This window comes from Nelumbo nucifera, chromosome 1 (assembly GCF_055504915.1).
Source record: "Nelumbo nucifera cultivar China Antique chromosome 1, China Antique-T2T, whole genome shotgun sequence".
In the NCBI taxonomy this organism is placed as follows: Eukaryota; Viridiplantae; Streptophyta; class Magnoliopsida; order Proteales; family Nelumbonaceae; genus Nelumbo; species Nelumbo nucifera.
This window is the reverse complement of record NC_142649.1, coordinates 60,649,735-60,720,806: the sequence shown is the minus strand read 5'-3', so window position 1 is coordinate 60,720,806 and position 71,072 is coordinate 60,649,735. Positions and strand designations below refer to the sequence as shown.

The 71,072-nt window shown below is 37.2% G+C and overlaps 5 protein-coding genes across 27 annotated transcripts in view; all 5 read right to left on the bottom strand.

Moving 5' to 3' along the window:
• LOC104594368 (uncharacterized) overlaps positions 1–3,494 on the bottom strand; it is a 7,765-nt gene extending 4,271 nt beyond the window's left edge. For 4 of the 12 annotated variants that reach the window (XR_016076109.1, XR_016076095.1, XR_016076132.1 and 1 more), the window contains exons 1-4: positions 2,707–3,494; positions 1,021–1,416; positions 691–911; positions 389–583 (exon numbers count right to left, since the gene is read on the bottom strand). Coding sequence is in view for 5 of the 12 variants with exons in the window: in XM_088887315.1 (XP_088743441.1) it covers positions 389–583; positions 691–911; positions 1,021–1,416; positions 2,707–2,998 (1,104 nt within the window). In the remaining 7 variants the exon portion in view is untranslated. The remainder of the gene's footprint in view (positions 1–388; positions 584–690; positions 912–1,020; positions 1,417–2,706) is intronic. The other 8 variants (XR_734724.3, XM_088887455.1, XR_016076170.1 and 5 more) reach the window with 6 other exon arrangements.
• Positions 3,495–16,465: 12,971 nt separating this feature from the next.
• LOC104594371 (putative amino acid permease 7) lies at positions 16,466–22,059 on the bottom strand. The gene is made up of 7 exons (XM_019197217.2): positions 19,202–22,059; positions 18,883–19,116; positions 18,655–18,748; positions 18,227–18,441; positions 17,861–17,994; positions 17,504–17,731; positions 16,466–17,171 (listed from the first exon to the last, which is right to left on the bottom strand). Exons 1-7 carry the CDS (start codon positions 19,272–19,274, stop codon positions 16,770–16,772), a joined length of 1,380 nt encoding a protein of 459 aa, XP_019052762.2. The 5' UTR covers positions 19,275–22,059; the 3' UTR covers positions 16,466–16,769.
• Positions 22,060–22,210: 151 nt separating this feature from the next.
• Positions 22,211–26,880, bottom strand: LOC148803330 (ubiquitin-conjugating enzyme E2 4-like). 2 transcript variants are annotated; one of them, XM_088886921.1, is made up of 4 exons: positions 26,195–26,880; positions 26,020–26,099; positions 24,809–24,936; positions 22,211–22,621 (listed from the first exon to the last, which is right to left on the bottom strand). In XM_088886921.1, exons 1-4 carry the CDS (start codon positions 26,236–26,238, stop codon positions 22,613–22,615), a joined length of 261 nt encoding a protein of 86 aa, XP_088743047.1. In that variant the 5' UTR covers positions 26,239–26,880; the 3' UTR covers positions 22,211–22,612. The 2 variants fall into 2 exon arrangements, with proteins under 2 accessions (XP_088743047.1, XP_088743042.1); XM_088886916.1 differs by having other exon boundaries at positions 22,211–22,691; positions 26,195–26,874.
• Positions 26,881–29,098: 2,218 nt separating this feature from the next.
• On the bottom strand, positions 29,099–39,637 carry AAP7 (amino acid permease 7). 6 transcript variants are annotated; one of them, XM_088886903.1, is made up of 8 exons: positions 38,374–38,611; positions 37,888–37,974; positions 37,738–37,805; positions 35,936–36,029; positions 31,128–31,342; positions 30,165–30,298; positions 29,799–30,026; positions 29,099–29,578 (listed from the first exon to the last, which is right to left on the bottom strand). In XM_088886903.1, exons 2-8 carry the CDS (start codon positions 37,965–37,967, stop codon positions 29,177–29,179), a joined length of 1,221 nt encoding a protein of 406 aa, XP_088743029.1. In that variant the 5' UTR covers positions 37,968–37,974; positions 38,374–38,611; the 3' UTR covers positions 29,099–29,176. The 6 variants fall into 6 exon arrangements, with proteins under 6 accessions (XP_088743029.1, XP_010252956.1, XP_088743028.1 ...); XM_010254654.3 differs by lacking the exons at positions 35,936–36,029; positions 37,738–37,805; positions 37,888–37,974; positions 38,374–38,611 and adding exons at positions 31,549–31,642; positions 31,774–32,007; positions 32,108–32,261; positions 32,351–33,757; XM_088886902.1 differs by lacking the exon at positions 38,374–38,611 and adding an exon at positions 39,613–39,637 and having other exon boundaries at positions 37,738–37,974.
• Positions 39,638–42,774: 3,137 nt separating this feature from the next.
• LOC104594374 (vacuolar cation/proton exchanger 2-like) lies at positions 42,775–62,474 on the bottom strand. 6 transcript variants are annotated; one of them, XM_010254659.3, is made up of 13 exons: positions 61,975–62,470; positions 61,705–61,829; positions 59,376–59,636; positions 59,222–59,289; positions 59,082–59,110; positions 57,114–57,310; positions 56,803–57,015; positions 55,171–55,290; positions 51,020–51,136; positions 50,885–50,938; positions 49,354–49,470; positions 44,659–44,755; positions 42,775–43,100 (listed from the first exon to the last, which is right to left on the bottom strand). In XM_010254659.3, the coding sequence occupies exons 3-13, from the start codon at positions 59,634–59,636 to the stop codon at positions 43,078–43,080; spliced, it is 1,296 nt and encodes a 431-aa protein (XP_010252961.1). In that variant the 5' UTR covers positions 61,705–61,829; positions 61,975–62,470; the 3' UTR covers positions 42,775–43,077. The 6 variants fall into 6 exon arrangements, with proteins under 6 accessions (XP_010252961.1, XP_010252960.1, XP_010252965.1 ...); XM_010254658.3 differs by having other exon boundaries at positions 55,171–55,302; positions 61,975–62,466; XM_010254663.3 differs by lacking the exon at positions 56,803–57,015 and having other exon boundaries at positions 55,171–55,302; positions 61,975–62,474.
• Positions 62,475–71,072: the final 8,598 nt, after the last annotated feature.

Sequence of the window (71,072 nt, the reverse complement as noted above, 5' to 3'; positions counted from 1 at the left end):
AGATAGAGAGAAGGGAAGCAAAAGTCAAAAAATAGTAAAATTCAAAATTGATAGTATTATCTGGATAAAATATCCACAAAACAACGTTTGAATAGCTTAATTTCTCACATCTAGCTGCCCAAAGGATTCCTCAAATTCATCATGTCATTATTCTTCATGAAGTTTCATCCCAATAAACCTCCATATATGTAACAGAATATTAGGCTGACAAGGATATAGGTACACAACCCCATCCAGAGGTTACCTCTTTAGATTTATGGACTAGATTGACCACATCATTTCTCTTTTTAGTAGTGGGGATCATGCCAAGAAGATATTATAAGAAAATCCATAAGGAAAAACTACTTCAAAAAATATTTAACTCATGTATTTCAGAACACAAACTCACATCAAATTCTTCATCTTTTGTCTTTGCCACAAATGCATCCCAATCTTCTTTTTTCACATAGGAAGGTTTTTGTGGTTCAACACCTCTCTCAAGGTCTTTCTTGATCTGAATCAGCAGTTTATATTTATGTTGTCTATAACAAGAGGAAATCTTTTTCCTCGTATAGCTTCTATTTATATCAAAATTATACCTCTCCTGCAAATCAAAAAGTTTAGGTGTTCAATCAATCCAGGGGAAAGAAACTCATTAATGAAGACAAAAAAACGGAAAGAAATAATTTGCTGAAATTCTAAGGTACCTACTGTTAACATATTAAGTACTGATTTGTAGTCTTCAACTGGAACATCCCCAATTTGCTTAAACCTTACAGGCAAAAAGTGGCATACATATGAATTGATAGATCTTTTAAATGCTCCAGCATTTGGACCAGTTGGGTTACCAACTTCATCAAAATCAACAATCAAACGTTTAGCTAAATTACGAGAAGCTACTTGCCCTGCTCTCTTAGGCACCCTTTTAGAGCCTGCATTGCATTAATTTTCAGTAGTAAAAGATGTTATTAAAACAAATAACACATTATTTTGAAGATATAGTTATGAAAGTAGAAAAGTTATGATTAGAAATTCATTTACCTTGAGTTTCTTCTTGGGGGAAGTCAGAATTCTCCATTGCTTCTTTGAAAATGGTATCCACATTTGCATTTGGGTCCAATATACTCATGGCAATATTATCTAAGATATTGTTCTTATAATGGAAGTCACCATATTCACTACCGTCTTCAGGGGTCAAGCATGCATCTTCATTCATATTTATTTGAAGCATTTTTAGACCTAATGGAATTTGATCTTGTTCTGTAGTAGTTTCCTCCTCCAAGTTTCCATGATCATCGCTCATTCTCATTATATCCATGGCTCCAGGCATGGAACAGTCATTTGGGAACACTTGATTATTATCATCATCTCCACTTGATAGTCCAGAACTCAGAGAAATATTAGGCACCACATCAACACCTGACCGACTTGCACTATCTGCAAAGAGCAACCACCAGTTCATGGGAGGTAAAACTAATACAGCATAACCAACTTAGCTGTTTGAAGTGAACATGCTCGATAAGAAAATACAGTTACAATTCTCTTGATTAATATCAGAGAACAGAAATATATATTAACCAAAACAGGCAAAAACCAAAGGGCACAATGGCATGACAGCATGAGAACATGATTGCAAGCCTTCCAAACTCAACATTACCCAGCCATCAAATTACTAATATAGTAATCAGTTTAACAAATACATCCCCAAGTGCATCAGGGTGGAATGGTGGATTCATTACATTGCATTAGATTTCCATCCGGAGAGGCAGTGGGAAGTTTGATCTACACTAAATTGAACAAAGAAGATGAAAAGTTGATCAAAGCCATACATGCTGCTTATTTCTTTCAATTAACTACATGATAATTAGCAGTTAGATACTAAACCTTCATTTTCTTTCAATTAACTACCAAACATTAAATTGAACAAAGAAAATGAAAAGTTGATCAAAGTCATACATGCTGCTTATTTCTTTCAATTAACTACATGATAATTAGCAGTTAGATACTAAACCTTCATAGTTCCTATCCATCTTCTTAAGCACATAGGCCATATAGTACCATTACTAACTCCTGATACCTTAAATCATATGAAAGAAAAAAGGGAAAAAAAGAAAAGAAACAACAAACAACTTTATCCAACTAGAATTAACAACAGGAATGAATCACTATAGCAATCAATAAGGGGAAAGCAGCACACAACGGCTAATCTGGAGCCAGGAAAAAATAACAAGAAACCCAGAAATTCATCCCAAACCCATTCTAAGTCAGGCAACAAAGGCTCCAGAAAAATAAATCTTTCAAGATACATCATTTCATTATATCAATTTATCAATACAACACTGACGTATATAATAATTTCTCTATTGAACATTAAAACTAGCTATCATCACTTCATCAGAAAATCAAAGACTTTTTTTTTTTGCATTTTTTTGAGGGTCACCAGAACGTCGAAGATTGACAAAGAATTCCAAGATGGGTTATTCATAATCTCGAGATAATAGTAGCCCAGACTACAATTCATCCTTTTGAACGCCAAACCAATCATTGCCTGCACCTCAGCAGATAAAAAAAAATTGAAGAAAACGAAAAGAAATTTGTAGATGGATAATTGATAATCTCAAGCTAACTCTAACCCAATATCACAGTTTTCGCTACTGTACAATTGAACCATTCGTTGCCACTTCAAATCTTCAATAGAACATTGAAACGCAACAAAACCACCCATACCCGACTGCCGAAGCTGCTTTCTCCGAACGAACAAACCCAACAAATCATCATGTAGAGCTCTAATAACCTCAGTCCTAGACGCCGCCCTTGCAATCAGAGTGGCCTGATAGTTCAGCAGATTCTGCAATCGCTGCCGCTCCAGTTCATCCAGTCCCGACCCACGAATCCGATCCTCCAGGAGCCCGATCTCCTTGTTCAACTCTTCAATCTTCGCTTCCTCGCTCCGAACGTTGGAGCTGATCCTGTGGTGGTCCTCAAGAACTCTCCTGATCTCCGACTCAATCTGCTCCATTTTAGGACGGAAATGGAATACGAAAAGTTTGAGGCTTGTTTACATTTCTTCTGTTGCTGCAGTAGCTTATCTCTTGTTAACCGCGTTTTGAGAAGAGAAATGATTGCATTCAGGAACAGGAAGCTTTACCTTGGGACCAAAAGGGGAACTGCTCGAAAATCAAATTTGAGTTCGTGTTCACGTCCAGTGTCCATGGGTCCCGCCAAATTAATTTTACTGTTTAGTTGAAACCATTGTTACAGTTAGCAAAGGGAGAGTCTTGACTCTTTTGCGTGTAAGCCCTTCTAACTTCTAAGTAGGGCTGATCATTTCAGCAGCTGATGGATGGTGGTTCTGGTTCAGTTGCTACTTGGTAATTGTAAGTTCTTTGGCTGGTTGTATGCTTGAAGCGAAGAATTGGGATCAAATCCCGTTGTCACCAGGGTTTTGGGTGGTTGTAGCCTTGTAGCGGAGATTTGGGGAATTGTGATCAAATCCCGTTTTTAATTCGATTGGAAAAAAATAAATCTGGAATTGAAAGGGATGGGTTAAAGTCGACCCGAGTTAAAACATGGGGAATGGGGATCATCTTCGAGTGTACGGTTGAGCTCCATTGAAGGTAAGAAGAATCAGCTCGAATTCGGCTTGATTCAGGAGTTCATATGGGTGAGCTTGGCTAGGATCAAGTTTGATACCGAGTAGAATAGCTTCATGTAAAAAATAAAAAAGATATATATACATATAAAAATTATTTTTCATACCTACCCTATAGTCTTAATTTTATTAAAACACTCCCTACATTTTGCAACCTACTTACTAAATGGACCTTTCATTAAGAAGTTGTTTTTTTGCCATTTGAAAATAGTAATATGATCACCTAAACTGAGTTGAAGATGTTCAAGGGCATGTGCACATAATTGTTTATTCCAAAAGTACCCTTAATACTTCTTCATACAAGAAATAAAATTGACCAAATAGAGTGGTTGCTCGTATCTTATTAGGGGTAAAAATGAAAGGTCGATTTAGTATCATTTTTTTTAAATTTATTCATATACATTAGGGACAAAACTATCATTTGCCACTATCATCTAATGAAAGGTCAATTAAATAAATCGATTGTAAATTATAGGGGGTGTTTTAGCAAAACAGGAACTATAGGGTAGTTTTTAGTAAATCCATGAAACTATATGGGGTGTTCTAATAATTGATCCTAAAAATTATTTAAGTTTGATTAAGCTTGCAAGCTTCACAAGTCACAAGTTAAGCTTCATTAGGCTCAAGCTTGGCTCGATTAGCAAATGATTCTACATATTGGGTTCGTTTGGTTTGAAGCTTGGTTTAAACCAAGCTGAATCGAGTTTTTCACGAGCCAAACTCGAATAACTAGGTTCGTGCCCACCCCTACTCGAAACTAGGTTTTGACAATGGCAATGGGCCAGGTTCAGGACAAGGACCATACTCCCCGTCTTCAACCCCAATTTTTAAATAACTCCTCGTTTTTTATCCTGATCTTTGTTGAGGAGAAAAATGAACCCTCATCCATGATGGAATGGGTTTCCTATTGGACCTGGGTCCTCAAATTCTTTTTTTACTTTTAACTAAAAGTTTGCTTTGGAAAAAAAGATTTACTTAAGAAAGGAAAAATCATTAAACTACATTTTATAAAATTTAACTAATATCTATTTGAGTTGATATGAATATAAATTTATTTAAGAACCTATATACAAATATTATTTTAAAATATTTAATATATGTATATGTTTTCAAAATTTTAAAATATAAATAATGTTTTAAAAATATTTAAAATATTATAGTTGGGATCAGGTTGGGATAGGACTTCACTCACCATCCCCATTCCCACCAAAGCAATCTCCAACTCTCCATACCCGATCCAATCAGGTCAAGGAGGCCACATACCTAACACAGTCAACGAAAATTGCCATCCCTAAATTTTGCACCCAATAACAAATTAGCCTAAAATATATATTATAAATATATACATGTATATAATATTTTGTTATATTGAGTATAATATATATTATTTCATTTAGCTATAAAAAATAGAGTAATCAAAATATGAATTAGCGATTAGCAATTAGCAATTTAATAGTTAGATATGGTTCCTTTAAGGGATTAAAAAACCCTTAAAGTTGTCACTATTATTGCAAAGATGCCACATCCTAAGTCCTAACCCACAAAAGGGGAGGTCGTGAACCTCATGGTTTGCTAACATATATGGTTTTTGTTTCTCTAACATTATATCTTACACATGGAAAATTTTGGATCTTGAAATAAATTCTTAATCTTATGTGATGAATCAGTAGTCTCGGTCCTCCCCACCTATGTGATGAGTCACTTCAAGATCCCTCGAAGCCCTTTCAATCGAATCAATGATGCTTTTTGTTTTACTAGGGTTAGAAAGGGTTACATCGCAAGCTCAGATGGATCAATTGGGAGAAACTTTGTGGAGTGAAGTGGGGTGGCCTTGGATTCGGAGATTTGGCATGCTTAAACTAGGCCCTCCTTGCAAAGATGGTCTAGAGGTTAATTTAAAGTGAGGAAGACCCTTGGGTAGACTTCCTTAAGGCTATGTTTGGTTTGAAGGAAAATGTAGGGAAGGGAAGTTACAAACCTTGTATTTGTTTCCCTGTCTTTCCCTACCTTTTCTTTCAAACCAAACATAGCCTAAGAGCATTTATAGTGACATAATCTTGTGTCTTCTTAGTCGAGAGGCAATGCTTCATGGTGTTGGAAAAGCATATACTATGATTTGGACTTCTACGCACTTGGAGAGTGGGTAGTGGCTCAAAGATCCATATTTGGGAAGATCCTTGGCTTCCTACTATACCGAGGGAAAGATTATGCCTCCCAAACTTATAGATTGCAACATTGAGTGGGTCAATGAGTTGATTAATCAAGAAGTTGGAAGAATGGGGTCATCTAAATTTTCTTTTCTCATGCCCTGGTTCACTACCTATTCTCCAAAGCTGTTTGGTTCCTTTGCCCCCTTGGTCTCTGCTCTTTAGAGATCATTGCCACCTCTTTTGTGGATTGGTGTTTATCTTGGTTCAGCCAAGTTTAGGTATCGATTGATGATCCACAAAGGCATTCAGGTTTACTTTCTCTATTTGTTGACATGCTTGGAAGGCTTGTAATGATTTCCTTCACCAATGATCCCCCCAACTCCAATGGATATTGTGCACAAAAGTATGGCCCAACTTTTTGAGCTCTTCCCTTTCTCAATGAACCCAACAGATAATCAGTCTAACATGTCCCTCTCCAAGGTTTGGATTCCTCTCGACCCAGGTTCGGTTAAGTTAAATTGTGATGTTGGGTTTTACCCTTCACAGAACAAAACAACTCTTGCTTGGGTTTTCAAGAACTCTAGAGCTTCTTTGGTCAAGCCCTCTAGTGAAGTAGTTGCCTGTAGCTCCCCCTTTTGGCAAAAATTCTAACCTTGAGAAAAGGAACAGGGGAAGCAATCCTATTTGATTTCTCTAAGGCCATGTTCGTTTTCTGGAAACACATTTACATGGGTAAATGCACTTACCCATGTTCTTGTTTTGTTCAATTCACCCAGGTAAATGAGATTGTTTACTTTCATATGTTCTTTTGCAACATCCACTTTCCTGAGTAAGTTGGTATTTTTTCACATCTTGCCAATTTTACTCTTTGGGCCCAAATCAATGTTTCCAACACTATTGCAGTATGCATCATGAGTACAATGTTTTGTTATTAAAAACTAAAGTGTAGCCCTATACACCCTTGCAATACACCAATTTATTCCACATTTTCACAACAACTCCAAATCAGAACAGATGTCAAAGCATTTCGGCCCGTCATTACCCAGTTCTAATTTATTCCTTTGTTTTGTTCATTTGCAATGCAAATGAAGTAGAGCATCAAGCAAAGTAAAACCTGGAACAAAAGTTATTTTAAAATTGCACTCTCTTTTTAAGAAAACTAAAACCTGAAGCAAAAGTTGACCAAAAAATTGCACTCCTATACATTTGTATCAGTGCAATGCATTTGCACTGCAAACAAATGGAGCATAAATAACAAAATGATGATACCTGGTGCTGTCACTACATAAACCATCAAACTTCAATGACATTACAGACAAATGAGTAGAGTGCACCATTTTCTCCTTCAACCCCATAACAGATGCCAAAATTGTTTAGATGAGGAGAGAGAAAGAAGCTTGTTGGAACTGTAGTACAAACAATTGCAGAGGAAGCCTGTTTCTAATTATTATGTTGATGATGATGGTGATGATGATGAGGGTCTGAAGTAACCTCCATGTTGGAAAATTGTAAAGAAAGGCTTTGGGGAAGTAATGAACTCAAATCAAGACCTTCCTTTACAATAATCTATTGGGTGGAAGCTAATTGTCATGTTATTAATATTCCTTACTCAATAATGGCAAGTTTGGTGCAATGTTAAAATCCCATTCTAACAAACATGGGAAAGAGGGCTCTGAGACTGAGAGTGGCCAATTCGTTCAAGAAAATGCCCTAATGTTGGGTTCATATCCAGTCCACCCCTCCCAAGATCCTAGATAGCTAGGACCAACATTAGGTAATATTCCTTTTCACTGTAATATAATATGGGAACTTAAGGATGAGTCTTTAGAACTAACACAAGCCAATCTGTTTTTATATTTCTATTGCAACAAGAGAAAGGATCAGCAATACCAAATATATATATATATATATATATATATATATATATATCCACATTTGGTGCAATTGTTGAAAATTTAGACTTTAGAAACCTGAAGTGGAGATAGATAGCTTGAATCAATCATATTACAAACTTGCATTACTACATCACTTCCATTTCATGCTTCACTATACCCAAAAGTCATCAAATGATTTGTCTTTTGAGATATTGTTCATGATAAGCAATAATTTTTCAAGGAAGTACACTACCTCTCTGTAATCAAACGGTATTTTGGGCTGTAAATACTAAACAAAACAATATAACAATCAAAGAAAAAATGGAACTCCATAGTATAAATGCAACTTTAACTAACAAGAGGAGAAAAGCCTGTATGTGGTTGCCTAAAAATGTATTAAAGAAGCTATAGAAATATCCATTCACCTCAGAGCGCATAATTGCAACTAAAATAATCTCAAATTTTACATGGATTGATTACATCCATTCACATCTAGTGATCTAGATGAGTCACAATGGGTTCTAACTCACTGAGTTCTAGTGACAAGCCTCACGACCTAGGGGAGGCTAAGGCTTGTGACTCTAAATATTAGTAACTATGTGATGTTCATCCTTCATGCCCCCAAGGTTTATGTATCCAATTCTAATGCTAGTTCCACTACACATAAGTAGTTATGAGGCAAGATCTAGTGATTGTACTCAAGTTCATTGAGGCCACTTGTTCCAATTCTGATAAATGTAGGAATGAGTTTAAGAAGCTATAGAAATATCCATTCACCTCAGAGCGCATAATTGCAACTAAAATAATCTCAAATTTTACATGGATTGATTACATCCATTCACATCTAGTGATCTAGATGAGTCACAATGGGTTCTAACTCACTGAGTTCTAGTGACAAGCCTCACGACCTAGGGGAGGCTAAGGCTTGTGACTCTAAATATTAGTAACTATGTGATGTTCATCCTTCATCCCCCCAAGGTTTATGTATCCAATTCTAATGCTAGTTCCACTACACATAAGTAGTTATGAGGCAAGATCTAGTGATTGTACTCAAGTTCATTGAGGCCACTTGTTCCAATTCTGATAAATGTAGGAATGAGTTTAAGAGGGTTAGCATGTGTTTAGGAGTGATCATAGGACAAAAGACAGATTTTTCTCAATAGTTAGAACAAATTGCCATTATCATAAGAAAATCCAATATTATCTAGTGACTAAAATTCTAAACATAACTAATCTACCAACTGAACCACCACCAGTTGGCCAAGAAGGCACAATTACAACATTAGTCAAAGCCAAATTTTTTTATGGTCATAAATATAGATAATCAGGATTGTTGCTCTAAAGTAAGATCATGGTGGAAGAATTGTTATTTTTGATGAACTTCAATTGTTGCATAGGTAAAAATTTTCTTCCAACAAATTGGAGTCTACTAATGCTTTTCACCATTCACCTGATTGTTGTCATATGAGAAAAGCTAAGAAAAGTGTGAAAATGGTGGTTTGAGGCTAAAAGCATCCATTTTGTGCAAAAGCAACAGAGTTTAGGTAGAGATTAACCCCTCCCAAGACTCGGATAGCTGGGACCAGCATGAGGTAGCGATCCTTTAAAATGACAAAGCTAAGAAAACTAAACTAATTAGCTAAAATTTAGAAACTAATTGGTGTTTTGAAAATGAAGCACCTAAATGTTTTCTTCTCTCATAGATTTGATTTTAATAAGAGATGCTAACGACCTTTCTATCAATTGAGTACCCAAACCTCAATAATTTCAACCACAGATATGACTTAATTTCTTGAATTTTCAATAAAAAGTTCTATTCATTTCAATAGAACAGATAAAATCTCCACTATGCCAACAGAAATGTAAAAAAAATGATACTAGAATGAGCATATGCTTTGCATGGATGAAAATCTATTAACAATCATAATCAAAAGAAAGGGACATGAATAAGCCTTTTTTTGCATCATAAAACAGATTAAAACTGAAATATATGGAACCATAAAAAATAAACAAGCATTCAAAATCACACACAAGAAAAGGAAAAGAGCAGTAAATGGAACCAGAACTGTACATTAATCCTACCCCAACTACCAATAAAAGAAAAAATGCTTCCCATTTTCATTATTCCAAACTGACAACAATATGTTTTTGCTCAAACAAAAAAAAAGAAAAGAATCCAGATGTTGGTGTATATATAATGCACTTGTACTTGATACAAAAAGAACTTATATCATTGATTTCTCAAGAAATTAATACCATGTCCTATGAAATGCCAAAAGACAACAACAATGGTGTATGATGCATTTTTCTCTTATTTTTTCCCAGTAAACTGGATAAGTATCTCCTATATTTTTGGCCATCCAAAAGCTAACATTTTGCTAACTTTTTCAGGTTGTTGTATGTTTGAAATTGTTGCACAACAACCTACAATTAGAGCTCCTGTGAGACTTTGCTTGGGCTAGATTTCTTAGTTCTCTAAGTTTTATATGCCTTAAGTAAGATTGTTTTAATAGCATCTCAACTAAACAGGATCTGGCTAGATTGATCAACAAGATAAGCATATCCTTCATTTCATCGCTCCCAAATGTGTATTCTGCTTCACTATAAGTTTAATGTCCTCCAAAATCATTCTGGTACCCTTTCAACAAATTGGATTACCAAGATTTCTGGAAACAAAATATCAAAATAAAAAAAGGAAATCAATGAAATAACAATAAGATGAGAAGCAATTTTTTGAATGGGATGAAAGAAAAATAAGATGCTTTAATTATGTGCATCACAGAGGAACGGCAGATCAGTGGAAAGAGGAATAGTAACATTTCTTACCGTTTCAATGGATGAAAAAACAATGAGTAGCGGCGGCAACTAGGCGGAGCAGTGACGACAGCAACTAGGAGGATCAATGGTGCCGTCAACAAAGGGATGACGAAGATGATAAATTGTAGGAGGATAAACTCTTTGGCATTAGTAGCTTGACGGAGCAGCAGTGATGACCTGATCAAGTAGTGGCAGCAACTGAGGGAATCAGCAGTGGTGAAGCTGATTTTTGAGAGAAGTAGAAGAGAGACTCTCGTTTGTGGGGGCAATTTTGAGATTTTAAGTTTTTATCTACTTACCCTCTACTTGGGAAACCAACTTACCCGAGTCTCGCAAGGGGGAAAATCAAACTTTTCGTGGGTCCTACACATATTTGAAATCCGAACACATGTAAATTGGTTAATGGGATTGTGAATCCCATTGACCAGACTTTCCCCCCTTCACTTCATGAAAAACAAACACGCCCTAAGGTTATTTTGGAGACTTATTCGCTTGAGTTCGACACTCTGCTAAAAGAAATTTATCTATACACTTTCTCACCCATTTTTAATGTCTTGGTCGATATTTTGGAGTTGTCTAAATCCTTTTCTGAAGTTCATTTTTTGGTTACCCCTCATGAAGCAAACCGAGTTGCCCATGAAATCTTGAGAAGGCTTTAAAGTGAAACATCTCTCTCCTTTCACACCATTGATGTTACCCATCCTTGGATTAATAGCCCTTTTATTCGTGTAGATTATGTTGTTGTATTTCCTCCTTAAAAGTTGTAATGAAAGTTTTCTTCTTTTCTACCAAGAAAATGGCAAATAGAAAAAAAAAAAAAGAGTTGCTCAAGAGCACACAAGAACTTAATCCTAACTAGCCTTTGATCTATGTCCATGGGTAAGAGAGGAGCATAAATCCAATCAATGGAGTATAGGATTGAACAACCTCACACAAACCCTACCACATATGTTGGACCCATATATGATGGGTCAGGTCCCCCACACTCTTGGATCAGCTTAAGCCCTTTGCATCCACCTTCTTTTTCCAAGGTGTTCCCTAGCGGATAATTTAATAACTTTATGGCTCTTACATCATTTTTTTTTGGAAAAATTTATTCCAATTTTTCTTATCCATCTATATTATATAAAGTGGATACTTGCCTTGGGTTTTGTGTTGATCATAAAAGTTAAAATCCAAATACCATTCATATATGGTTAATACTTACTTGTAGACATGCATAGTGCATTCTCTTACATTATTGTGTGTGTGTAGAAAGGGGGAGGTGTTTGAGATGATTAGGTTTTCCAAGGCATCTCAATGCATCTTAATGCATCTATATCTTCTATATATTAAAATGAAAAGGTACAAGCTAGCACTTTTCAATTTTCAATTTTTTTCTTTAACTTTTGAATTTTCTTTTCTTTGAAAATTCCATGTAAGCATGTAAAGCATGAAATGAAAAATGCCATGTCAACAAGGTTTGGGAACTTGCAACTAGGGGTAAAGTTTTAAGTTTTAATTTTTAGGGATGCTATTTAGGCTTTCTAATTGGGTTAAGTCCAATAAAATCAAAGAATGGTCCAAAGTTTCCCAACTGTATTAGAAATTGCATCAAATCGTATTAAAACCGTTTAGTATGGTTTAGTGTCCATAAAACGGTTTGGTTTTGTTTGGGAATTTCTCAAATCGTAATTTACTGGTTTGGTTTGAGATCTTCTCTAAACTGCACTAAGTTGGACCGTGAACACCCCAACTTGAAATTAATCCACACAATCCCATGAATATCAATTCTTGACTTGAGAGAGAGAGAGAGAGAGGAAAGAGAGCATGTCTCAATACATGTTTTGACTTCCGGTGCCTAGTTTTAGAACTTTGATTCCTTCCCACAGCTAAAGCACTTCAATTAACTCTACAAAGCACCACCAAATTGTTTTGATGATAATAAAATCATTGAAGGTACTAATATGGTTTGGATCTAAGTATGCAAATAATCACATGAATCTCCTATGTTTGAACAAATGAGGATGGAAGAAAAGTGAAAGACTTCTCTCATTCAATCAAGAAGAAAGTCAAGTTCAAAAAGTTTAAGAGTCATATCTATTAAATACTTGATGTAATTAGTAGCAAGATATTCATATTAGGCTCAATATAGACCTACCTTGGTTAACCTTATTTCTTAGAGACCAATGATTAGCTTAGGAATTGTCTTAGCCTTTGGTAACCTAAGGAGTCAACTCCCTAGCCTTGGAAGTTATCTACTTAAGCTTTCTAGGGCTGTTGTAGCAAGTAGTTAACTATTTGTAGTGGCAAACTCTAAAAGAGCCCAAGTAGTCGACTACTTACTACTAATAGTTAACTACTTGAGACAACAAAGCTTGGCAATTTGAGTAGCCGACTACTATAGCTAAGTAGTTGACTACTTTATGCAAGAGAACTTGAGTTCTTTCTTGACTATTAAGGTCCAATAGCTCTTTCCTCTTAAGGTAAGCCTTACAACTTTTTGGAAATCATTTATAAATTTCTCCAATTGAGGGAAGCTCTTGAATCAATCAATTCAAATGGTCATATTGGTCTTGTTTTGAATCATTGGTATAAAATCCTCGAGAATGAGAAAGAACATGATGAACATAAGAGAGATTCAAAAGGTTTAGCAAGATAAATAAGAAGGAAACAAGAGGAAACCAAAAGAGAGATTATTGAGCTTACTATGAGCTGGAAAGAGTGAGAAACCCTTGAGCTTGAATGTATTGAGTGAGAAAAATCGAGATATCAATAAATCTCAAAAAGCCCCATTAAGCCCAACCAATGTCCTAAGAGGAGTTGTCAATGTGCTAAGAGGAGTTGTCTTCTTGACTCAATGCGCTACGGTGACACTGGTTAGCATTATTGGGCTGATTAAGCGACCTAAAAAGCGCAAAGTGACGAGGACTCTTGCTGAACTCCTTACTGTGGAATCTCCTCCTAGTTTAGACAAGTTGTGCTATAGAGAAGGGTAGAGTAACAAAGAGACCCTAGGATTCCACATTTCTTGTTTTCTGTAATTGTTATGGCAGTTTCAAATCTAAAGATTACACTACTACAAGTCTACAACAAGTATATTAACAGTTTGGTTTTGTTTTATTTTGGGTAAATTACAAATACCCCCTATACTATGGGGTTAGTGACAATTAACCTACGGACTTTCATTTGTGACAAAAATCCCCCAAACTTTTACTTTGCAAAAAATACCCCTTGGTCGTTAAACCAGATGATGGAATGTGTTAAATTACCAAACTATCCACATGAACTTTCTGTATTTTCTTTTCCTCGCCCTTTTTCTCTTAAACCCTAATTGACCCAAAAATACTTCCATATTCTCCAAATGAAACCATCTAAAATAAAAGAATCATTTCATTGACATAGGAAAATAAGTTTCTTTAAATTCTTGTTTCATTTCACTGACATGAATGTCTTTCTTCATCTTAAAATTTATAAATTTATTCACTCTTTTCTCTAATAAATTAAGAAAATCCAAACAAAACCTTAAATTTATATCTATTAGAAAGAAATCTCTACATCTCATTTGAATATTGAATCTAGCCAAAAGTCTGCAAGTATTTATTAGAGCAACCAAGAGGACGTATATTTAGAAAACTAATTGAATCATAAATCGTTCAAATAAATAAGAAAATGATACTTTGGAGATTTTAAAAATTTTAAACAACTAAATGAGAATCTTTTTCATAATTAACTAACGGAACTCTAATAGAGGGGGTATCTGTCACAAAGTGGAAGTTCATGAGGGTCCTTTTACAAATGAAAGTTTAGGAAGTAATTGTCACCGACCCCATAGTACAAGTAGGGTATTTTTAATTTACCAAAAACAATTTTTATGTTTGTCTTAAAATCTTTCATTAATCAAATGAAGCAACTTTTTGATTCGGTTTCCATAGAACTTGATTTTACAATCATTGCAAACCCAAGTAGGACATTGAAAATTTTCATTTAAAATAATAAGATTATTAATAAAAACAAATTTAAATTCCATTTAAAATAATAAAAATATTAAATTATTGAAAAGTTAATAAAAATAAGATTATTAATAAAACTCATTTTACTTATAAAATTATTGAAATTAGTAAAAAAGAAATAATTTTTCATAAATGTCAAAATAATAATAAAATTAATAATTAGTAAATTTTAAAGAAAACGTATCCATTTAATTTTCATTAAAAACATTAAGAATAATAAGCTATAATACAAATTTATTAATCAATTATTGGAAAAGGCATAATCTCTTAACCACACCACTTAATTAAAAACTAAATAATATATATTAATAATACCACATAAAATTAATAAAAATAAATTGATAATAATTCTTTTTATTAAGTTAATTATGCTAAAAGTAATAAAAAATAATGAAATATAATACAAATAGTTTAAAATTTTACTTAATTATAATATAATAATCATTAATCATTATTATTGTTAAAAATTAAAATTTTAAACTGATTTAAGTTTGAAATAAGAAATACAATTATTAAAATTAATAAAATTGAGAAAATGGATAAAAATATTTTTTATCAATATAAATTTAAAAGTTAATAAAATTATTTTTAAACTTAATAAAAAGGGCTAAAAATTAATAATTTTTATGTTAATTAAATAAATTAATTAATATATTTAACATTAATCTCCATTAAAAATCATTTTAAAAATTAATACAAAATTATCTAACAATAATAAATTTAATAAACAAATAAATAATATAAAATAATACAAATTTAGTACTTATAAAATTTAGTTTCATTAATTTAAATCCCAATTAAACCAATGTTGCACATTAATAGAAGGATAGTTGGATTTTGATTGGTTCACCGTACTTGGTAAAGGCTCCTTTTGTTTCAATTTTGCTTAACACATGCTCATGACTAGTACTTTTTAAAACAGGATGAAATGTCTCGGTAAATGGACCCTCTTTGTTAGAATCCCCTAAAAAAAGGCATGAAAATGTCCAAAATACCCATGCAATTACTTTTGATCAAAATGTTCAGTTTCCAAATTTTCTCTTCATCATATGAATTCTACCCAAAACCCTTCCAAATTTGCTCTTTATATCAATTTTTTATCATTTCTGAAATTAATTTATTTTTCAAATTTGCTCTTTGTATCAATCACTCAAAGGTAAAGCTACAACTTTAAATTCTCTTTTTTATTTTGTTGTCGTTCATAAATTTTGTATTGTTTTTTCTGTATAATCAGCATCAATAGTAATTTCGTAGGTATTTTAAACATTATCATGCCTCTTTCTAGAGGATTCTAACCGAGTGGGTCTACTTGCAGTTGTATTAGAAAGTTCAGGAAATGTGATTGCAATTACCAAACTTCGATAGAGATTTTAGCAACAGTAAAAACTTCAGGGGAGGTTTAAGCAATTTACCCTTTCAAAAATAGGCTTACCATCAATGCCTTATCCTACTATTAAATTATTAATGCTTAAATGTTAAATCATTTATTACTACTTTCATTCCATCCATATCTTTTTTTTGGTCTACCCCTATATCTTCTGGCCCATTCCACTTGTGACAAATCACTTTATTGCTTTCACTATATAATAGATTTTTGGAAATATCAATTATCACGTGTATTTGACTACGGCCTTTCTTTTGACACGAATAAGATCAAAACTTTGGAGATCGATTTTTCTTCATATAAAACTCAATCTCTGACCTCATCTTATTACCTTTTTTATGTTGAAGTTGATCGCCACTCCTTTGTACTTTGTATGGGCTCTCTAGATTTTTCCTAATAGAGTCCTTCCTGGTAAGTACTTGCTGAACCCAAGCAAGATAAGGCTATTTTGGGGCCAAAAAAAAAAAATCTAATTTTGGATTTATGAAAATTTCTGAAGCTAATATATTATGACATTCTATGAAATGATTCTGACAGCAGTAGATCTGTATATTATAGGAACCTGTTTCTGAAAATCAGGGGAAGTTTCAGCTGGGATTAGAAAAGTACAGGGAAAGTTTGAAGAATGTTCCTTTATTAATCGAGTCAAACCTTAAAATCAAATTGCTCTGATAACAATCCAATTAACAATTTGTTGGGTTATTTTACCCGCTGATTAGCTGCTGGTGGAATTGTGGGTGGCAGAACATTGAGTTTTTGGAGAGAAAACATAGTTTAACTTCAGTGCACTGTAAGCATTATCTACATTCAGTTCCTGCTTGAACCATAACTAAAGTGTGTATTACCTCTTCAATTCATGAATGGAATGGTCACTCATCACTGGCTTCTTTCTTTCCTAGTTCTGGAATGGTTGGTTCCTTCTTATCTTAGTTTTGCACTAATTAGACCTTCAACAGATCCAACCAAGGCCACCATGGTCACAACCAAGCAAACAACACTGAAAGTCCGAAGAACAACCCACTTCTCTGTCCAAGGTTCTATCCTCTTCTGAACAAAGTACATCTCCACAGGGAAATATATAGCCAATGGCCAGAAGTTTAGAGCACCTAGAACTCCCAAGACCTGGTTGAAGTATGGGAAGAGCAGTGCAAGTCCAGTGGTTGATAAAACATATGCAGTTCTAAAGCACAATCTGAGCAGATTCATCCTAAAAGCTGGTAAAAGTGGGATCTTTATGGAGTGAAACTTGTTCACAAACCCATTGTTTGGGAACTTTTCGGACAACCATCTCTCGGTGAATGCAAAAACTGGCTGACTGAATACCTGTGGAAAGAAAAATAGACAAAGGCCACAAAATTATTAAAAGAGTCCAACTATAGTGCAAAAGCTGCACAATAAATAAAAAAAAAAAGTAACCAATCACATTAAAGATGTAACATTATCACTGGTTTACTTTTTTTGCTTCACGGTGACGGTGGTGCAGTTTCTACACCGTAGGTTTTGCCTAAAATTAACCTCGAAACCACTGGTCGTTATGATTGAAACAGAAATTGGCAATACTATTTCTGCTTTTATCAACCGATAACTAGTAGCTAGAAATAGTTACAGTTACTGTCACCAAGTTTTGCTGCTTATTGTAAGGGAGACTACTGTACCTGATATCCTCCAACTAGATGAAGAACGATGCAAGCATTAGCAAAGTCGATAAGCCAGTAAGGCTCATAGAATCCAAATCCTGTTAACATGTTGCCTGGTGTCTGGTTCCCAAAGGCTGCATACCCAAAGCATCCACAGCAAAGGTAGAAGAAGGTGGTAACGAGAACTGCAGCCATTGAGGCCTTCTTCATGGTCTGGTTTTCTGGTGGAGGCGACTTCAGAGTATCCTTCAATCTCGCAAGTAGCAAACTCATCAACTTCTTTATTCATGAACTTTTGTCCTAAAAGTTGAATCTAAGGTTTTAGCATCCTTCAACTATCAAAGGAGAGGTAAAAAAAAAAAAAGGCAGTGATACCTGTATTTCAATAAGAATCAAGGAGTAGGGGTAGGAAAATGCAATGTCTCCAAGTGCTTGAGAGACTTTCCATACTTTGTTAGCCACTGTAGCTGTTGGGGCTCCTCCAATGCTCCCCTTGATCCTTCCATCTCCTACAATCCAAAAATGACTAAGTTAATTGTGGAACCAATGGTTGGAAGCACGCAGTTAAACTGGCCAAACCTACATGTGTGACTGGATTATTATTAAAATGAAAAACCTCCCATTTTATCTACAATGTAGTTAAGAAAGTCTTCTTCCCTATACTTGAATTTCTCTATTAATATTGGCTATTTTGCAGCAGATCCAAAATAATGGCAGGTTGATGCCAAACAGAAACAATACCTATCACTTTAGCAAAGCCAAGAGCTAATCCAATGGAAGAGTAGGAAAAGGACATGATTGCTGCAACAGTGGAGAGCCATGCCATGTTATGGAAATCGGGTATCTGGGAACACATAATTTGAATTGCTCCAAATAGCATCATATAGAAACTATCTCCATATGCACACGAAGCCTTGTGTCCTTCTCTATGGAAGCAATTTGATCTCTGAATTGCTCTGTATTAAGGGGAAAAGGGTTAAAGAAAATAAAATAAAACACAGATTATCTTCAAGTTCAAATTAGATACTCCAAAAATAGAAGCATATAGTACAAAGTTACAGACTGCTTTTGTTATAATGGTGTCCCTTTGTAATTTCCTAGAACACGTTAACCTAAGTGGGTCCAAGGATTCAAGCTCACAAAACATGAATTTACCAAGGGAATATTACCTCATACTGATTGCAGTAGTAATCACATAAGCAATACCAGTGCCATACATGCTCAGATATTGAAGTAACCCACAGACCCATGTCTGATTTTTACCTGAGGTACCAGCAAACCAAATGGAAGAGGCTTAAGATAGGGAAAGAAAACCATCTGAAAGAAAGCATTCCAACTAGAGTGCTGGTTGGAAACAAGAAAAGAAAAAGAGACAAGTTGGTTTTGCTTTGTATTACCCAGATTCACTTTAACAGCATCCATGTAAGTATAATTTCTTCTTCCAGTTACCGAATGAGGAGACCTGTAACAATCTGATAGAAGGAAGGCAGAGACATAGGTGACAAATGCAAAGAAAAGCATGAAAACTGGCCCTGCAATCCATCCCAACTGTGCAACGCTCCATGCCAGAGATAGAACCCCAGATCCAATAACTGAGGTGATTATATGGGCAATACATGTCCAATACGTTCCTGGTCAACAGTTTTGTTGCCCGAGAGCACTAGGATCAGGAGTCAAGACTAAAATTTAAGTAAACAAATAAATGGATGGACTTACCAGTTCTCATCTGACGCCCATCATCGTCACAGCAAGAGCCATTAGCTAGCTCAAGGGAGTGCTCGACTGCCATGCTTAATGCTTTTCCAATTCAAAGCAGATAGTGTAGTTGGATAATTCTCAATATATAAAGGTCCTAGCAGTCTAACCTAACAGTTCCAGCTCCAGAGTCAAAGATATCAGACTAGATATTACGTGGTTCTTTCAAATTTCTGAGTTGTGAAGATGCCGATTGGCCACTGGTTACTTAATTCTGTGGACTTGGGTATCACAAACCAGGATGAGAATTGAGAACCCTTCTCACCGACTTGCCTACTGATCGCCGCTAGCCTGCTTGCGTACTCAAAGCAACAGCCATCACCAAAATACACGAGAAAAAAAGCAAAAAACAAAAGAGCTGCTTCTACTGCAGTTACTATTACTAAGATCAGTCATTTCCAAGTGAAAATGTTAAAGAAGTTGTTCTTCCACTCCATTGAGGTGGCTACTCGAGCTAACTGCTGCTGTTGGGAGATTGAGTTGAATCAAATATGGTTGATTGATGTCAAGTTTTGAGATAGACAGACTTTAATTTAGAGTCAATATCAGTAGACCGCTGAATGTGACATCTCAACAACGATGAAGTTGGGATAGACAAAAAGAAGATTCAGTAATCGGATTTTATATTGTCCAGATTTATGGTTTCTTTGTCTTTCCACAGGGGATATGTCATGTGCCCAAATCAATAGAAAAAAAAATGCCAGATGGGTGTCCATTTTCTTGCGCACACAAAAGTTAGGATTCTGGTTTTTCCTGTCAATACCAAACTATGGCTGGTTTGAACTTTGAAGGCAAACCACGGCTAGTCAACGTTGGGTCACAACTCCCAAAGGGGCCGGAGGCGGGGAGAATAGCAAAGATCTACAAGTAACAAGTTCCGTTGTGAATTTTAGCACAATAAGGCGAAATTCCTTATGGAGTATTAAGGAAAAACAATCTGCAATAAAAGTGAAAAATGAAAAGGAAGAATCTAGGGGTGATAGCATATAAGGGCAACTTTTGGGTTTAATATCAATAAAAGTAATATTTTTAAAAAAATTTCAAAAATAGATTACCTTTTTTAAAATATTAATAAAGGGCAAAAACACTTATCATCATCTTCTTCTTGCCATTTGTTCACCAGCGCCGCCATTTTCTGCCGCTCGCCACCACCGTCCACTGCCACCTGCCGCCGCCTCCGCCTCTGGCAGAAGCGGCGGCGGGCAGCAATGGACGGCAGCGCTGGTGAATAAATGGCAAGAAGAAGATGATAAACAATGTTTTTGCCATTTATTGATATTATTTTTAAAAACTTAATCTATTTTTAAATTTTTTTAAAAAAATGTTACTTTATTGATATTAAACCCCAAAACTTGCCCTTATATGCTATTATCCCAAGAATTTATTCCAATTCCAAATGTTTGGTTTCCTGGAATAAGGGTCTGAAATCTGAATCAGGATAGTCCATTTTAATTCTAACTATTTGATTGGAATGGGAATCCCATTTCCATTCCAGATGAAATGACATTTTTCCATTTAAGGAAATGGCCATTCCTTCCCCTTAGAATGAGAATCAATTCTAACTAATTCTGATTTTGATTCCAATTCCGATCTACATCTGAACCAAACAGGAGAGTGGGATGGACTATTCCGTTTCCAACTCCGAATGAATGGTATCACCCCTTTGTATTCCAACTCCAGTCTCAATACTCTCAGTTCTTAAGTTTTTGAGGCCGAATAAGTGGTATTACCCCTTATATTCAACATGATTTTATGTTCTCTTTAGGCTCAGTTTGGAAGGAAGATGAATACAAAGATGTAGAATGTGAAACCTTGTATTTTGTATGTATTTATAATTTTCCCAAACCGAACCTTTTGCACTCTACATATTTATATTTGCATTGAAAAGAGTATAAATACAAATATGTACAACATAAAACCTTAGGCTCGATTTAGAAAGAATACAAATACAAATGTATACAACACAGATATAAGGTTTAAAAATATAGTATAGAAGGTTTTGCATTGTACATATCAAATTTCATGTTCCAACTTTGTGTTTCCTTTCAATTCTGTTTCTGTTTGACTCGGATTTGATCGATGGAGTTGCAAACAACACTCTTTGACTCACTGTGGTAGAACTTGTTATAGATAGGAAGCTAACAAACCCGGTAGGTGTGGCAAATCTATACTACTATTAAAATTGTGAATGAGAGTGTGGAATAGTCTTACTAAAATACCCCAATTTTTGAATTTGGTCATTCTCTAATTGTAAGAATAAAAATGTAATTTGAACAACAACTTTTCTCCTCATTCAAATTTCTTTTGTTAATTCTTATATTTAGGTATTAACTCTCATTAACATTTATTGAATCCTAGATTCTTGACTAAAATATCCATATTTTTTAATTTGGTCATTGTCTAATTATTGAGGCACAAAATGTAATTTGAATCACTACATTTCTCATCATTCGATTCTCTCTCATTAAGTTTTATATTCAATGTATTAATTCACAGCCTTTCCTTGAATAGTATATTGATTAACCATATTAAAGAAAAACAAGCGACAAAGAATAAATGCTTTTATTGATGAGAGAAATAAAATACAAATTTAAAACCAACCCAAAAATGGAGTTGCTTTTATGTTTACTAGCGAGTTAACAATTCAACCTTCCAGGTCATATGTATCAACCCTTGATGTCATAATTGAACAATAATAAAAATTAAAAAATATGAACATACAAAAGTATAAAAAATACAAATTAAAAAGTAGAAAAAACACAAAAGTATATAAAATACAAAAAAGTAAAAAACACAAAAGTATAAAAAATACAAAAAAGTAAAAAAACACACAAAAGTATAAAAAATACAAAAAAGTAAAAAACACACAAAAGTATAAAAAATACAAAAAAAGTAGAAAATATTTGGACACATCTCTAATATCATATATTCATCATATTAAACAAAAATAAGCATAACAAATAAGAATAATTTTTAAGACAGAAATATAAAATTTTGGAAACATATTATTTACTATCATCATTATCATAAAAAATTGTTATGTACAAAACACATGTATACTTTGTTAGAAGAGGTAAAAAACAAGGCAAGACAACAAACTATATTGGATTATGGATACAGACCTTCATTGCATGTCGTTCGCTCACAAAGGTTGGGTGGACTTTATCCTTTAAATAGTCAATCTTCTGAGCAAAGTACCATTCTGGAGCCCGAGGCTCAATATTAAACTTCTTACAGAATGGAACCCACTTCCTTGCAAACTCAAATGTCTCAAAAAGGGATTCAAAAGTAAGCATTGCAGCATCAACCCCAAGAGAACTCAGGTAGAGAGAATTTGAAATTTTCTCAATTATTTCAAATAGCTAGAAACTTCTATTGTTGCTGCATAAGAACCAACCATGTTTGTCAAGAGAAGTGAATGGTGAAAAGTGAAAGCCATGTAACATATCACCTACATGACAATGAAGTGGTACATGGTCAAATAAGAATAAGAAAATACAAGGGTGTATGAATAGAAGAAGTGATCTACTGCAAAGTTCTAGAGGATAAAGAAACAGGAGCAAACCAAAAAGAAAATGCACTAAACAAAATAAAATGGCAGAACAGCACACTTGACACACTCTAGAACCACATGCTCTCCACCTCCACCACCACCACCCCATCTATTTGCATTTGAGAATTGAGAACTATCTTTAGCAATAATGGAAAGAAAAAAAAAATCTTCAAACCTTGAAAAGGAAAAGTTTTAGCATCGATCCCCCTTTTAAACACATATCTTTTCCCACCCAAAGAGAATGCCTAACCTTTCGAGACCACTGAACAAAGAGATGCCAAACCAGATAGTTCTTTAGAAAAAGCTTGGAAGCAGTATTTCTCAAAACCATTCTAGGCCCCGCTGTTTGGGAAAACTGGAGACCAAAAAGCCACTAGTTCAGTGGTTTATATAAACCATTAGTTGAACTGCTAAAAGAGTGGATCATACTCCTTCTTGGTTTCCTGCCCCATCCAGGTTTTTAAGAAATTGCATGGAAACAAGTGAAAGAACCTGGCTGTTAAAAGAAGGCAGTACCCTACATTGGTCCCAGCTATCCCCAGACTTTTGATAGGTCAACCGGACATGGACCCAAACTTCGCATTTTTTAGCACAAAGTGGCCACTCTCAGACTTGAACCAACGTATCATGCTTGTCATCCTGAGATTTTACCATTACACCTGAGAGAAGGAACCTTAAGGTTCCACAACTCAAATTCTACAAAGTATAATTGTCATCCAAAATACTCTTATAGAGTTGTACTATCCTAAAGTAAGATATAGAAACCACAACAAATCAGCATCTCTAGTGCTTAATACAAAGTGAAGTTCCAGAACAAAACTAAAGGACTCAGAAACAAAGTGCCAGTATTAATCCATTGTCTCATCATCATCTAAGCCTTGTCCCAAACAATATGGGTCAGCTAACAAAAGGAAAAATATAAGAATATGAAGTTCTAGAACAAATGTTGAAGGACTCACAGAAAAGCTACTAGATATTTCCCCAATCAAGGCACCAATTAAAAGTGACAACAAACCTTTGGCCCTCGATATGAACAAGTTGAACAAGACAAAGATATCAACAATATGATAATTAAAAAACTTGACCAGTTACAGAATTTTGTATTGCAAGGAAGACTGAGTACATATTTGATGATGATCATCTATGCTAAAAATTAATTAATTAATTAAAAAAGATGAAGTAGGTGCCCAATAGAAACATCCAATGACTACAGTGAGGAGAAAAGCAAATGACACAAAAATATCATCAAACAAAAAAGGGAAGGGAAAAACAAAATATAGCAATTTCTTACTCCTGTGCTGAAAAACTAGACAATACAAAAAGAAGATGCATTCTGCTTAGAGAATAGGAATGGAATTAATGAACTTCCCAAGTTCTTGAGCAAGAGCAAGATTACTGGGATAATAACATGTCATAATTTTGTCAAGATAGTAAATATACTTCAAGGTACAACAAGGGATTTTACAATAGTGCTTGGATGTACTCCAGGAATGATGATGGATCAGATTTAGAAGTCCTAGTGTCCCCACGTTTGTGTTACCAGTGAACCTCTTAAAATCAAATATAGAACTATGCCAAAACTAACATCCTTTTATTGATAAAGGCCAAAACTAACATCCTAATTAATATTTAAGTGGCTAACAAATTACCCAAAAAATAAAAAAAAAACAAAAGAATGAAAAAAAATAATAATAAGTTAGACCAAAATTGAGTGTAGGAAAATTTGACATGTATTAAAATTTGTTCAGTTTTGCAAATCAAGAAATGTTTACAATAGGTACAAAATGGAATCTAATTAAGACTACACATCTTGAATGTAAGAGAAAATGAATTTCAATAGAACCATATTATGGGTAGATTTTTCTTTGAATTTCTTTTTCCAACTTGGAAAGGAATTTCTCAGTTATTATTGTTCTAAATATACAGAAAATCTATAATAAATGAGTTTTCAATCAGATCACATTAACATTGCAGCAAAATAATTAGACAAATTGAACTTTGGGAAGGGTAACCACCTTTGACTCTTTGTTCATATGCAGCTCGTCACACATCATGAGAGCTACAACCTCTCCATTCAATGGATCTGATGGGTTTGGATACAAAAGAAGTTGTGGAAGGAACACTTCAAACACATTTACCAGATCTGAGAAGAAGCATCAATGTTAACAACTGAGAACAATTGCATTGATCCATAAAATTAAAAAGCAGCAAATTTTCCAATAAAATGCTTCTACAAAGCAATAACAATCCTATATGCATCGCAAAAATAATGGTTAAGACTTTTTACCGAACACGAGGCTCCAGGTCTGGTTGATTACATCCAAACAAACTGATCCTGACTTGAAATTTAAAACCATCAAGATAACCATATAAATGAAGTGGTGAAGCTGAAAAATAAATGCATTTTGTATACCACCCACGGGCAAAACTTAATGAAAACACTAAAAAAAACACATAGTTATCAATGTGCAATAACTCACATTTCATCTACGTTGGGGTGGTAGATCATGCTAACAAAGCCAATTGATGGAGATTTATAAGGATAAGCATTTGGAAGCTCTACTCTGATCCTCCACACACCCCCTTGATAAGGACTTGTTGCAACCCACAAGTAATGTTCTTGAATTCACTGAATAGTATGGGTAATCAAATAATTTAAAGTTGATATAACTACATAGCAATACCAAGAACTTAAGAAATTAATAGTAAAAGCGCCAATTGGCTATAAGAGTTCTAAATTCATATTATAAACTAATAAAGTAATGACAACGAATAACAAGAAAACCAACTTAATAGAACACTTACAGTTGCCTATATTTTATTTCTCTTCATCAGAACAAAAAACAAATGTATAGTTTTGAGCATCTATTGCTGGACAAATGGCTGAACCAAAGAATTAAAATTTAAGAGCCTAAATTAAACTCTAAAACATAAAATAAAATTTCATTCCGAAATTCACAGTAAACAAAGGAAAGGAGTAAAACACAAATATAAATATCAACTACTGTCTTTCTAAACTGATCAAAAGAATTACTATCCCAAACAAAACCAAGAAGCAACCTTCGTTTTGGAACATCCAGTGATGGCCAACATGATCGAAACAAAAAATTCACCACAAAAATAACAGAAACCCAGAAAAGGAAATATACGAAGACGCTTATATATATTATTAGCGACGAAAATAACATAATAAAAGAGGGAAAAGCATCTGGCGTGGAAAATTTACTATCACTGGGTCCATTGAAATCAACATAAAACTCTTGCATGCCATCGTTGATCATCTCTACCTTGTAATCACTCATCATCCTAACAGGAGAAAAATATACAAGAAACAGAGCGAAAATTACCAGCAATACTAAGAGAAAAAAGATAGAAATAAGAAGGGTAGTTGAAAATTTTACAATTTCATCAGATCCATCTCTCGGCGTTTGCTCGGGGAAGACATTTTGTTGTATCAGAAATTTAGAATCTTTCTATGGTGGTTTCAGATGGGTGAGAGGAGAGAAGAGTTCTTTGGCAACATAACTCCTTCGCAATGGTAACCTCTCCTTCGGACAGCAGTGTTGGAGGGCAAAATTGGGCAATCACTTCCCTCGAACGGTCGCCAGAATGGAGACAGCAAAACGGGAAGGCCTCCTTCACAATGGTAGGCTCTCCTTCAGACAATAGCATTGAAGGGCAAAATCGGGCCGGGGAAGACATTTTGTTGTATCAAAAATTCAGAATCTTTCTATGGTGGTCTCAAATGGGTGAGAGGAGAGGAGTTCTTTAGCAACAGAACTCCTTCGCAATGGTAGGCTCTCCTTCGGATAGCAGCGCCGGAGGGCAAAACCAGGCAATCACTTCCTTCGAACGTCACCGCTAAGGAGACAGCAAAATGGAAAGGCCTCCTTCACAATGGTTGGCTCTCCTTCAGACAGTAGCGTTGGAGGGCAAAACCTGGCAAAATGGCGAATGAACGTGACTAAGAAAAACGAACATCACAAAAACTAACATTTAGTGGCGATTTTGCTGGCAATTCTTAAAATCGCCACTAAAACTAACATTTACTGGCACTTAAGCAAACGTCACCATAGAGAACGCCTCTAAATAATAAAATTCTTGTGAATTACATCCTTGATTAACTTGCCTGCTTTGTACTTAGTAGAGGTCTTTGATGTATAAGAGTCCCACCCGCACTCTACTGTTATGGACCCTAAAACAGTATTCATATGATGGGGAGATTCTTTGTATTAATCCAATATTTCTCTTCTGCATTATGGACAATTAATGGCGGTTAAGGTGTCCATTAATATTGGTATATTCAATATGAATACACTTGTAGCAAGCCATTAGTATTGGTATTTGATTCAATAAGGTTTGTATTTGTTACCATTGCAGTTTCTTCATGAAAAGTTTTGGGGTTGCTCAATAGAAATTGATGAGAAAGATGAGTTGTCATGTTACATAAGGGATTCACTTCAACTATCATTGCTCTTTAGAGTTGAAGCATCAAATTTGATGTTTGAAGTATAACAACAATTTGTACCGGTCAACCCAAAATGTTTATGATTGCGTGACATGGCAATTCATATTTTAACACCAATTTCTATTGATCAACCCCAAACTTTTCGTCAAGAAGCGACAATTGTACCAAACACAAAATAAGCCATGTGGCATCACATGTGAGATGATTGTAATGTGTTAAAGACATGGGAGGGTTTTGTCAAGTGTCAGAAAACTTAGGAGTACTTTAAGGAATCTTTCAATTTTTAGTCTATTTCCTAAAACTTAGGGGTGGTTTAAGTATTTTACAATGTTCAAAGAACTAGACTGTGCATAGTACTAAAAAAGGGAGAGGTTCATGGATCAGAGGTTCAACTAAGATAGAATTATGATACTATATATGCTATGGGTCATATAAATACTATATATCATATATTGTCATACTAAAATATGGGCAATGGATGGCAAATTTTTTAATTTTTAAAGCAAATGACTAGAGCTCAAGCATCTTAGCATACATTTTTTTTAAATACATGAGAGTCATTAATTAACATAAAGAAAGTAGTGGATTTGTGGTAATTAACCAATACATAAAAATAAGAGGCCTTGGGTTCAACTCTTATCACATATGTTTTGAAATCCAATTATTTAATGACTCGGACAGTATTGTAAAACCAAAACTGGTTCATTAGTTTTTCGATTAAACCGACCGGTTAGCCAATTTTCACCAGGTTTTTCATAGCGATCTATGGTGGAAGTAGATAGCTTGGGCCGCCCACTACTAGCCACCCTTGGGTTTTTTTTTTTTTTTTTTTTTTTCTTTACTTGTCAATCATTACTTAGGTTTAATCTAACAATTGGCATGGGTTAAAGAGGGTTTTACATGTAAAAGGTTTACTTGTATTGTTTCTCATTTTATTTTATAGTGAAGAACAGTTTTCGTTTTTCTCGTACATAAACAATAAAGCCAAACCATTCTTAGTGGTGCTTGTTTTTATTTGTCTTTTTACTTCGATTTCATTATTTTTGTTACTATTAGATTTTTCTTAATTGCTATATCAAATACTTCGTGGTTTTATTATATAGGTGATTGTTGTGAAGCCCAATAGGAACAAGTTCAGGAACATATGGCTTTCCATAGGAGGACATTGAGATACGAGACCGACCAAGCGGGAAGATAGACGATCTCAATTTATTAAAACTATAGTAAGGAAGTTCCTTGATGAATTCCTTTTTGAACATCAGATCAAACATCTTTCGATGGCCATGGCATTTCTAGGGTCGACATAATCCCTATGCGAACCTTGTATTAAAAAAAATTTTCCTTCTGATGCAACAATTGTTTTGTATTTTGAAAAACAAAATCATTCCTAAGGACAAACACCACCTTAAGCGGTGAATAGTTAAAGCACAATGGAGCTAATAGTTTGATCTAGAATCTCGTCAGCCATGTGAGACCCACAAAATATTCCCAATCAACCATGTAAGAATGTTGCTGCAAACTTCGGGATAAGGAGAACAGTAACACTGCAGCTAGGTGTTAAGACTGAAAGCTGAGGTTTCAGATTGGAGCCTTCATTGCCATCTTTCTTTCCATCAGTGCAATCTTATATTTTATGGTTAAGACTTAAGAGTTTTGTGTATACGTGATTAGGGGTTTCATGCCTGCATTACAATTTTCATGTATACCTGATTATAATTTCTTTATTCATTAATTACACTGTAAACAGTAAACACATCTTATAGGTACATAAGAAACTGTACCTATAAGATGTGTTTCCTCTCTTCCTATCTTCCTCCTATTCATGAATAGAATAAAATGATCAGTAGATTCATTCATTCATTTATTGATCATTTCTTTTCTTTACAAGTTGTAGGGAATATTGACCAAGAGTTTCTCAGCTTAGTTTTGCACTGATAAGACCTTCAACTGATCCAACTAAGGCCACCATGGTTACAAGCAAGCAAATGACACTAAAAGTCCGAAGGACAACCCATTTTCTTGCCCAGGGCTCTATCTTTTTCTGAACGAAGTACATCTCCACAGGGAAATAAATAGCCAATGGCCAAAAGTTCAGAGCACCCAGCACTCCCAATACCTGGTTGAAGTATGGGAAGAGCATTGCAATACCAGTTGTTGACAAAACATAAGCAGTTCTAAAGCACAACCTCAGGAGATTCATTTTAACAGCTGGCAACAATGGGATCTTGATGGAGTAAAATTTGTTCACAAATCCATTGTTTGGGAACTTGTTTTGCAACCATTTTTCCACAAATGCAAACACTGGCTGACTGTATACCTACAAAAGTAGAAGCATAAAAAGCATATACCAATTAATAAAAATATAAAGTAATGAAAATTATCCAATAGGAGAAAAGTGAATGTAATCCATTCAATTCAAGGAAAACAATTTTTGCTTAAACTCAAAGTTAGAAGATGCAAGATTGTTCCTATTGTATTACTAGTACTATATGTACTGTCACTGTTTTTTGCTTCAATTGAAGGAATGAATTATATACCTGATATCCTCCAACTAGATGAAGAACGATGCAAGCATTAGCAAAATCGATAAGCCAGTAAGGCTCATAGAATCCAAATCCTGTCAAGAGGTTCCCTGGTGTCTGGTCCCCAAAGGCTGCATAACCAAAGCATCCACAGCAGAGATAGAAGAAGGTAGTAATGAAGATTGCAGTCATTGAGGCCTTCTTCATGGTCTGGTTTTCTGGTGGTGGCGATTTCAGAGTATCCTTCATTCTCACAAGTATTGCAATTCATCATTTAACTTTTTTATTCATAAAAGTTAATAGACTAAAATTGTACCAAATGCTGAATGTAAGGTTTCTTCTGAACATTTTTTCAATCATCAAAAGCAAAAAGAGTCTCACCTGTATCTCAATTAGAATTATGGAGTATGGGTAAGCAAAAGCAATGTCTCCAAGTGCTTGAGAGACTGTCCATACTTTTTGAGCTGCTGTATCTGTCGAGACTCCCGCAATGCTTCCCTTGATCCTTCCATTCCCTGGAACCCAAAAGCCAGAAGGCGAATACAAAATAATGGTTAAACACCCTGGTTGGACTGGCCAAACTAATGAAAAATAGACTTCTCTCATTCTGCTACGTATTTGTCAAAACCTCTTTCCTGAAATAAATGAAGTAGCAAGAAAGATATGCATGCTATATATCCCCTCCCCCCTGTGTTTGGGATGATATTGGGTATTAGGAAGCATATTTAATTTAAAGTAGCAGAAGACTTCTCATGCATATACATTTCAAAAACCTTTTCACCTTTCTCTGAAGTAGCCCTTTTCCTATAGGCTGGGTTTCTTTTAAACTTTTCTTTAGAGCAGTTTTGATGTAAAATTGACAATTTTTTTTCAGGATGCAGAAATATTTGAGCTATTTCTGTTCCCTTGACATTTACATCAAAAGAAATTAGAACGGATGGAAAACAGAGTTCTCTGTAAAGGGGATGGAAATAATAGCTCAAATATTTCACTACAAAAAAAAAAAAAATTAAGGCTTGGTCTAAAAGAGTACAAATACAAATATGTACAGTGCAAATACAGGATTAATAATACAAAATACAAGGCTTTGCACTCTACATAATTTGTACCTGTACTCCTTACAAGTCTCAGTTTGTAAAGAGTACAAATACAAATATGTACAGTGCAAATACAGGATTAGTAATACAAAATACAAGGCTTTGCACTGTACAAACTGTATTTGCACTCCTTCCAAACTGATCCTGAGGAAATGAACTCTAGCATCACTTATATTCTCAAAATGAAATGCTGGTGTCTGTAGTGAACCAAAAAAAATGGGGAAGAATCCAGAGGAAGAGATAATACCTATTACTTTGGCAAAGCCGAGAGCTAACCCAATGGAAGAGTAAGAGAAGGACATAATTGCTGCAACTATGGAAAGCCATTCCATGTTATGAAAATTGGGTATCTGAGAGCAGACAATTTGAATAGCTCCAAATAGTAACATATAAAAACTATCTCCATATGCACATGAAGCCTGGTGTCCTTCTCTATGGAAGCAGTTTGATCTTTGAATTGCTCTATATTAGTAAAAAAGGAAAAAAAAATTACAGATACAGAATTTCTTCAAGTTGAAGCAAGTTAACAAACCAAAGGCATACAACACTAAATAATAAAGAGAATTAGGTTAGAAAATTGAGTTATGATGAGAGGGTGTCCTATCAAGCCAAGTAGGTCTAGCTATTCAGTTAAGTTCATGGAACATGAGCTTTCCATTTGAAAGTACCTCATACTGGTCGATGTAGTAATTACATAAGCAATACCAGTCCCATACATGCTCAGATATTGAAGCAAACCACAGACCCATGTCTGCTTCTTACCTGAACTACCAGCAAACCAAATCAAGAGGATAACAGAGAAATTAGTCTGACACACAGCCTTCCTAGCCAAATGACTAGTTATTAACAAGAAAAATAAGGGAAAAAAGGAGTTCGTTCAGTTTTTCTGCTACCCAGGTTCACTTTAACTGCATCCATGTAAGTGTAGTTTCTTGTTCCTGTTACTGGGTGGGGAGATCTGTAACTATCTGATAGGAGGAAGGAAGAAACATAAGTGACAATTGCAAAACAAAGCATGGAAATAGGCCCTGCAATCCATCCCAACTGTCCAATGCTCCATGCCAGAGACAGAACCCCGGATCCAATAACTGCAGTTATTATATGGGCAATACATGTCCAATAGGTTCCTGGCAAATATTTTCTTGCCCAGAAGGCACCAAGATCAGATATGAATTACACAATAAGCAATAATCAAGTAAAGCTTAACTAGTATTGGACGGATTTTACCAGTTCTGATCTGACGCCCATCATCATCACAGCAGGAATCTTTAGCTAATTCAAGAGAGCATTGGACTGCCATGCTTTTCCAATTCAATGTAGGCTCTGTGGTTGCCTACCCGTAGATCATGTTCTCAATATAAAGATCCTAAAAGCTAAAGACCTGTAATAATTGAAGTGGCAAAGGGACCTTCTGATATATGGGTTTCCAAAAAGTTATGAAAGAAAGCTAGTTTCATCATACTTGCTTACCTAGAACCAGAACAACGACAACCACACAAAAAGGATAAAAAGGAGACCAAGAAGTCTTCCTTAAGTGAGGCCACCAACTTTGGTAGTTAGTATCAATGATTCTTCTTAGGGTTAAGATGAATCATTGATTCGAAATCATATAAACTCAGGAGCAGATCTTTGATGCATATTCTTCTTAACTAAAATAGGGCTGGGCTAGATAAAGGGTATGGCTGGCTTTCCGCATTTCCGGTCAAGATGAGCATGGAGTCTCTTTCTGGCACAAAGTAGATACCAACAACAAGGCTTGTCTTTTTGCTTGACTCTGTGATCACATTGGTGCTGCTTTTTTGTTATTTCCTTTTCCTTGATTCACTTTTGAGCCCCCAAAAGTTAGATTCCCACAATTGATAATTCTACCTTTTCTTGTCCTTTGGCCATTTCACTGTTCTAGGTCTATGTGTGATGCTAAATAAAAGAGGCCATGGCTGGTGGAGGAAGAAGAAAGACTTTTCTACACCCTCAGGCCTCAGTGGAAATAAGATATTGGATTGCTTAAAGGTTTGGGCTTTAACTGGATCAGATATCTACAGAAAGACTTTTGTCCGCAGCTGCAGAATTGTCTTGAGGAGGCAGACCCACAAGCACAAATCTACCACCCTTATTGCAGAGTGGAATATGGAATCATGGAGCTATACTGACGAACCTGAGAACACTGACTGGTTCAATGAAAGAGCAGACACTTCCCAGATAGCCGTGACAAGCATAGTCATAACTAATAACCTTTCGTGTTTCAGAGGGTAGTTGTCCAACCCTTCTTCAGAACTCAGATAGTTCATGAATGCTAGACTGCTCTCAAATGGTGACCAACTGATGAGTGCCCATTGTGGAAGTGGAACTAGAATGAAGTGAGAAGTCTGAAGACTGAACAGTAGTTTTATGGCGTTCTACTGAAAAATACAATATAATAGTATATATCCAACCCTTTTTCTGAAGTATATTCTGTTTTTTCTTGTCAAATCCGATCAATGATGTTTTGAATTGGTAGAATTTGCGTGGATATCTAGGGGGGTCCAGCCCATTAGCCCATTTTCCTCTGAGACTTGGATAACACTTCAACTTTTGAAGTCCTATTGACATATGGGCCGGGAGTGGACCATCAAAAATTGAAATTTTGAACACCATGATTATTCATTTTGCCAACTTCATGGCAACTAAAACCATCCAGATGATGCACTCGATATAGCCAGACTGAAAATGGAGGCCCCTAATCATGTTTTGGTGTGAAAGGAATTGACAAGACATAATGGTCCGACTAAAAGATGACTGTTGGTGTTAGAGAATAAAAAACTGTTTAGAGATTTTATCTAAGAGCTTGGTTGAATGGTTATTTGAGATGGTATAATGTTTGATCTTCTTTTCTATTATTATAATTAATTAAATTTCAGTACAAGGTATGGGTGGGTATATAGTTATTCGAGTTGAGCTTTTCAAGGCTTGGATCATAAAAAGCTTGGCTCGCTTCAAGTTAAGTTCAAGCCTAATAAAACTTCTACATACATACATACATATAAAAAATAATAAATATAAAAATATTATTCATAGAGAAAATAATATATATAATAATAATAATAACTAATTATTATAATTCTTAATTTTTAAATATTAAATAAAAAATATTTTATATATATATATATATATATATATGTATATATAATTTTTTATTTTTATAAAACATTTGACTCATAGTCGAGTTTGAGCTTACAAGCTTTTGACTCAAGTCGAACTCAAGCTCAAATCTTTAGCTCAAATTGAGCTTGAGCTCGAGCCACATACTTTCTTGGCAAGCTGAGCTCGAATAGCTAGCTATTGGGTCCACTCAGTTCAAATCCACTCCTAAGTTATTAAACTTCATGGATTTTCATGCAAGAGGGCATATTAGAGAATAAAAACCTATTTAGGGACTTTACCTAACAATTTAAGCTTTTAGGTTGAATGGTTTTTTGAGATTTGAAAACCCAAAATTGATGACAAACAAAACAACTATTGCTTTCCTATTGCATCTTTATCTTCTTGTTGGATCACAATTTGATTTTCAGAAAGAGCCATGATGACATAACGAACATTCATTCAGGTTTGTTTTTTCACTCATTGGCTCAAAGATTCTTTTGGTCCCAATAAGAACATCCATGATAACATTATCCATTATCATCTTGTCGAGTTTATTATGAAAATAGGTGAACAAAATTAAACAAAATTTCTTTTTAGTTGTCTGAATTTTCAATTCAATGAGTGATAAACATGGTAGAGTGCTAATGAATTATTCAACTTCAACTAGAGTGCTCTCATTGCATAAGGGGAAATACTGTAGTTTAGTACTATGCAATCTGTAATGATTTTGCTGATGAACCAATGTCTGAATGGTCAGTTGGTGTCCTCCAAGTCACATGATCGAGATCGGCTTCAGCCAGTGCAAGGCCCATAGCCTTTACAGCCTTGCATCGGGAATATCTATGGGACGTTGTGGGGGACTGATTTGATCTCGTAAGAGAGGACCTAGTCTGGAATATGATGAATATTATGCAAGAGAGTTGCCAAGTGTGTCAAAGTTTTTTGCACCTAAGAGGTGGCTAAGTTATTTATCCATCGAGGGACCTTTTAGGAAATTTATTTACTTATCCATTCACAAAATAATACAAGTAAATATACATTTTCAGGTAACACTTAACTTTACTAAATGCATTTACCCAGGTAATTAACTTACTACCAAACTGAACCTTAAGGTATTATAACGCATGTTTCTAGATAAGCAAATTGTGCTACTGATTGGCTAAGCATGATTACCAGATTTCAAGTTATTGGCTCCATGACCGGAGATTAGGTTATATTTACTTTTGTGATGCTTGGGCTTGGCTACCCCTCCTCTCATGGTTTTTAAAATCAAACCAGTCAGGGGTCCGGTTACTGGTTAAAATGGTTTGACCGTTCAATCCGTATGGTCGGCCCGTTCTGACAAAAAAATAAAAAAATTGAAAAACAGTCAAAACCGTTTAAACAGTTTGAACAATTAACCGGCCGGTTCAACGGTTTGCTGACCCAAATCAACGGTTTTGGGGAAAAACAGAACTAATCAGTTCCTGGTTTTTCCGGTCTGACCATCCGGTCTGATCCGGTTTTGAAAACCATGCCTCCTCTTGTTTAACCCCTCTTTATCTAATATATAAAGGGTTTTTTCCAACCCTAGATGAAAATAGGATTTCTAGGGGTGAACTTGAATCCTGCCCATGGATTGATGCTCAATTTACCAGCAAGATGCGGTTTATAATGGGGGATAGTGGGCTGCAATTCAGATTTCCAAGGGGATTGCAATCCAAAAATCCCATATATTACTATAAAAAAAGTTTTTTATGATGAAATGTTTGAGTTATATTTTCATCAGTTTTATGATGACAGATTTATTTTTAATGCTACCATGATGGAAATGCTGTTTCCATCTGAATGTCACTTCAGCCAGGAGTTAGCATCCACAATTTTATTGTAAAATAACTAATAAGTAATGAATATAATGGACAAAAGTAACCTTTTGGTGGGGGATTAGTAACATACCTCATGCTAGTAGCAGATACAATGATATAAGCTATTCCTGTCCCATACAAACTTATTTGCTGAAACAATCCACACAGCCATATTTCCCCTTTTCCTGGATACCGTTGTATGCACTGTGTCATCAACTCACATTCTCATGATCATCACAAATTTTAAGGACAAAGAGATTATTCATTCCAAATTCAAGGTATTCATCTGAATCCAAAGTGATGATAATTTGTCTAATTTTATATATATAACATGGACCTGATCAAGCCCACAAAAAAAAATCTAAATTCAGGCCTAAGCCATTCATAACACGCCAAACATATCTTAATTAATTAAATTCGGATTAGTTGAATGCTTTAACAGCTGCTTAGCAGGTTGTGGAATCAATGACAGTGTCTCACGCTAGTGTTAAAGTATTGCGTTCAGCTAATCCCATCTCTAATTAATCCAAACTTTTATATTTCTTCTTTTCTGTGCTAAAGGCTGTGGCATTAACAATAATGCCCCACTCCAGCAAGTGTAGAGATAGGATTGACGGAATGAAACAGATGTTGGACAGGCTGTGGAATCAATGATAATGCTTCACATCAGTCATAAAATCTATAGGGCTCATAATCATTCAACCTCTCACTGTAGGCCCCATGTATTTTGTCACTGGTGTGGAATGTTATCATTGGTTTCACAGCTTCATTTTCTTTCCAAAACTTTAGACCAAAAGAGAAAAGGCATCGGGTTCACGAGTTGGATCAACTTTTTGCCAACTAGCAATAAGCCATCAAGTCTCTGTTGCATGAGTTACGTAAGGAAGCTAGCTATTAGGGCTGTTGGCCATAAATGAAATGGTTAATTGAGTGCTTGATGTACATAAATAAGTCATATTAGTGGGTTGTTTGAGTCAATTATGTTGTTATGGGCTTAATTAAAGGGTAGTGGGCCATCTAGGTGTTTGTATGTGTGTGAGTATAGTGGGTCATGGTAAGTTGGAACTTGGAAGTTAGCAAGAGTCTTTATATTACTTTGTAATTCTCTCTTAAATAATTATGAAGGTTTCTATCGGAGGTCTCGAGTCTCCCTCGAAGTAGATGAGACTACCTTATATCCTACCGGGATGCAAATGGAAAAAATATTAAAGCTGAGTCTTTATATAAAATGTTTTTCCATTTCTGTTTTCCATCATTCTTTCCAAATGCATAAACCTGTAAAGCTCTTTGTTTACATCAAATGGTTTAGGGCTGTTTTTGGGTTTACCAAAAGTTCATTTTTCCTTTTCCAATAATCATCTAGGGGCCTTTTATGGTTAATTTTCAACTCTTTGCTGAACTACATGAATTTTCCTTTTGATGGGATAATTAAATTTACTATTTGATCAATACTATCATGTTCCAGTCCACAAATGATAGAAGCAATCTTGTGCTTTGGGTTGGTTATCAGTTTTCATTAATACTAGTGTTTTTCGTTGTCTGAAAACACTTGCTCAGATAAATGTACTTACCTTGATAAGTAAAAACTAATCGGGCCTTAGGATCACTTTTGATTCTAAGAATGGAATGAGGAATACATGGAAATGATGGGGATATAGTAGAGTGATTGAATTGCAAATGAGAGAGAGAGAGGGATGCTAATGGCATCATGGAGAGGTATTTAGTTAAAGGGTGATTTGGTAAAAAAATTAAAAATTTCTCCTGCTCACTGTTTATAATTATTTTCTAAACATAAGTGAATTTGTTAATCGGTCAAACTTCTCCTCGAATATATATATATATAGATTTGTGAAGTTAAAATAAATGAGAAATGCATTAGTTCTCAGTTCTCACCCAAATTAAGCCTCACAGCTTCCATGTATGAGCGATTTCTGGTGAGCCCAAATTCAGGGTCAGGAGACCTGTAGCAATCACAGAGAAGGTTTGATGAAACAACGGTGATTCCTGCAAAAATTATCATGGCCACTGGGCCTGCTATCCAACCTAGCTGAGCCATGCTCCATGCAAGAGACAGCACCCCTGAGCCTATAACTGCTGTTATTATATGGGCAGTTGCAGTCCATAAAGTACCTTCACAACAAAATTAAAACAAATGAGACGAAACCCATCAAACCATTCCAAATAATAAAACTAATTATTCGAAACCCAAGATAACCCAGATTAAGAACTGGGCTTTATTAGAAATTCTGAATCTGCAGAAACAGAGAAAAATATCCCCCCAATCTTACCAGGAAATCTATAAATAGCGAATATGAAACAAAATTAGCTTTTTAGTGCAAATTGGCTTGGACTATGGAGATGGAGATGGAGATGATTAAATAACTAAGACAATGAATACTGAATCATTCTTTTTCTCACAACCAAGTAACCAACCTCTGTTTCTATCTCTAATAACTGAATCAGGGGAAGGCGAAGAAGAAACAGGAAGAAAAGGAGTGAAATTGGGCATGATTGAACATTTGAACTGACCAGTTCTCTTCAAGTTGAAGTTCCCATCTGATTCAGTAGATGGTCTGAGCAATGGAACCTGTTGATCTTCTTCTACACCCATGGCCTTTTTTCAAATTCGGTTGACAGAGCAATCTTTTGATGGGAAACCATGGAATGCATTAATGCAATATTCCCGCCTTATTATACTGGAACTCTGGAAGAGCTTTCACCAATCAAAATAACTCCCGAGAATTTTGAAGAATACCAACTGGCAACTGATTGTTCTGTAGGTTGTTGGTATGCTTGGGTTAATCAGTAATAATCAGCGAAACGTTTGTTAGTTGGACTCTTCCCTAGTCACTTACGCCATTGACTGTTTGGTAAAGAGACTATCTAACGGGAAGAATTTGGCTAATTCCTGTCTAGAATAGATCTCCATGTGACACCTGTTCATTTAATTTTGGGTTCGATTATGATACTATTATACAGGAAAAACTTACAACCAATCAGCCGGTTAGGGATGTCAATGGGTCCCGACCCGATGGACCCGAGCTGATTGGGCTGGTTCTTGGAACTGATGGATCGGTTCTGGGTCTTGATATAGTGTCTTCTTGATCAGGGGCGGAGTCATAGGAAGTGGAAATTTACAAAGGAAGTGGAAATTTTCTGAGCCATAGGAGGTACCATGGCTCTGCTGGGTCCCCCTAGCTCCACCCCTGGTCCCCCGATTCAGACCCAACTCAAATATAGTATTAAATAAATTATATATAATATATGTATGATATTTAAAAAGCATTTTTATAAAAGTACTTCTATGAAAGAATTTTTATAAAAACATTTTCATAAAAGTACTTTTATAAAAATGCTTTCACAAAAGTACTATTGTAGAATTCAATTAGGGGTAATTTTGGAAGAAAAATCTGAATAAGTGCTTATTGTATAAACGCTTAAAAAAACTAGAAATTTGGACTGAAAAAATAAACCCTTAAACACTTATTTCAGGTTTATTTCCCAAATACCAATAAATGCTTAATGGCCCAAATAAACACTTATTTTTGCACTCCCAAAACATGGCCTAAGACTTGCCCTTTCAAACATTAGTCAGGGTTATGTCATGGAGTAGTGAAACTGTTAATAATGTTACCAAAGTAATTCATTAACCAGGAAGGGTACAAGGTGGATGACCAAAGTTATAGAGTTTCTCTATGGTCCAGTTCTCCAAAAATTTATTCACTGCATCTCAGAGCGACTTCTCCAACATGGGTGACCAAAAATTACCTTCAATCATTTCTTCACATGAAAATGACCTCTCTCTCACAGTCTCACCAGCATCTCTGCTCAATATGGCACCCCTCAAGGCACCGGGCGCCCATGGACTTCATGCTCTGTTCTGCTAAAACGGGTGGAACTTGATTGGTGACAAGCTATGTTCATTTATGATTTTTATCAAAGGTCTATTTCTCAACCCTGCTCTTATTTCAGTCTGATACCTTGTTAGGGTTTCATTCCAAAGAAAGAAAGGACAGAGATGCCTAGCGATTTCCGTCCTATTGGCGTAGCTAATATCACGGGGCAAAAATTTTGGCAAGCAGATTGAAACCTCTACTTTACGAGATCATTTCTCCGTTGCAAAATGCCCTCATGCCAGGACAATAGATTTTGGACAACATTCTATTGGTCAATGTTCTTTGATCATTGCTTATATATCCCTGGTTTCTCTGAATCTTTATGTTCTTTGATCAATGCCTGTATTGGTCAATGGAGAATGTAGTCTTAACTTTTACACCTCAGAAAGGTTTGAGGCAAGGGTGCCATTTGTCACCCTACCTGTTCATTGTTTATATTAAAACTATTCTCTCTAGGATTTTGTCCAATACTACCCTTATTGTTATACAATCGTCAAACAGGAAAGGTATACTTAGTCAATTATCTAAATTATTAGAGTAGTTTAAGAAATTTGCCCATATTTTTGTCATCCCTAGATGGAGAGACCTCCTACTTGGTCTAATACCTACAATAGGATTACTCTCATAATAGACCATAATACAGGATGAAAAGCTCAAGTAAGCTCTAGATGAAACAATCATTAACAGAATCAAGTGGATCATTCTTCCTAGTTCCTACCACTGAACAACCAGGAGAAGACAAAACTGATTTAGGAAATAGGCATGTAACTCTGGTTACAAGATATTGATAGACGATAGTGAATCATTTACAATGTACTACTTCTATAATGGATTAAGTTCTTAGGGAACTAAGCTTCCCATTCCTTGTATTAAAATGTTTATTTGGAGGTGCATTGTGGATGCTATTCTAGTAGGTCCTAAAATGGCCAGGAGATGTCCTTCAATTGACTAGGGACGCAAACAGATTGGGTCAGATTTGAATTAGGGTATGTCAAAATCCAACTCGATAATGTAAATCTTGAATCCGATCTAATCCAATCCAAAGATCCTATTGGATATCACAAAGGCTAATTCGAATCCGAATCTGATCCGATTTAATTTCTATAAAATTTAACAAATTATTAAAAGGAAAAAAAAAGTGACAGAAACTTAACAAATTTATTTAAGTTTAAAAAGAAAACTTGATTAGCCAATGAGTGAGCATCATGATGTAGTCATATTTTGTACTCGATGAGGAAGTGACACGTGGTCGAGTTGAGGAGGGATGTTTGGATGGGTTGACAGAAACTTAGAGGGTGTAGAGAGATTGGATTCAGTGCTCACAAGACCATGCTCACACTATTCTCACAGCCTTTTACAGTCGTGCATTGGGAATACCTCCATTCTTGTATGTTTTTTTTCATGGAAAAATATTCCCAATGCAAAGCTGCAAGGCACTGTGAGAATGGTGTGAGCACAGGAAACGCCAACCAAAATACAAAAATACAAAAATGCCAGGAAAGGGGTTCACATTTTGTAAAAGTTAGAAAATGGGTTCTTAATGCAGATCAGATTACAGTTGAAATTTTAACACTTTATATTAGATTGGGCAAGGGTTGACCTAGGTGTTCAACGGGTCAGGATGTAGTAGGCATGCTAGGTAAACACAATGAGTGAGCACGTAATAACTGTGTGACACATGTCCCAGTTAATGTGCCTTTCATCCAAATGTTTTTGCTCCGCTAGACAAAAATTGTTCATTATTTTATTATTTTTGTCAAAATAATTAAAAATAAAAACAATGAAAAAGGAAAACCTAAACATGTTGGGAGTTGAGACTCATTTACGTTTTATTTTTTCATTATTTTTTTATTTTTAATTATTTTTGACAAAGATAATAAAATAATGGATAATTTCTGTCTAACGGAGCAAAAAATTTGGATGAAAGGCTCATTAACTGGGACATGTGTCACACAGTTATTACGTGTTCACTCATTGTGCTTACCTAACGTGCCTATACATCTAAACTTGTGTTCAACTTCAACTTTTATATGAACTGGCTTGGATTTTCAATACTTGGGCTGGGGCTTGGCCTATTCCTTTGGTACCCAAGTCCAACCTGATTCCAATCCAATCTTAGCCCTGCTGAACAAGATAGTAATAGATAAAAAGAAAGAAAGATGAATTTAGGGCCGTTTTTAATACATTGGGCTGAGTACACAGATCAACCCCAGCCAAGTCCAGGTATGATCACAACCCAAGTTTGTCAAATTTGAGTTACGGCTAGGGTAGGTTGGGCAATTTGAGCTTATCATCAGGCTTGGTCTGGGCTTGGGCCTTAGGCCCAAGTCATGGTCGGGGTTGATCTTAAACCTGGCCCATCCCATCCAACTTGCACCCCCTAGGTTGGCCCTAGCCTTAATCTGCACCAACTCAGCTTATGTTGCACCTGTACACATTATGATTGTTGATGGTAACAAGATGGTAATGGAGAAACAGTGATTTATGAAAAAAAATTATACCGTCAGAAAGACATGATACCAGAGGGCAGGGATCTGTTACCAACAAAATCCGCCCAACAGTGTCCCAACAGGCCGCTGCAGTCAGAAACATCTCCCGATGACAAGGGAGACGTTTCTAATGTGCAATTGCAGTAGCGTGTTGGGAAATGTTGGGAGCACATTGTTGGTCGAACCATGATTTATATATTTCAGAGTTTTTCCACTCAACTCTATCATACTATATGGGGTAGGGCTTAGGAGTTTTGGCTTTCGACTATGACACTATAAAGACATGATACAGAAAAAGATCTTATAACCAATCAACTGATATCATAATAAAAGTGGTAACCAATCAGATGGTATTCATCAAAATTCACTTGGGGGTTGATCGGTCAGAGGTCAAAACTCTTCCTGGGTTATAACTTTCCAGCATCATATATATTTACACACTTTTTTTATGCTCCATATAGTATTCTAGGCTCAGTTTGGAAGGAGTACACATGTAGAGTGCAAAACCTTATATTTTGTATGTATTTGTACCGTACATATTTGTATTTGTACTCCTTCCAAACTGAACCTTAATATTTTACTTGTTGTACTGTAATATCTAAGTTCCTAAAAAAAAAGTAACGTTACATTTTTGCTGAACTAAATTTTACAGTCTCCCCGTGGACGTAGGGTTTTACCAGATGTCTTCTATTTATCAATATAAGCCTGACAAAAGCAACTTCATCTCCCTCCTAAGAAATGAACTTCACAACAACAAACTTGAAAGAAGAAAACGAATTGCAGACATATACAACAGAATGACAGTAGAAATTGAGCTCCACCTCATGAATCCATGCATCCTTCTTAGACTAATTTTTGTGAATCTTATCAGCTGCAAAAAATGACTCATTGTAAGCTTAAAATAGATTATCTAATGCAAATATATATTTATCTGATATACAGAGAATGCATCTACAATGTAGTAAAGAGTGATGCAGTAAGACCACAGTGTGAAAGTACAATAGAAATGAAAGATGGCTAGGATTGTGAATCATGAAAACAAGTTATTAGATTTTCCAGTGATAAAATGTAAGCTCAAGTAGCTAACATTATCATATCATATAACTAATCATAGAATCAAGTTGATTAGGTATTTTACTGAACAAAGTAGACTGATTGAACCGAATGACAGGAATGTTGAGTGCAGTATAATAAGCATAAAAGCATACTGAAAGTATCCTTGGTTTCTTCAGTGAAAACCAACTATTCGGCATTATTCTATAAACCAAACCAAAAGATTGGTAGCACAAACTGGATAAAGACATAACTTTGAGTCCACTATATTTTCCCATCCATGGTTTGCAATATTGATGACATTTGGTGATGCATCCCCAAAATATCCCCATTTGCTAGGTGGTGATACGAAATCTTCCGGGAATCTTTTTTTCAGATATTCCCAATATTTAGCCAATATGTCGGCAATATTTCAGATTTCATTGATAGATTATATATTTAAAATTTAAAATTTTAGAATATTATTTAAAATTTGTCAATATTTCATTGGAATCGTCATAGTTCTTTTTGTTTAATATTTTCCTAAAAGAACTAACAAGGAATTGGTGACTGGATAATTAGCTTTTTACTTTGATATGATTCACTTACTAAGGTGATTTTTGGTTCTGTGGGCGTTTATTGAAAAAATGTTGCCATCAATGTTTTAAAACGCGGAGGCGTGACACACAAAGCATTCCACTACCTAGAGGTGTGAGGCATAGTTCAGAATGTAAGAGGCGTAAGCCTCCCGAACACAAAGAGGCGTAAGCCTACTTAAGAGGAGGGGAGATGAGGAGGAAGGAGGATCTCATTTTTCTTTATTTTTAATAAAAATCTTTTATATTAAGAAGAATGAAGATGCATATCACAAGTTAAAGGGGGGGGGGGGGGTCTTGTCGAAGTGGAGGCGAGCGAGCTGGAGCGGATATTAATATATTTCTTCTAATGATATGGTTTTGAGATTTAAATGTGCAATTATATTTCTTCTAATGATCTCTTGAAGGTTTATTAACTAATTCCATGCTAAAAGCTTTCCTGATTTTCTAGATTTTCCAAATATCTTAGTAAAATTAGCAAAATATCACTGAAACTTCTCAAACTCTACATTTTGAAATGTTCATTGATATATTACGAACCATGTTTCCATCTATCTCAGGTTATGCTATCTTGTTTTAATCCCATTAAAGAGGATGCATCCTAGAGAGGATATTAATATCAAATTATTTATGTACTGTATTGACTTTGCACTCCTAGGCTGCAGAAATGACTCTAGCAAATGAAGATTTGTAATAAACTTAAACCAGTTTAACTTTTCATACAGATACACATGAAAAGAACTTCATCCTAGGTTCCATACATGGTATGGGGCTGTTACCTGTGTAATAAAATTTACTTACCAACTGACTTTGGATCTGCATGTACAAAGAAACTTGCTGCAACTATAAGATAGCAAAGAATGAGCATAAGTCCTTTAAAATAATTAGAAGTTCCCTCCTGCATACAGACAAAAAACACAAACTCATGAACCCAAGCAACCAATAATGTTAGGAAAAAGAAACAAGAAGTGAGTATCTATGGAGATGATTTTTCAAATCAATATGCAAAAATTATTGAAGGGCTTTGTGGATATCCACCTAGACTACAATAACACTATATATTTTCCTCTGCATTTTGGCATTTTGCATAATAACACTCTTCCTAACTGCATTATTAGGTTCCGAAACTTCCCCCAATTCTAATCTAGTTGAATATGAAAAAAAGAGAACTCTTTCCTTTTTCTTTGTTGATTTTCATGCATTTTGACTTATTTTTTTATCAATTACTGTGTTTAAATTTTATTAATAGAAAATAAAGAAAGGGCCCACCATTCAGAAACTTTTAAAATGATGCAAAACAACAGAAAAAGCCAGCAAGCAACATAAGGCTGTAAAAATAGAAAAAAGTAAAAAACAACACTGATTACAGGTTAGTCCCTAAATCTCTTTTTCAAACCGGATGTTCTCATGTTCTCTATTTATACCATATCCTTCTAAAACATCAGCTATTTCATTTTCTGATATAGGAATCCATCTGAATAAGAAATTCAGAGTGGATGCTAGAGCTTCAGGTTCCCTATAAAATCTAAGCGGCCATGGCCCCCACACTCTCTAGAAGCCATACTAACACAATTTGGCAAGTCTCCCTCCATTAGCAAATCATTCCAACCCCTTGTCAAGGCTATTTTTAGACCTTAAAATATAGCTGAAAAATCTGCCTTTAACGAGTTTTGTACATTGTCTGGTCCACTATAACATAATATTATTGTGCTGGAGTCATTGAAAAATTGTTGCCCCTAGGATGCAACAATCAAATCTCAATTTCAAACTACCTCATTCTTGAGCTGCCCATTCTTGTAATATAGGCAGTCTTCTATTGGAATGACTTGCAACCACCTCAACCCTCTCAGAATCCCATCCATGGTTACCTTTTTGAACTCCTCTCATCTTAGCAACCAACTTGCCACCTTTTCCATGGTCAGATCAACAATACCTTCTATATCTTGTTGCTTATTTTCAAAAATTCTAGAGTTTCTTTCATTCCAAATTCCCCATAACATTTCTGCCCTATAGAAATGCCATAGGATCTTTCTCCTCTTTAGGTGTTTATGATAAAAAAAATTGTAAAGAGAAAAGGTCTGAAACATTTTCTGGTGGCATCCAAGAACCAAAAGAAGGCCGTAGAAATGAGTTCATACCTTTATGGTGAAGGGGCAAAAGAGGAATAAGTGATTATTTATTGTGGATGCTTTAGTTGGAAAGGAATACAGCTGCAGACAGCAGCAGTAATGGGCGTTAGATTCAGTGTTCCTATCTTATCTTATCTAGATTCAATGTTCCTATCTTATCTCTTAGCTAGATTGAGTGTTCCTATTAATTAGGCAGTAGCATTATTATTCCCTAGGTCTTTTAGAAAGTTTCTTAATGTTTCTTTTAGAAAGTTTCCTTTTAGAAAGTTTCCTAATGTTTTTAGAAAGTCTCTGAATGTTTTTTAGAAAGTTCTTTTTTAGAAAGTTTCCTTAAGAAGGACTCTTGTAATTCCTATTTAAGAAGCAGATGTTATTTAATAAATCCATCCAAAATTTCAGTCAAGAAAGAGCAAAGGAGAGTTGGTGATCTCTTTAACAAATCACCATAAAGGCGCTAAAGATAGGTTCCTCGAAAAAAGGGAGAAACAAAGGAAAACAAGAAGTTTTCCCCGTTAACCGACCTGTGGCGAGATTCTATTCGCGGGCCCTTAACAATTTGGTATCAGAGCAGGGCGTCATGGGTGACTTTGAGCAATTGAAGACTAGGGTTCATGATCTAGAGCACAAACTCGTGGAAAACAGCAAGGAGGTGCGCAAGATCAAGGACGACGTCCGAGAATTGAGGCGCTTGATGGTGTTATATTTTTCCAGCAAGGAAAAGAGTTCAAAAGGGGCTGCAACCACAGACGGCCGCCGACCAGACATGGCAGAATCGTCCAGCGATCAGCAGGTCGTTGCCCAGGGAACCACGATTGTTCCCAAATACAGCAAGCTGGAATTTCCTTCCTATAATGGAATTGGAGATCCTTTGGGATGGCTGTACAGATGTGGCAGTTCTTCCGCAACCAACGGACAGAGGACAGGGACAAGGTAGGCTTAGCCGCATTCCACATGACAGAGGAGGCGCAGCTCTGGTTTTATATATTGGAGCAGGAGGAACCTGGGCTCAGTTGGACCCAATTCAAATCCTACTGCCTTCTCAGATTCGGGCCCCCATTAACAAGCAATCCATTAGGCGAACTAATCAACCTCAAACAATTTCAGACCCTCCTTACGAGAGCATCTTCTGTACGACCAGACCAACAGGTTGACATGTTCACCGTGGGGTTAGTAGAAACTTTGAGGGTGGAATGTGGAGATGCAAAATCCCCTCAATCTGGTTACTGCTATGAATTTGGCTCGCGCTTTTGAACGCAAATTGCAACTCAACCACGGAAGTATCAGTATAGGGCGGCCTCAAACAACATGGGCAGCCCCGAAACCACTCGGAATGGCTCCATCTTCAGCAGCCAGCCAAGAACAGAAACCACAGACGAGCAACAATTCCAGATCGGCATCCAGAGTGGGAAGCAGCGTTGTTGCACCCCCTATTAAGCTTTGTCCAGGGCTGAGATGGCGGAACGCAAGGCGAGGGGACAGTGTTTTAATTGTGATGAACTTTACTCAGCAGGGCACAAGTGCAAGAGACTTTTCTGCCTCCTGGTGGAACAAGAGGAAGAATGAATCCTCTTCATTGGAACCCGATCCAGGAGGGAAAAATCATTCCACCTATATTGGATTCCTTTGACTGTGTTTCAAGACACCTATCCTGAATTCGAGCTTGAGGACAAGCTCTTAGTCCAGGAAGGGAGTAATATTGTGGATGCTTTAGTTGGAAAGGAATACAGCCGCAAACAACAACAGTAATGGATGTTAGATTCAGTGTTCCTATCTTATCTTATCTAGATTCAGTGTTCCTATCTTATCTCTTAGCTAGATCCAGTGTTCCTATTAATTAGGCAGTAGCATTATTATTTCCTAGGTCTTTTAGAAAGTTTCCTAATGTTTTTCGAAAGTCTCTCTTTAGAAAGTCTCTTAATGCTTTTTAGAAAGTTTCCTTAAGAAGGACTCTTGTAATTCCTATTTAAGGAGCAAGTTATTCAATAAATCCATCCAGAATTTCAGTCAAGAAAGAGCAGAGGAGAGTTGGTGATCTCTTTAACAAATCACCATAAAGGCGCTAAAGATAGGTTCCTCGAAAAAAGGGAGAAACAAGGGAAAACAAGAAGTTTTCCCCGTTAACCGACCTGTGACGAGATCCTATTCGTGGGCCCTTAACATTATTGTCTTAACTATTCACTAGAAGTAAAGGCACCAAGAAAGTCTGCCTTTGTTGGAGCATTTCACTTTGATCCATGGCTGTGTAATCTCGCCCTGAAGAACCCTAAATGGGGCAGGAGTAGAGAAAGGCATTTCATTGAGTACCAAGGAGCAGCATGTGAAAGATCCAACTCCAGGGGCGGAGCCAAGTATATTAGTATATTGGTGGGGGGTCCTTGCCCCCCCCCCCCACCCAAACTTTTTGGTAAAGCTGTTATTTATACATGGTTACTAAGAGGAGGCCGGGTCAAAACATAATGAAATGGGTCTTTGCCCCCCCCCCCCAAAACTTGAACTAAAATGTAACGGATCACTCTCTAATGCTCCTCCAACTCCTAAAATAAAAAAAAAATGTTTATTTTACCTTTAAAAAAATATGTAATAGACCCAAACCTTTTCAATCCATTTTTCCCCAAACCCTACTTCTTCTACTCCCTATCTCATTTTCTTGTTTAACTCACCCCCCCCCCCCAAAAAAAATAAATAAATAAATAAAGAAAATTCCTAGCTTCGCCACTGCAACTGGGATTAATGTCCAAACTCTATTTCTCCTCCTATCAGGGCAAAGAAAAACATTCATAAGGGTCTCAAGGAGTTTTAATACTTCACCAACTTCATGATATTTAAAACCTCTCGTAAAAACCAAATCCTCAAACACATCCCTAAGGAAGAACCAAGAAGGAGTGCCATGTGAAAATCCAAATGGTCTTAATGTCCAAGCTCTATTGCTCCTCCCATATTGGCAAAGAAATGCATCCTGAAGGTCTCAAGGAGAGCTAACACCTTACTAGTTTCATGGTCATTAAAACCTTTCCTAAAATCAAAGCCTCAATCATTACCTTCCTTGGAAAAAGGTAACATGTCAAAAATAGGTTTAAATCTATAACTAGTGATGGTGTAAGTCTAGAAAACTGAGTGCACAAAACTCAAATGAAGAAACTATGAACATGAATGGGCAGTTTGGAATCTTGGAATATGAGAAATCTTGGGGTACCCCAATAAAAATTCACAAAAGAAATTTTTGTGACCAAATGAGACAATAAACTTTCATTGATAAGATAGTTCTAGGGTTAAGTTATTCTCTAACAAGAACTAAAGTTTCTTGAAAATAGATTCAGTTGCAATAAATCAAAAGAAATTTGTATTTTCTTAATTATTAAAGACAAACCTGCAGCAAGAAAGCTACAACTAGAACCATTACAAAAAGTGTGGTTGTCTCAAAAAGTTGAAAATTTAAGTCCATAGGACGTCCCATGAGCCATCCCACAACCACACAAAAGGGGATCTGCCAAATAAACAACAAAACATATTTTAAGATATATATATGACCCAATACAAGGAACTATAGTGTGCTTAAACAATAAAGTTACCAAACAAACATAATGCTGAAAAAATGGAAATTACATAAGAACTAAAAATCACTTATTCATTTTGATTTTAATGCATGAAGCAGAAAAGTATGAATATTCGATTTTAGATACAGAAGTAATGATGATAATAATGGATGAATACGCCATCCAAATAGATAAATTGCAGTTTCTAATACTGTCTTACCTACAGGTCTAGACCTATGCCAATTGTGACAAGGCCAAGCCACCTATATTTCAACACCTCCAACAGTAGACCCCACTTAGAAAAAGTTCTGTTTCAGTTTCCACTATTTCTTAATCACTTTAAAGGATAAGCTTGTCTCAAGAATGATATTCAAATAGGAATAAAACTAGTCATAATATGAACTGAAAAGGACTGGTTAAATGTCAATAACATGCTTACTTCTTAGGAAGAATAACCACTTAATTATGAAAAATATAAGAGCATCTTTATAACATCACTGAATATGATTGTCATTCAAGAAAGTGAAAAATACAACATAAAAGATTCCCCAATTTCTAAAGCATGGAACAAGAAAAGGTGATCAGATTGGCCTTTGGCTCTATTTAATTGCTAAATAATTACAATGAAAGAAAAGAAAATGAAAGACAATAAAAGAAAGAGAAGAAAAGAAGAGAAAATTTTATCATCTTAGCACTGTTGGGTTGTCAAGAAAAAAAAAAGAATAAGGAAATTCTAGAAACTATAATCTTTGTGAATCCCACCCAGATTTAATTCGTCCCTACATGCTCCATATAGCTTCTCCTATCTTTTGTCTTCAAAGAAAAAAAATACTCTCATTTTAGAAACAAACACACACACAGTGCAATCAAGAAAATTTGGTTATGCATTGTACTTACTTTCTAAGACAACCAAATGCCACTCTAAGATTTTATTGGAACATTTTTGGAATTTTTCTCTTAAATATTCTTCCAACCAAATAAAGCGGTAAATTACAGTGTGTCAAATTCATGAGATAGCTAAAGGCTATTATATGAGTCAAACCCTTCCATGGTTTAAAAATTAAATATCAAAACCAGCATTTTGTTTTATCAAAACTTTATCTAGTGAGTGATGAAGAGGAAGAAAAGTCTTCTTCATGATGGACATTTATCATAAACATAAAGCAGCATGGAATATGCAGATTGGTCAAATATCTTCATAACACTATTCAGTAAAAATAAACCTTGTACTCATTTTCCATTCTAAATATTTAACTTACTATTGCTTGATCTCAAACTATTAACTTTGACATGTAGAAAGTGTGCTTAAAGAGCAGTCTACTTTCTTTGAAGTCAAAACTGAACTATATAATATTTACTACCTACCCCAAACATAGATATCTGTGTTGATGACCCTATAGCCACTCCCAAAGAAATGTCCTATGCAGAAGATCAGGAAAAAGAACTATAAGATCATGGTAATAAAAAAAGGATAGAAATTCTATCTGTAGAAGCACTTACAAGTTTATCTTTCATAGCAAACATAATAGCACTTGCATGCTCAGAAGCATTCCCTACAATTGGAAGCAATATAACGCTAATAAATGCAATTGGAATATTCCATGCAATAGATGCTCCCTGTGAAACCAATCCAACAAGGAACATAACTATTAATAAAACGTGAGCAGGCAGAAACATAAGGGACAAAAAAATATCACTCTATAGACACAAAAATGAGTTATATTGGGTTCTTCTTGACCATAACTGCCTCTTTGTCAGAGAAATAGGCCAGATAGTTCCTGTAAATTTCGATACGACACGCCCCACATCAGGCGTATCATATCATATCAGGAGCTGTCTAAAACCCTAAATGAGGGGCGCTTCAGACTTTGACTATTTTCAAGGGGTAGGCATGCTTAAAACCGACACCCTTATGCAATTTTGAAAAAAAAAACTTAATAACATAGTTATAAAGTAGTGGAACACCCAATACGCCTGTTCGTGCGTATCAGGTGTATCAATACTTTAAACCATGGTTTCACATTCGCCATGATGTGCTTGGACAAGAAAGAGCATCAAATATAATTGATTCAATCATTTTCAGTAGAAATGCATGCTACTTCAACTGGATCTAGTGTAATGTATTTTGATATTTAGGTTTCAATTTTTGTTAACGTATCAATTCAATATATCTTATATTTTAGTTAGAATGCCTATAAGTAAAAGTCTGGGCTTGCTGAACCTCTATGGGAAAGCCTCAGATGAAGAGGTAAGTCTGAAATCACTTTCAGACAAAATAGTCTCCAACTATTCCAGAAAAAAGTAATGGAAAAGGGACTAAAAATAGAGAAAATTTGGGGATTTACCTTGGTCCGGCCACCGAATTTGAAAAATAAAAAATGTAGGTCTTTTTGCTTGTTTTTGACAGAATAGCAAAAGGAGTTCATGGAAGTAAAGGTTACTTTTTTGGATCAGCAAAAGGAAAGTTACTTTCTCAAACACAAAAGGAGGTTCTTGAATCTGCAGCCTCAGTTTTTTCTACCTATTCCATGTCTTATTTCCAAGGTTCAAAATTTTGATACGATACGCCCCGTATCGGATGTATCATATCGTACCAGGAGCTGTCCAAAACCCCAAATAAGGGGTGTTTCTGACCTTGACTATTTTCAGGGGGTAGGCATGCTAACCGACCCCCTGATGCAATTTTGAAAAAAAAAATAGTTAAAATAACAAAGTTATAAAGTAGCGAAACACCTGATACACCTGTTTGTGCGTATCGGGTGTATCGATACTTTAAACCATGCTTATTTCCTGATTCCTAAGACCCTTAGCAAACATCTTGTCTGTATTCAAAGAAAGCTCTGATGGAATGCAAATATAGATAAAAATGAACTAACTGAGTCGGGGGGATTTTATGAGAAGAAGTAAACAAAGTGGAGGTTGAGGTTTCAGGGATCCCCATTGTTTTAACCTTGTTCACCTAGCTAAGAAAGCATGGGGGCTTTGTGCATAAGTAAACTCTATTTGGCCTGGAGTAATAAAGGCTAAATATTTCCTGTCAAAAGATTGTCTTTTTATTTGGTTGCTTTTCACAGAATAGGTTCCTGAAGCTAGAGAAGACTTCTTGAAGGTAAGAACATTCTGTTACCAATCAGAAAAAAAAGGTAGGAAAATTCTGTTAGGGGGCTTGATAGTTCGTTGGATTAGACCATAAAATCAAGATTTGGGAGTTCAATTGGATTCCATTTATCCCAGGTTTTAAAGTCCCTTCTTCAAAACTAGATGGTTGTAATCTTTCGATGGTTCATGATCTTATAGAGGATTCTACTTGGAAATGGAATATGAATTTGGTTACTGCTTTTTTTATGACATAGGTAACTAGAAAAATTCTAGATACCATAGTTCCCCTTCATCCTTGTAAGGTTTCCTTTCTTTGGAACCAAGATACAAAAGGAATGTTCTCAGTCAGGTGAGCCTTTAATGTGGCCAAAGAAGTTGTCTATGACCAAGAGGTGATGTCAAGATCTGGACAACCTATAAGAAACATGAACACCCCCCTCTCCTGGAATTGATGGTCAATGATTTGTTTAGCTGTAATCATGCTATGAGCAACCTGGTTTGAAACAGCATTTGCAACCCAAGGATTACCTGATGATGGGACTTGGCCCTTAATACCTGATCGCCCATTCTTGTAGGTTAGTGCAGGAAATGATGATGATGACAGAGATGATTTCACAGCTAGGCCATTCCAATTATTCCATCCTTGAACAAGAGTCTTTATCTTTTTGTCATCCTCTTCAAGGAGACTTATCTTGGATAATGTTTCTTTATATGTGACTCTAGTGAATTGGTGGCTGCTGTTAACTTTTCATCTCTGGCTGTGATTCACTATGTTTTGTTGGTTGTTATTAACTTTCTAGTTTGCATTTGTTAGTCATACTCCAAATGATGTAGTATGTGGTTGCTTGACTTGTAACTACCCTAGTTGGTTATCTGTTGCAACCTCTAGGCAGTGCCCCCATCAAATAGGGGAAGAATTGCTGTTTGTATTCTCTTTTTTGTTTGGTGTAATGGTAAAATCTTGGGCTTATAAGCATGCGAATGCAGGTTCAAGTCTGAGTTGCCACCTTGTGCGAAAAAAAAAAAGAATACAAAAATGACTTCTTTTTGACACTGAGATCTCAGACATCTTGAACCTCTTTCTTACCATAAAAGAAGTCTACACTTCCCCTCATTCCATTGACACCCAAGTTTGGACCCTCAACCCAATTTCTCTTCCAAATCTATGTTCAAGGCTCTAACTGCAGGTGAACAGAGTTCCTCTTTCCCTTCCAAGAAGATCTGGAGCAGTCATATTCCACTAAGAGTTTGCTTCTTTGTTTGGGAAGCGTGCCTACAGAGAATAAATACTTGTGATCTTCAGAAAAAAAGTATGGGAAGATCATATATTTCTCCTCATGCCTGTGTGCTTTGCCTAAGAGAAGGTGAATCAGCTGATCACCTATTCATTCATTGCAATTTCTCTCAAAAGATTTGGTGGCATTTCTTAAACCTGACTGGATACAGTTGGGTCTCTCCAAAGCATATTCAGGAGTTTCTCAATATGTGGCATGGATCGGGTTTGAGCAGAAAAGGTAAAGTGTACTGGAAAACTGTGTTACATGCAGTATTGTGGGGAATTTGGGAGGAAAGAAACAAGCACATATTTGACAACAAGATCAGATCTCTTGAAGAATTAATTTCAGATATCTCCTTTTATTGCAATTTTTGGACTGTTAATTCTGAGCTGTTCCAAGGACTCTCTCTCAATGACCTTAACAGAAATATCCAAACGATCTTGTTTCTTCCAACCTACCCCCAACCAATCCAAAGATTACAGATATCGCATAATGAAGGAGGGATGATTTTAAATTGATGGAAGTGCTGCAGGCAATCCTGGTATAGCGGGGATAGGGGTATTTTGAGGGATGATCTGGGTAATATCTGTTGGGTTTTCAGTGGCCCAATAGGTAATGCTGATTCAACAAAGGCTGAAGTGATGGCAGCTATCACTGGAATCAGAATAATAAAAAGATTGGGCATTCAGAACTTATCCATTGTAGGAGATTCTGCTAATACTATCAAATGGTTGAAGGACAAGGAGGGGGGTCCTTGGAGGTTGAGTCATTATCTGGCTGAGGCAAGAGACTCCTTGGAAAATATAAATGCAAAACTGCTGTGGATACCGAGGGAGTTGAATCATATTGCAGATGGATTAGCTAAAATTGGAGAAAGATTAGAAAATCTGTACAGCAGCAGGCTTCCCCCTTGTAATTTTGCTTTTCTTCTGTTTGACTTCTCTTTCTTCTGTGTAGTACATGGGTATGGCCTTTTATTAATAGCATATAATGTAATTTATTTAACTGATTGTTCGAATTGTTGATTACCAATGGCATTATGTGGAGTTGGTTTAAATATTTGGAAAGAAAAAGTGATATCTGTCATGATCCTTGTATGATCCTGTTCTAAGATTCTACTAGAGATGGTCAGCATATAAATCAGACAAAAAATAAAAAAAAAAGAAATGCCACTCTTCTTCTTCTGTCAAGGGTTGGTTGATCCTTAGTCCAATGATAAATAACATGTCATAGTATCACTTGAATAAAGGTATGAGAAAGGTCAGAAAAGCACACCTCTATAGCATCAACTAGGTATCCTGAGAGGACTGAAATCCAAGCTGTCAAAATGGAAAGCCATATTATTGATTCCCATTTAGAGATCTCAGCATCCTCATTATCATATGAGTTCTCAGTCTGAATTACACCCTAAATTCAGTCAATTGTGTCATAAACATCCATCCATCAATAAGCTAAACATACAGAGTTAATACAAACAAGAACATTAACAATAAGTATGATAAAAATGACAAAACAGATAAATGTATAAAACTAGGTCTAATTGCATAGGACAAATATGTACTGTAGGTTTTCAAGACTGCTATTCAATCTTGATCAGTAAGAGATTTCAGGTTCGATGAGAAGAGAAAGTGAAGAAGATGTAGAAGAAAGAGTGATGGAAGAGCAACAGAACACAGATTTTGAGGAGAAGAACAGAATGTCAATGTTCTGCCGCCGCCGCCACTTTAAGTTAATATATATAGGTTATGCTAGTTACATGAAAGGACATATCTGCCCTTGGTGTTTACATCATAACTGCTAACAAATAACAAACAATATAAAACTGAAACTAGAAATAACAGAATAGCAAAATAACCACAGCTGTGACTAGATACATTCTACCCTATGGACAGAGTGGGACCACAGCTGTGGGGCCCACATCAAAGTTCTCTACATGTACCATAAATTGATTGATGCATACCAGAAAGTGGAAAAAGGAATTGATATAAAATTTGGAGCTTTCCTTAGAAAACTGGATTTTTTAACAAGTGAGTCCACCATTTACAGGCCCCAATAGCCCAGGTGATCTCTAGAGGGCACCCAGACCCATGGTTTCGGGGCGAAACTAGGATTAGTAGTTTAAAACTTATTTAAATATGTAGTTTTGGGGTCAATCATCTATGTTCTTTGATCTTCTCTTTATGTTTATTTTGATTGGCAACAGTTAACTTTTATTATCTGATAAAAGAATAAGTATGCCACCAAACCCTTTTTATACTGCATACATTAACAATGTCAATGGTGATCCCCAGAAAATGTGCCTTATTGACCCCATATTTGCAGCAGCCAAGGAATAAGAATTGATTTCTTATTGTATGGCTGTGTCTCTCAACGATTTCACTTTAAACTAATCTTCCAACATAAACAGTGAATCTTCATAAATATTTGCAAAACATATTTTGAATGTAATGTTAATTCCAGAGCCCATATATTTTCACAAAGACCCCAGATATCTGAGACCAACATTGGGTAATGGCCTTTTACATGTATGTGCCTAAAACATCATGTTACACTGCATATAATCCATATTAAATAAAAATAAAAAATAAAAGACGCTTAGATTGGGACAGATCCAGGTTTAGATCAACTATGAGATGATCTACCCTTTTAAGATCTTTATCCAATCTTTTTTTGGTATTTGCAAAAGTTGGGGTGCAACACGAGGACTTCGCAAGAGGTCACCCATCCTAGTACTACTCTCGCCCAGATCTTTATCCAATCTAAGTATCTATTTTTGGGTTTAGACCTGCTTTAGTCAAGTCAGATCCAGGCCATGCTCTGGACTTACTGACATTTGTAAGTACAACACAATATATCTTGAAGATTAAAATCATAGTTTTCTTCTCAAAAACATATTTAGAAACAAACCTCATCAACAGGGACATATAGGTTTTTGTGACTCTTCAGCTGGAAAACAAGAAAGGCTGCATATGCTACAAGCATAACACAGCTGCTAAACCTTGAGAGTGCCAATTCAGATTTTCCAAAGTGCAACTCTGTGTGTGTGTAGTGGAGTACAGCTGGAAATGTTAGGCCCAAAACTGCCATCAACAGCAACCCTGAGTTCACTGTAGCAGCTGCCTGCCCATATAAATTAACCATTCCAACATTAATCGTTCACCACATGAAGAACAGAACAGAGAGAGAAACTAACTCTAAAGAGGATGTGATATATCTACCTTGTTAAACACTTGATCCTTCTTACAGTGAACTATTCCACCACTTAAGAAAGCACAGCCAAGCACCAACAACATGTTTGACAGAATTGAGCCTAGTAAAGATTGTTGAACAACCCGAACCATTCCATTTTTAAGTGCAAAAATGGATATTAACAATTCCGTTGCATTACCAAAAGTAGCATTTAAAAGACCACCAACTGCAAGTTTCAATTTTAATACATTATGAAGGATTCCATGTCAATTCAAAATATAATAACAATAAAAAGGTAGGGAGTAGGATAAATTTCAGGAATTGGAACATGAATTAATGTCCACTAGCTTTACTTCCTAGTTCGAACACGGAAAAGAAGATAAAGCATGTTCTGGGTCCCCTATACATGAGAGTTAAGAATGGTAGTTGACCCCAAGTAAACCAATGCTTGCTATATATCTATGAACACCAATGCCTAAGCTTATAAATTACATGTGTCAGGCAAATAAGTTAGTAGTCTATATTAATCATTTGATAAATATGAGATGAAAAGTTTAGTGAAATGATAAAGCTCCAACAAAAATCAACTTAAGATTGGAGATTGTTTATCTATGATTTATTCCCAGAAGAACTGCCTATAAGAACAGAAAATGTCCAATGGAATTCTAATTCTTACCAGAAGGTGGTTGATATTGATGAAAACAGGAAAGAAACTGCACAGTACATGTGAATTGTAAACCCCTTTCAAGAGTCACAAACCAGAAACAATTAAAAAACAGCAATAATAATAAACTCCTGCACATTTGCTATAGTTTTTTTGTTACTTCCCATGTTTTCTCTTCACTCCTATTTATCCAACATGGGTTTCCTTTACTAAGCATGAAACTTTTGGTTTAAGTATCCAACATAATATGGCACCATTGTACAGGTATCTGGGCATAATAGTATCCAATTCCTTTGAAAGCATTAGATACACTTCTACTATTAAGGGGGAAAACTATAGTAGCATGGTATTTAAAGAAAACCTTACAGACATATTGTCCAACAGCAATCAGCATCTGGAATTTGTATCATACAAAGAAGTAGCTATGATATATGGGATACAACTTCCCTATTTGTGGTCTGCTGCACTTCTCACTTGAATACACAACTTTGATCTTACACATTTGATACCGCATGCCCTTATGTGGTTTACTGGTTGTATAGTGAAATAACCATAATACTTGTAAGCTAGTGTGGTTACTGTTGCAAAATCTATGTAATTTGTGTATTGATTTCCCTGTTTGGTCATTATCTTATAATTCCATTTTGACCTACCTGCTGCTTTCTGATGAAAGAAGATGGCCATGAACAGAATTCCCTTACCACATGGTTGAACCAAAGTAATGTATTACTAAAATATTAAAAATTCCAGATGAAATCCATAAGTTCAGTAGTTACATTTGATCATTCATTCCAATCTCCTCAGGAAATCCAATAGTTAGATAAGTAATCCATTGGAAACAAACCTATCATCTTGAAGTAAATATGTTGCATTTTCGATTCTTTTAGTTAAAATGAATTGCTTATAAGGTGTCTATATTCTATCTCAAACACACTGCAATGGAACTATTCTTAAATATACCAGATGCCAAGATGCCAAGAAACTTCTCTTTTATGGGTAGTTGTTGCTCAACTTTGTCAGTTATTTCAGAACTTTTAGTTTGTAGAAATTACCTTCTATGTTATATGTACCTAGTACCTGAAAACACTTATCATTCCCCTGAAAACCTCCCTAAAAATAAAACTACAGAAACATTATGGGTGATTGCAGAAAGCACATAAAATATGACAAATTATCAAGCAAACTACTAGTTCTACTGTGGATCCAGTGACTCATCAACAACAAAATAGATACATAAACAAGAGAGTGCACTGTGTTATGGGGAAGAATATGAAAAGTCAACTGTCATTCTTGAATACCAACATACTAACATTAAATCATCCAAGAAGCTTACCTGTAGGTCCAGTGTAGAATGCAAGCTGCCTGCAGCAGAAAAAAGCTGAGCTCTATTAAGCACTTGTAAAGTCATATAATTACAAAAGCCATTCCAATGACAAATGTTATAACCTCACACCCAAGGATTATATGAATTACTCTGTAGCATAACCCAAACGTTCAGCCAAAGGTATAATGCCCAGTAAGGTAAGAAAGAAAACCCAGCCCTGTATTCCATTTCAATAAATAAATCAACCTGTAATGAAGGTAAAAGTGACAGACAAATATATCAAAATAGATTGAGGAAACTTACATGACGACCTGTGAGATAATTGACAAGGATTGCAAGGGGGCCAAATGGCAAAAGTAAATTGATTTTGCTTGACAGCAGAACAATCTTTAGATTCTTGAGCACTCTATTCCTCATATATATGTTTTTGGAAGCTTGCGGAGAACCTGAAAATGATCCGTGCTGAATTACATCCAGAGGATGACTCTTTCTAGCAGGTGAGACAGGGGTAACAAGGGTCTTGTCTTCCAACTCAAGTACAGATCTTTCATCTAGTGATGTCATCTGTGTCATCAAATTTTTTTCATTAGACACCATCACCAAAAAGAAACAAGCCTACCTCCTCCGTGGTCTAATAAACAACTATTAATCTAATCACCATTTATTAGAAATAGCTCATGTATTCATTTCTAGGAATAAAGGTTCCAAATTTTTAGATAGAGCTAGGAATCCAAGTGCTAGAAATGTGGCTAGTGGTTATCTCAATTTGTGCCATATGAATGAATGCAATGCACTGCTAATGGGGCATTCTACAACATGAATATTTTTGTTTTCATTTGTTTCTGAAATTGCCACATCAGCAAAAAAACAAAAACATGTTCTTGAACTCTGTTTTTGTTTTTAAAGGCAAAAATAAGTTGGTTTTGTTTCAAAAAACAATACATATTTTTGAAACCATCAAAATGATGGTTTTTAAAACAATAACAAAATTTGTAGTGTAGAATTACCATATGATTTATGGAACATGATATGAATAACCTGATGAAAACATGTCCTTGAAACCAAAATTCAAAAACATGTTTTCGGTTTTAGTTTTGAAAACAAAAAACACATACACAACCAAGAATATATTTTGTGTGTTTTTGTTTTAAGAAACAATCTGTTTTTAAACTAAATGATTTTGATTTGTTTTTAGAACCAACAACAATAAAAACAATTCACATTGTAATTGTAGAACACCTCCTAAATCGAACATAAGTAGAAAATAAACTCATATATGAGTGAACTCTATCCATGTTTCCCTTGTTATCCATCCACCTTCTATGAAACAGCTGTGAGTAACTTATTCCTAATCATGAGCATCACTGCAGGAACAAGCATTGGAATTTTCTAAAATCAAAAGGAAAATATCTACAAGAAAGCAATTATATCTCCAATAAATGACCACATGTATCCCTAGAGATTCAGATCGCTTCAAAGAGAAAAGAACAAACTTTAACAAGGCTAAATTGATTAGCCATCAATCAAAGATAAAGAACAAAGTGAAAGTCAACCCACTGAAATTACTGCAACCAAGATGATAGTGTAGAATGACAGAGCAAATGGGTGGTCCCTCTAGTTATATCTCCATCACTAGAAGCATAAATGTAATTGACTAATAGTGAGTTAGGGCTACCAATATTTGACACAACATGTGAACACAATATGAAGTTAGTGGGTTTGGATTTACTTTAATTGTGTTCATGTCAAAATCCTTCGACCTGTTTAACACGATTAATAAATGTGACAATTTCAGGCCGAACCACTTAACTCAAAAATGACCCGTTTATGACCCTAAGTTTCTAGTATTAGATCATATATGTATATTTGGATTAAACACTTTATGGTAAGTAAGAATGATATTGAATGGATTGTATGAATTTGTTTAGATAATGGATGATTGAATGTTTACTATTTAAGTCTATTTATTGTTTAATTTAAATAGGTTAAGCATTAAGCTTGTTGATTTCGTGTTCATTTGGGTTATACGTGTCATTTAGTATAGAATTAAACAAGTTAGTTGTGTTAATTTAGATTACACGGGCTGTATCGTGTTCATGTTGACATAGAATGCCCCTACATTGACACAACACGAGAACATGAGTTGCAACCCCTATAACCTCTGTGGGATCCAAGAGCCAAGATAAACGGAAAACAGAGAAGAAAATACACAGGTCTGAGCTGAGAATGAATAATACCCGCAGAGAAATTAGATAGAAAAGAAAAAGAAAGAAAAAAAAAAGGACAAACGAGATTAATAAATGAATGCAAGTCAAATATCAGATCCAAAAGGCAAGATCAATGAACACGATAAAGAAATAATGATTGATCTTCCAGTGAACAAAGAAAAGAGGACATTGCAAGTTTAACTAAGTCCAGTAACTATAAACGTCAACCGAGTTCAAGAATATTGTCAAAATGCGAAGGAACAGAGCAAACAAAAATCCCCAGAAACAATAACAATTCTCAGTCACACCTGCAGCCAATAAAAATATTAAAAGAGAGAGAGAGAGAGAGAGAGAGAGAGAGAGGACGGTTAGACCAACTAACATTGTAACATTGAAACCTTTAATGCGAAGTAATGGGAACAAACCTTTATGCAAGTTTGCCCAAGTTCAGTAATTATAAACGTGAATCGGGTTCAATAATATCGTCTAAAATGAGAAGGAACAGAATAAAGAAAACCCCCAGAGAAACAAGAACAATTCTCAGTCACACCTGCAACCAGAGAGAGAGAGAGAGAGAAGACGATTCAGAGCAACTAACATTATAACACTAAAACGTTAAAACCACTCGAACCCATATGTGAAGTAATGGGGTCAAAACGTTAAAACCACTGGAACCCATATGAGGGAGACGATACCTTGTGTGTGTGCGATTGAAAAGAGAGGCATCAAACTCTGTAACGAAGATGATCAGACGCTCCTCTTGGAGTTGGGGTGGTTGTTTTGCATGTCCGAATTCTACGTTGAGGCAGACATACACATACATGACATGGGCTATGTATTTATCTCTTCTTTTTTGCTTGTCGGGCTTATTATTTTCTTCTTTTTTGCTTGTTATTAATGCTTTTTATTGGTTATCACTTCATTGTTCGTTGTTCCTACGACTTATTTTATGTGTTGTAGGGGGAGAAGCGGCAGCGATGACTTTATTGATTTCCCAACTGACTGAGTTGTGTTGAAGTTGGACAGATGTATCTCTCTGTCGTCCGTCGCGAAGCGAGGGTGATTGCTGCTGCAGCTTCTCCCTCGCTTCGTGGATGGAACCGCTCTTTCCGCCCTCTCGCTAAGTTTTAGGTGATTACGGCAAGAAAGCATCCGTCAGTCAACTGTCTTGGTATTGATTTCTCTCTATCTCCACGAAACATCTTTCCTCCTCGGGAAAAGATACGGTATAGGAAGAATTTCGACCAATCAATAAGACGTTTTCCGCTTGTCCATATCGGAAGATGTTTTCAATGTGAAGCCGTACAAGTGTGATTAGATTGTGGGTGGGTACGACCTAGCAAGAAGGGGATATGTAGGCGTGATCTGATCGAAGGATGACAATACAGTCAGGCAAGTCCCGTTCGTAATATTCATAGTTCGGGCATTCAGCCACTTAGGCCCAAAATCCGCCTCAGTGTAGAGGTACCTCGACACTTAATCTAGTTTGGGATTAAAGAATCGAAGTTCCAGCTCCGAGCTAATGAGCCGAAGCACCGCATAACCGACTCCAAAGGCCTTCCCAATAGATCCCGAATCTCTTGAGGTCACGATGAGCCAATAGATCCCGAATTTCCCGAGATCACAATAAGAACTCATCCTGGTTCCGCCTGAATCGGAGGTAGACGATAAACCTTATCGACGTACTGCTCTCCTTCAAAAACGGAACCAACCTTATCTCCACAGCCCGGAGATCCCGGAGATCTTCCGTAAGGCCCACGACTACTCTAGTATATAAAGACTTGAAACCTCAAGGCAAATGTACGCGTGATTATTCTACTCACCAGCACTCAAGCTCTCAACCATTTAGCTTTCATTCACAACATAAGTACTGACTTAAGCATCGAAGCGACCTCGCCGGGTTAGCTACCCCGGGTTCTCTGATACATTGTTTTGCAAATCGATCCAACTCATCGCCCATTTGGAGTTCGGATCACCCTCCAACTAGGAGTAGCTAGATCGCACACCATCAATTGGCGTCGTCTGTGGGAATCGATCGAAAGGTCATCCCTATCTCTCTATAGCTTCAAACTTAATCTCAACCTCAATGGCATCCTCCAACCACACCGGGAAAAGTGTCGAGATGAACGTCACCGGGGGCAAGCTCAGCAATCAACCTTCCCCCAAACTCCTACGGTGTGTATCGATCAATTCACTATTCCGCTCACAGCGTCCGGAGTCTCATCATTGTCCGCACCACCGAGCACCACACAAGTAAGCGTCCCACTTCCACCAGTGGTAGGCGAAACTTTCTCTAAGCCATCCGTGGTTCCCCCGGAATCGGGCATTCCTAATTTCAAGACCTCGTTCAGTGCGTTCGGGCTATTCAGATCTAGATGCAACAGGTCCAACAGTTCCAACAGTACCAACAATACTATTTCTACCAACAGTATCAACACCAGTTCCCTCCACTACAGCCAAACCAGCAGCCGGTTCCACCTCGGCACCCAGGGCCCCATCAGGGTCAGAACCCAAATCGACTTGGAACTAACCAGAACATCAACCGATCTCCCCATCAGAGTGAAGAGACCTCACAAGTACCGATTCCTCTCAAGAGTCAGGTCTCGCCCTGTGGGAGGAGAGACGGTCAGCACACTCCTCCAGTCTCGCAAGGAAATCTCAGAAACAGGTCTAGGGATAGTCAGCCCAATCCGCCTCGGTACTCACAACAAGAAAACAACGGCTCATGAGCAGATAACCAGTTTGGGGTTCGAGGTGCGAACTTGAGACAAGGCCTCTCCGTCCCTCGTGATAGCCAATTCGAGCCCCATAACCTACAGAATCCAACAAGGAACCAGGATCTACCTCGCGAGCCAATAAAGAAGCAGTAGTGGCGACGTTGCAAAACACGCCACCTCTCGGCCAGGAACAGCCTGCCAGCGAAGCCAAACCAACGAGAAGAGCAAACCAAAGGAAAGGAAGAAGCGAGCTCGGTGGCTACAAAGACCACGCCTCCACTACTTTGCTAGTCATCCCCTCTGTCGCTCGAGCTCTTGGCAACTCCAATGCCAAAAGACTTTAAGATGCCCCCATTAGACAAGTATGATGGGTCGTTTGACCCCAATGACCATGTGGATTCTTTCCAGTCTCAGATGCACCTAGCTGGGGCTGATGAGTCCTGCATGCGTGTGGCCTTCTCTACTACGTTCAAGGGGGTAGTTCGAACTTGCTACCGAAATCTCACGCTGGAGAGTCGATCACTACGCACTTCATTACTAGCAAGAAGTGTCTGAAGTCATAGGAAAGCCTACTAAACATGGTTTAGAGGGAAGGAGAGTCGATCAAAAGTTATATCAAGCGCTTCAATGATACTTGCCTGCAGATACTGGACCTCGACCCGGCAATACGACTCACTGCGGCAAAGAAAGGAATCACCCACAAGGAGTTTAAGTGGCATGTGGTAGCTAACAAACCAAAGGACATCACCGAATTCCTTAAGTTAGCAGATCAGTTCAGTACCGAGGAGGAGATCAATCAGAAGATCGACAACCCACTGCCGAAAAAGAGGAAGAGAGAGAATGAAGGAACGAGCAATGGTGGACAAAAGAGGAAGAAAAGCAAGTCCCCGAGCAGGGGAAGAAATAACTCCAGAAGTCGGTCCCCCTCGTGAACTCGCAAATTAGGTCGGCGCTCCAGAACCCCACCTATGGAGAGAACGAGCTACACACCTTTGAACGTTAAGAGATGAGAGATCCTAATGGCTATTAAGGACTCCTCCTTCGTCAAATGGCTTCCTAGGCTAAGGGGAGACCCAGCAACAAGAAACCCAAACATTTACTGCCATTTTCATTGAGATCACGGACACAACACAAAGAACTGCAGGAATCTCCGCGACGAGATCGAGGAACTTATTCGACGCGGGTACTTGAAGAACTTCATCTTGCAAGAAGAGAGGGGACAAACAGATTGATAGGCAGATCGACAGGGGGACCAGAGGAGGAATGCCCCCAAGGCCAACAGGCAGAATGAGCAACCACCACAACAGTTGCCAGAGGAAAGACCGACCCGCGGGGTAATCAACATGATTACCGCGAGTTAGAGAACGAAGAGGAAAACCTACCAAAGTGACCTTGGCTCGAAGAATCGATATACTTCACTGAGGACGATGCACGCGAAATCTAGTACCCTCATGACGATGCCCTAGTGGTGAAGCTACGAATTAATGACTTCGAGGTAAAGCGCATCTTGGTAGACTCAGGTAGTTTGACAAATATACTCTTCAAGGGGACCTTCGATAAATTATAGTTACAGCAGAGCGACCTGAGACCGGCAGATACTCCTTTGGTAGGTTTAGCGGCGAGGAGGTCAGACCTCTTGGTCGAGTCACATTACCCGTGGAAGTCATGCGAGGTTTAGCTACTCTCTCTCCCTACAACGCCATAGTAGGTCGGCCCATCGCACATGTTTTACATGCAATAGTATCCACTTACTATTTGGTGATGAAGTTCCCAACTGATTATGGAGTGGGAGTCATGCGAGGTGACCAGCTCGAATCGCACAAGTGCTACGTGGCTGTTCTAAAAGGGAAAGCAAAGCTAGCAGAGGATGTCGAGCTCGAGCGACCAGCGGAGTATACTGCGAGCGAGCTACCCCGACAGAGGAGACGGTCCACATACTGGTCTATGTTGATGAACCAGCCAAGACTCTCCAGATCGGTGCCTCGGTCAACGAACCACTTCGCTCCCAGCTAGTAAGTTTCTTACTTGAGAACTTAGATGTTTTTGCTTGGTCCGCGATAGAAATGCCCAGAATTGATTAAAAAATTATAACTCACAAACTGAATACCGACCCTTTAGTCGCCCCAGAATGTTGGAAGGTAGTCGATGAAGAGGTTGGGAAGCTCCTCACGGCAGACTTCATCAGGGAAGTCCATTACCCGAGTTGGGTGGCAAACCCGGTTCTGGTGAAAAAAAGCCAATGGCAAGTGGCGCATGTGCGTCGATTACACCGACCTGAATAGAGTTTGCCCGAAAGATTGCTTCCCGCTACCCAAGATCGACTGCCTAGTGGACGCGACCTCAGGGCATGAGTTGTTGAGCTTCCTGAACACGTATTCTAGTTACAACCAGATTAGGATGGATCCTACTGACGAAGAGAAGATCGTCTTCATAACTGAGCTCAGGTTATACTGTTACAAGGTCATGTCCTTCGAATTAAAAAATGCTAGGGCAACCTTCCAGCGCCTTGTAAATAAGATTTTTGAGCCGTTAATTGGCAATAAAATAGAGTGTTATGTTGATGACATGGTCGTGAAGACCCAGTTTTCGAACTCTTTGTTGAATGTTTTAAAGAATGTTTTTCAAATTTTATGAAGACATAACATGAAGCTTAATCCAAATATGTGCGTCTTCGGAGTCACTACGGGTAAATTTCTAGGGTATATAGTCAACCAACGTGGCATCGAAGCCAACCTAGATTAAATAAAAGCCATTCTAGATATGAGACCACCCCGGAAAATAAAAGAGGTTCAGAGGCTGAATGGTCGGATAGCCGCCTTGAGCCGCTTCATTTCCAAGTCGACAGATCGGTGCCTACCCTTTTTTAAAGCGATAAAAAAGAGTAAGGACTTCGAATGGACTGAAGAATGCCAGCTCGCCTTTGACGAGCTAAAAAGATACTTAGTTACCACCCCAGTTTTAACCTGACCCGAAGAAGGGGATGTTTTAAAGCTATACCTCTCTGCGAGCGACGAGGTGGTTAGTTCAGTATGATCAAAGAAGTAGATCGGGTCCAATGACCCATCTACTATGTTAGCAAAATTTTGCAGGATGCAGAAACCAGGTATCTGGAGATCAAAAATTTAGCATACGCACTAATCATAGCAACCCGAAAGCTTTGCCCGTACTTCCAGGCCCACAGTATCGGTGTTCTCACCAACAAACCCCTGAGGTAGATTCTGCTCAAACCCGAGGTGTTTGGGAGATTGACGAAGTGGTCCATCGAACTGAGCGAATGCGATATTCGGTATGAGCCTCGGCTAGCAATCAAAGCCCAAGTCTTGGTTGATTTTGTAGCAGAATGCACATTCAGTACAGCAACCCCCGAGCTGACCAAGCTCGATCACACGACGGGAGCTTCAACCAGTGCAGTGCCAGTCCCGGTCAGAGCAGAACCGACCTGGGATGAGGAGCCCTGGATCCTCCATGTCGACGGCTCATCCAACCAGCAGGGAAGCGGTGCAGGACTGATATTGTATAGCCCAAGCGAGGTGAAGCTGGAATATGCTCTTCGGTTCGGATTCGAGGCATCAAACAACGAGGCAGAATACAAAGCATTAGTCGCCGGGTTAACCTTAGCAAGGGAAATGAAAGCAAAGCACCTCATTGTATGCAACGACTCACAACTAGTGGTTAACCAAGTCACTGGCGAGTACGAAGCTCATGACCCCACTTCATCAGATAGATTCCAAGGTCTAAGAACGCTGAGGCCGACGCCTTGTCACGACTAGCTAGCACGAGCAGCAACACCATGAGAACTATGTACATAGAGGACCTACCTCGGCCCAACATTCTCGGGGGGGCAGAAGAGGTCGCTCCCGTATCACAAGCTGAACCGAGCTGGATCGACCCACTCGTGAGTTATCTACTCCATAGGACCCTACCTACAAAACATAATGTGGCCTGAAGGGTAGAGCGTCAGTCAGCTAAATACGTCATCATAGACGGATAGCTTTAAAGAAGGTCTTTCACGCTCCCTTACCTGCGTTGCTTGCGACCCTCAGAAGCTGAGTATGTACTTCGCGACACCCATGAAGGCTTGTCCGGCGAACACTTGGGGGCAGAGCTCTCATACATAAAGTGTTAAGGCAAGACTATTATTGGCCCACGATGAAGGCGGATGCACTCGACCTCGTCAAAAAATGTGATAGGTGCCAGAGGCATGCCAACATTCATCATCAACCTGCTACTAATTTGAAATATCTCACTAGCCCGTGGCCCTTTGCGCAGTGGGGGAATCGACATCCTTGGCCCCTTCCCCCCAGCAACAAGGCAGAGGAGGTCCTTGGTTGTAGCAGTAGATTACTTTACGAAGTGGGTGGAAGCTAAACCCTTGGTAACGATCACAACCCGCAACATATAGAATTTCTTCTATATGTTGATATCCGACTACCTCGGGTGCTGATATCCGACAATGGGAAATAGTTCAAAGATATTCAACAAAATTTTACCTCGGTGGCACACCCCCAGGCGAATAGGCAAGCAGAAGTAACTAACAAAGCGATACTTCGTGGATTGAAAGCTCACTTATCTCGAGCCAAGGGGTTGTGGGTGGACAAACTGCCCAGTGTCATTTGGGCCTACCGAACTACTATTAAGACCGCCATAGGTGAAACCCTTTCAACCTCACGTATGACACAGAAGCGGTGATCCCGGCGGAAATCGAGGTACCCACGTTACGATTGGAGGCTTACGATAAGGAGGCGAACGATGACAAGCTCCGTACCAACCTAGACCTGATAGAGGAGGTATGAGACCTAACTTACATTCAGACCGTAGCTTACCAACAAAGAGTAGCTTGGTACTGTAACGCCCGGGTTAGAAAACGACAATTCCGCGTCGGCGATCTGGTTCTTCGGAATGTTATTGTACCTAAGCCTGGCATTGGCAAGCTCAAATCGAATTGGGAAGGTCCATACCGAGTAAAGTGGGTGTTTGGGGAAGGCACATATGAGCTTGAGACTTTAGAAGGGAAGCAGGTACCACGAGCATGGAATATCGATAACCTAAGAAGGTACTACTCATGAATTTGCAACTCTAAGGCAAAATTTTCTCAAGTCTATGTGACCACCGAACTGGTTGAAAAAGATGACAGACTAGAGAGAGGACTGCGAGTCACTCCCAGAAGCCTAAGGGCTATGGCGCCGAGCTGACAAAAGACTTCGGCACTACGAAAAGTCCTAGTCGCCTCTTCGGCATAGGAAGACAAGTCCTAGTCGCCTCTTTGGCATAGGCAGACAAGTCCCGGTCGCCTCTTTGGCATAGACAAACAAGTCCTAGTCGCCTCTTCGGCATACGCAGACGAGTCTTAGTCGCCTATGAGGCATAGACAGCTCGGGTGCAAACCCTACGGTGTCTAATTCACCTCGGCGTACAGCAACGTAAGGTTAATCCCACATGGAGCCGAGGTCGTTAACTCGACACTTAGGAATAACCAACACTTAGGCAAATAAGTGACCCAGGCATAGACAGTTTGGGTATGTACCCTACAGTGTCTGATTGTCCTGGCATGCAATGACAAGTATATCGTTCCTACTAGTGTTGAGCTCACCAGCTCGACAACAACCTATACTTAGGAAAAGTTCATTCCTATTTGGTTTAGTTCGCCAGCTCGGGAATAATCTACACTTAGAAAAAAATTTTGCACACACAGAGATTGCCAAAACACTTATATTTCATTGATGTAGAACTTCGAGTACAAAAGAAAAACTACTATAACCGAGCTCGGAGGCTCAGAATGTACATTGTACGTAAGGAGGTCCAAGAAAAGAGGCACGATTATACATCCGATCTGCCAGAATCCCCTGCAGTAGGTAGGTCGGTTTCCATGTGGTCCTCCTCCCCGTCCTCTCGGCCTGCCTCTCCTAACGGCTTCGCCTCAAGAACTTCATCGTTGCTTTCCCCTTCGGAGGAGTCAGGTTCATCGTCAACCTCCTTCACCATCTTAGGAGTGACGACCGACATGGAAACAAACCCGAAGTCGAGCTCGGGAAACTTTTGTCGCATCAGCTACTTGCAAAGCTTGAAGCCTGACCGGTACGAACTAGATCCATACTCGACCTGGAGTTCATGAAACTCCGGGGACTCCTTGAAATCCTTGATGGCGCGATCTCTCTCTTGAACCCGCGCCTCTTGGATGGCAGTGTCAAAGATCTCGGTGCGCTCCTTGATCATCGCCTCGAGGTTCTTGTTCTCCAGCAAGAGAGCCTCCTTCTCCCCCTTGAGTTTCTCCTTCTCCTCTGTCAGTACAAGGATCAGCTCCTGCTGGCTCCGAGCTCCCTTCTTGGCTTGAAGAACCTCACCCCGATCTAAATCCAGCTCGCGGTAAATCTTCCCAGCGTTCTCTTCGGCCTCCTAGGCTCGCTTCAAACGGATCTCAAGCTGGTAGACGAGGGAATGAATAGCGGAGTTCACCTGGCAAATGGTAAGCAGGCGTAAGTACTATTAACGAAAGAATAGAAAACAAATTAATAATAATAAAAAATAAACAAAAGGGCGGGTTACTCACCACCATGCAGTAACTAGCCACTCTTCCTCCGATCTGACTCATTGGCATGTCAGCCCATTCCGCGACCTTCATAGGAAACACGACGTCCTTGCTCTTAAGGATCCCGAGCCGCGGAGTCATTATGCTCTCCTTCGGGAGCTGAGGTTCGGGCACCGAAGTACCCTCGGGCTCGCGAGGCGGGGCTCCCTCGTCCTGGTCCTCATCTAGGTCAACGACTGGAGGTTGGGGATGAACCTCCTCCTCCGGAAGCTTGGCTGAGATCGGCTCTGGCGCAGCGACCTCGGGTTGGGCGGGAATCGAAGGACCGACCTCCTCCCAACGGGACCTCTTCGAGGTCTTCCTCTTCTTTCCCTTTTGAACACTTCACAGAAGGTTTGTTGCATCAACGCCTGTCATAGCTGCTGCAAGAGAAAAAGAAAAAAGTTAGTCACGAAGTGAAGTAAGTGCAAAATAAGAAACAAAAAGCAATGTGTGTGCCGAGGTGGAGGCCTACCAGGAGGACTCAGCCTAGCTCGTACAAGCTTCTCCT

Excerpts from the sequence above, each read along its gene's own strand:
- LOC104594371 (XM_019197217.2), bottom strand. The coding sequence starts at position 19,274 with ATGGCAGTCGAGCACTCCCTTGAGCTAGCTAATGGCTCTTGCTGTGAC. Across the intron at positions 18,442-18,654 it reads ACTACTGCAATCAGTATGAG|AGCAATTCAGAGATCAAATT; the intron begins GTAATATTCCCT and ends CCCTTAATACAG. Across the intron at positions 17,172-17,503 it reads ATCTAGTTGGAGGATATCAG|GTATTCAGTCAGCCAGTTTT; the intron begins GTACAGTAGTCT and ends TTCTTTCCACAG.
- LOC148803330 (XM_088886916.1), bottom strand. The coding sequence starts at position 26,238 with ATGTCTTCCCCGAGCAAACGCCGAGAGATGGATCTGATGAAATT. Across the intron at positions 26,100-26,194 it reads GAGATGGATCTGATGAAATT|GATGATGAGTGATTACAAGG; the intron begins GTAAAATTTTCA and ends TTCTCCTGTTAG. Across the intron at positions 22,692-24,808 it reads ATATGAACAAAGAGTCAAAG|GTGATATGTTACATGGCTTT; the intron begins GTGGTTACCCTT and ends ATTGTCATGTAG.
- AAP7 (XM_010254652.3), bottom strand. The coding sequence starts at position 38,455 with ATGGGTGTAGAAGAAGATCAACAGGTTCCATTGCTCAGACCATCTACT. Across the intron at positions 36,030-37,737 it reads AGCTGTGAGGCTTAATTTGG|GAAAAGGGGAAATATGGCTG; the intron begins GTGAGAACTGAG and ends AACGGTATCCAG. Across the intron at positions 29,579-29,798 it reads ATCTAGTTGGAGGATATCAG|GTATACAGTCAGCCAGTGTT; the intron begins GTATATAATTCA and ends CTACTTTTGTAG.
- LOC104594374 (XM_010254658.3), bottom strand. The coding sequence starts at position 59,636 with ATGACATCACTAGATGAAAGATCTGTACTTGAGTTGGAAGACAAGACC. Across the intron at positions 49,471-50,884 it reads CACAGATATCTATGTTTGGG|ATCCCCTTTTGTGTGGTTGT; the intron begins GTAGGTAGTAAA and ends TTTATTTGGCAG. Across the intron at positions 44,756-49,353 it reads TTGTAGCTTTCTTGCTGCAG|GAGGGAACTTCTAATTATTT; the intron begins GTTTGTCTTTAA and ends GTCTGTATGCAG.